The sequence below is a fragment of the Trachemys scripta genome, chromosome 5 (assembly GCF_013100865.1).
Source record: "Trachemys scripta elegans isolate TJP31775 chromosome 5, CAS_Tse_1.0, whole genome shotgun sequence".
NCBI lineage: Eukaryota > Metazoa > Chordata > Testudines > Emydidae > Trachemys > Trachemys scripta.
This window is the reverse complement of record NC_048302.1, coordinates 97,093,153-97,161,853: the sequence shown is the minus strand read 5'-3', so window position 1 is coordinate 97,161,853 and position 68,701 is coordinate 97,093,153. Positions and strand designations below refer to the sequence as shown.

General features: G+C 40.5%; 1 protein-coding gene across 2 annotated transcripts; it reads left to right on the top strand.

Moving 5' to 3' along the window:
• The first annotated feature begins 10,476 nt into the window (after nt 1-10,476).
• Nucleotides 10,477-65,766, top strand: FAM114A1 (family with sequence similarity 114 member A1). 2 transcript variants are annotated; one of them, XM_034772120.1, is made up of 15 exons: nt 10,477-10,871; nt 17,234-17,580; nt 19,408-19,495; nt 32,865-32,984; nt 33,153-33,259; nt 35,571-35,705; nt 38,465-38,617; nt 42,605-42,728; nt 52,163-52,245; nt 53,931-54,092; nt 55,477-55,616; nt 56,841-56,913; nt 59,727-59,780; nt 63,066-63,454; nt 63,697-65,766. In XM_034772120.1, the coding sequence occupies exons 2-14, from the start codon at nt 17,242-17,244 to the stop codon at nt 63,165-63,167; spliced, it is 1,680 nt and encodes a 559-aa protein (XP_034628011.1). In that variant the 5' UTR covers nt 10,477-10,871; nt 17,234-17,241; the 3' UTR covers nt 63,168-63,454; nt 63,697-65,766. The 2 variants fall into 2 exon arrangements, with proteins under 2 accessions (XP_034628011.1, XP_034628010.1); XM_034772119.1 differs by having other exon boundaries at nt 10,479-10,871; nt 52,160-52,245.
• The last annotated feature ends 2,935 nt before the right edge of the window (nt 65,767-68,701 follow it).

Here is a 68,701-nt window from a genome sequence, read left to right as displayed (position 1 = left end):
ATAAAATGGTTTCTAAAAGTACTTTTTGTAACATTTAAATTGCATTTTGGTCTGAAAGGAAGAATGATAAATCTTTTACTTTAAAGGCATCACAGTGCTAGCTACATTGAAGTCAAGATAAAAATAGGTCTATTATTATATTGTCACTGCTCTGTCAAGTGGTAGCAGATGTTGAGGCCCTGCAAGTCAGATTCCTATTGGAGGAATAATCAATGACATGGAGTTTGTGTAGATTTTAAGTATAACTAGTTTATTTACATGATACACAACAGTCCATGAACAGAAGTGGTCACAAACAGCATACAGGAAAACCCATTTTTCTGAAATCTAAGCACACGCTCACATGCCCAGTTCCAACAAAGCAACTCTAAACAAGAAAGTGACTCTGTTGGAGAAATTAAGGCAAAGAACAAACTCTCATGCTGTTTTTCACAGCTCCCATCAAGAACCTATATGACAAAACTAATTGTAACTCTGACAGCCAGGGTCTGTCAGCAAGCAGGATTGAATCTGGGATCTCTGGAGGTAAATGCATGAGCCTTTACTGTGTGAGGTAAAAGCCACCTGTCTTTTAATTAAGAATGTAGCAGACTCATTAATCGCTAAGTGATCTAGGTGTCACTAGACGGGGACAGAGCACCATTCCCAGCAGGCATGGATTACATAAGAACACAGCTTTTCTTCATAGATTATACACTTCTTGCATACTAAAACCACCAACAACAAAAACCTGTAAGACTATGACTTGTAAGACAGTGCCACTTGATGATTTGTGATAACAATATCTTAATTTTAAAAATTCCATAACACCATCAAAAACAGTCCCTGAGAACTTTACTTTCCTTGAGATCTAATTCAGAGATTAGTTCTACCACCCTAACTCATATAGACTAGCACTTACTTAGCAAGTCATCCCACTGAAATCAATGGGCTTTTTCCACATCCTTCTAGTTTAGGGTGCCACAACACAATGAAATGACATAATGACTCATGATGCAACATTGGTATAGGGTGACCAGATAGTAAGTGTAAAAATCGGGACAGGGGGTGGAGGGTAATAGGAACCTATGTAAGAAAAAAGCCCCAAATATCGGGACTGTCTCTATAAAATCGGGACATCTGGTCACCCTACACTGGTATAGCCCAGGAAGCCAAAGAAACAACCTTAAAAGTGACTGGTTTTGTCTTAAACATCATTAGTCATGTCATGTTTTATTTCTGAAATTTAAGTCAAGCCTGGTCTGATAAATGAAGGGGGGAAGGCTCCCTTTTATGGACACCCAGCCAGCCAGTTAGCTATGAAGTCCCTCTTGGTGGCTGCTTGATTTACCTGTAAAGGGTTAAAAAGTCCTTCAGGTAAAGAAAAGGGAGTGGGCACCTGACCAAAAGAGCCAATGGGAAGGCTAGAACTTTTTTAAATGGGAAAAAAGCTTTCCCTTTGTCTCTCTGTTGTTCTCTCTAGGCTGAAGAGACGGGGCAGCTGGAAAGCTATGTAAAGTTTGGACCAGGTATGAAAATTCATCATCCATACCTAGAAGAATTCATTGGGACAGGGAATGTTTAGATAGATGTGATTAGGTTTATTTCTTTTATTTTCTGTTAGGCTTGTGGACTCCTCTGTGCTAACCCCAGAGGCTTTTGTTTGCTTGTAACCTTTAAGCTGAACCCCCCAAAAAGCTATTTTTGATGCTTAATTTTTGGAATTGTTTGTTCAAAATCTAGCAAAAGCCTAAGTTCCAGATTTGTTTGTTTATTTTAATAAAATTTACTTTTTTTAAGAACCTGATTGGTTTTGTATCTTAAAAGGTCTGTGCATATGTTTTTTTTAATTACACCACTACCTTGATATAACACGACCCGATATAACATGAATTTGGATATAACGCGGTAAAGCAGTGCTCCAGGGGGGCAGGGCTGCACACTCCAGTGGATCAAAGCAAGTTCAATATAACCCGGTTTCACCTATAACACAGTAAGAGTTTTTGGCTCCCGAGGACAGCATTATATGGAGGTACAGAAGTAGCTAGTGGCAACAGCTGCGTTTCCCTTTTGTTTGTTTTCTTTCTCAGCTTCCCCGAGGGAGGGGTGGAAAAGCCGAGGTGTCTTAGGGAAAACTTCCCAAGTGAGTTTTTCCAGGATTTGCAAGAGGCAGTTTTTCCCTTGGGTGATGGCAGTGTTTACCAAGTGAAGGTCAGAGAAAAGCTGTAACCTTGGGGGTTTAATACAAGCCCGAAGTGGCAAGTATTAATTTTTTTAACTTCTGCCCTCGAAGTGCCAGAGTAGGGAATCAGCCTTGACACCTGGTGTCCGGAAAAGGAGAAGAAAAATAATACAGGTGAAAACACAACATAATATGGACAAGCACTGTGATAACTCCCTGCCCTCCACTGTTGTGCCAATGTGCTTCAAAAAGCTGTGCAGTCAAAATATACAAAAATGAAATAAGCAAAAATGTTCACTTAATGCTTCAAAAAAAAAACCATACAGTGTTGTGTATCTGCACAACTCTAAATGGCCCAGGAACCAGCTATTTCCAAACCACTTCATCTATCCTCTGTCATGGCAATTATGGTCAGCTGTAAAGACTGTGCTCTCTGATAAACTTCAGGAGGTGGGCAAAGTCCAACAGTCTGGCTATAAAATGCCTATTGCCCTAGTGAACATGGTGCATAATAATAATGGTGCACTTTGTTTAATCTGAAGGGGACTGTCATATATCAGAGTGGTTATAGTGGGGTAGCCCTTTGATTATACGGCCAAACTGGCTGGCCATTGACACTGTTTGAATTCTGTACTCATGCCTATATATTATCTGATTAATATATTAAAAATAAAAGTATGAATTAGAAAAGCAAAACAAGCACATTCTCATTAGTGCTAATGCACTGTTAACCATTATACTTCACCATGCTCAATCATAGGTGCAACCATCTTCTGGAGCATGAGTATGGGGTGTATGTCCTCCCAAATCAGAACTACCTTGTTATGTCCCACTGAGGGCAGGAGCAGGACTAATGCACCTCTTGCACCTAGTACCATCTCAACATTTTTAAAAAACTGTTGCAGCACTGAATTCATTCATTTCTTAAAGAGCAGGTACCATTCCTAGAAACCATAAAGTGCACATTTAAAGAGACACTCAGGTCAAATCTGGCCCCAAATTTAGATATAGAACAAACTTTTATTAAACCTGAGACCAAAAGAAATGTTTCCATGACTTTGTTTACAATTAATTTTCTGTGTGAACTGTTCTTGAAAAAACTAAATATTCCTATCCAGTGTTTGCAACCCAGAGATTTCAGCATTGTACTAATTCATGAGAAACAATAAGTGGAATTAATTACTGTATTTTATCAGCCAAAGTGAGATAAATGCAAAAACAAATTTTAAAACCATAACTACAGAAAAATAAATTCAGTTAAAGAAATCTCTATGCTTAAGAAGATAGTTAATCATTACACTTAACAGCAGGACATGTATCATAGGCTTATTCATCCTAGCTAAAAACGTTATTACTTTATATGTTTATGCTATGTGTTTGTACGTTTCTGATCCATGCACAGGCTTCTACAGAGTTTGTAAAACTGACACACTAACACCAGCTTCATTGTCGGTACAAAACTCCACCATCCATCAAGAGTAAAATAGATCTCCAGTTACTGAGCTTCCCTTATCCCCTTCAGCTCAAGTCAAAAGAGTGGGGGGTTTTTTGTTTGTTTTTGTTTGGTGTGTGTTTGTGTTTGTTTTTTACAATTCCACTACAAAGCAGAGGACAAGCCTCTGTGTTTTTCAAGATTTAATTGTCAATATATACTATGTCAAAATCAATAAAATCATATAAAATATATTGGTGGTAATCATTGGTCTGCACTGATTTTTATCCTTATTAAAATGCCCTGGAAATATATTTACTCAATATTTATTCTGGTCTCACCTACCTTAAAATGGGAACTGCAGAGTGCTTTCCTTGATAAATTTATTGAAAAGTTGTCTGGTTTTAATGATGCTTCTATGAGCACCACAACTTATTTCAGAGTACTGAGATTCTTTTCTGTTAGTGAAATTCCTTAATAAATCATAACATATATCCTTATGCTCCTAAAGCAACACTACACAAGAGTAACTCTTTTTCTTTTTCTCCAGCAGAGGAAGAACAACACAAGTGGCAAAAAGCTATGATGAATCTACACACTGACTTTCCATAGAATGAAACTGATGAGTCCTGCCTTACAATAAAGTGAGGAAGGAAGTGGAGGAATAAGGAGACAAGAACCACAAGTTGTTTGGCAAGAGCCTGCAATCAATGTTCTCTTAGGGTATGTCTACACTACGGGATTAATCCGAATTTATCTAATTCAAATTTTGGAAACAGATTGTATAAAGTCGAATGTATGCGGCCACACTAAGCACATTAATTCAGTGGTGTGCGTCCATGTTCCGGGGCTAGCGTCGATTTCTAGAGCGTTGCACTGTGGGTAGCTATCCCATAGTTCCCGCAGTCTCCCCCGCCCATTGGAATTCTGGGTTGAGATCCTAGTGCCTGATGGGACAAAAAACATTGTCGCAGGTGGTTCTGGGTACAGCCTCACCCCTCCCTCCCTCCCTGCATGAAAGCAACGGACGGCAGACAACCATTTCGCGCCTTTTTTCCTGGGTGAACACTGCAGACTCCATACCACGGCAAGCATGGAGCCCGCTCAGCTCAAGACAGCAGTCATGAACATTGTAAACACCTCGCGTATTCTCGTGGAGTTTATGCTGAGCCAGGACCAGAAAAACGAGGTGAGGAGGCAGCGGCGGTGGCAACACAGCGACAAGCGTGATGAGGACATGGACATGGACACGGACACGGACACAGAATTCTGTCAAACCGCGGGCCCCGGTGCTTTGGAGATCATGTTGTTAATGGGGCAGGTTCTATCCACGGAACGCCGATTCTGGGCAAGGGAAACAAGCACAGACTGGTGGGACCGCATAGTGTTGCAGGTGTGGGATGATTCCCAGTGGCTGCGGAACTTTCGCATGCGTAAGGGCACTTTCATGGAACTTTGTGACTTGCTGTCCCCTGCCCTGAAGCGCCAGAATACCAAGATGAGAGCAGCCCTCACAGTTGAGAAGCGAGTGTCGATAGCCCTGTGGAAGCTTGCAACACCAGACAGCTACCGGTCAGTCGGGAATCAATTTGGAGTGGGCAAATCTACTGTGGGGGCTGCTGTGATGCAAGTAGCCAAAGCAATCACTCAGGTGCTGCTACGAAAGGTAGTGACTCTGGGAAATGTGCAGGCCATAGTGGATGGCTTTGCTGCAATGGGATTCCCTAACTGTGGTGGGGCAATAGAGGGAACCCATATCCCTATCTTGGCACCAGAGCACCAGAGTACCCAGTACATAAACCGCAAGGGGTACTTTTCAATGGTGCTGCAAGCACTTGTGGATCAAAAGGGACATTTCACCAAATCAACATGGGCTGGCCGGGAAGGGTTCATGACACTCGCGTCTTCAGGAACACTATTCTGTTTAAAGGGCTGCAGCAAGGGACTTACTTTCCAGACCAGAAAATAACCGTTGGGGATGTTGAAATGCCATAATTATTCTTGGGGACCCAGCCTACCCCTTAATACCAGGGCTCATGAAGCCATACACAGGCAGCCTGGACAGGAGTCAGGAGCTGTTCAACTACAGGCTGAGCAAGTGCAGAATGGTGGTAGAATGTGCATTTGGACGTTTAAAAGGTCGCTGGCGATCGTTACTGACTTGCTCAGACCTCAGCCAAACCAATCTCCCCATTGTTATTTCTGCTTGCTGTGTGCTCCACAATCTCTGTGAAAGTAAGGGCAAGACCTTTATGGCGGGGTCAGAGGCTGAGGCAAATCGCCTGGCTGCTGATTACCCACAGCCAGACACCAGGGTGATTAGAAGAGCACACCAGGAAGCGCTGTGCATCAGAGAAGCTTTGAAAACCAGTTTCATGACTGGCCAGGCTACAGTGTGAAATATCTGTTTGTTTCTCCTTCATGAAAACCCGCCCCCTTTATTGACTCATTCTCTGTAAGGAACCCACCCTCCCCCTTCCCCCAGCTTGCTTTCAAACCAAATAAAGTCATTATCATTTAAAAATCATTTATTCTTTATTAATACATTATAAAAAGAGGGAGGGAACCCGGGTGGGGTTTGGAAGGAGGATCGGTGGGAAGGAAAAGGCCACTAAAAAAAGGTTAAAAAAAAATGACAGCCTTTTGCTTGGGCTGTCCACTGGGGTGGAATGGGAAGGTGTACGCAGCCTTCCCCCCCCCCCCCCCGCGTTCTTAGACTCCTGGGTGAGGAGGCTATGGAACATGGGGAAGGGGGTTATACAAGGGCTGTAGCAGCACTCTATTATCCTGCTGCCGTTCCTGAAGCTCCACTAGATGCCGGAGCATGTCTGTTTGCTCACGCAGCAGCCCCAGCGTTGCATCCTGCCTCCTCTGATCTTCCTGCCGCCACCTCTCATCTCGAGCGTCTCTCCTCTCCTCACATTGGTCCCTCCTGTCCTCACGTTGGTCCTTCCTGTCCTCACGTTCACTGTCTTCTTTCCTATACTTTGAAACCGTGTCCTTGCACTCATTCAGATGAGCTCTGTCACTGCGGGTGGATTCCATGATTTCTGCGAACATCTCGTCTCGTGTCGTCTTTTTCCGACGCCTTATCTGTGATAGCCTTCGGGAGGGAGGCTTGAAGAATTTGCAGCTGCTGGAGGGAGGGAAAAAAGGAGAGAATTTTTTAAAAAGATACATTTTGCAGAACAATGCTTATACTCTTTCACGGTGACCAACACTATTCACATTACATAGCACATGTGATTTCTGTGCAAGGTTGCATTTTGCCTCTTAATATTGAGTGCCTGTGGCTTTGCTGCTAGAGATCACAGACACAGATCCGGGCAACAGAATTCGGCTTGCATGCGGCCATGGTAAGCCATTGTCTTTTGGCTTCTGCGCCCTCCTTTCCCACATAACAAGCAAAGCCCGTTGAGTGCTGCGGTTTTCCTGTTAACATTCAGCAGCAGAAAACAAACTAACCACCCCCCATCCAATTCTCTGGATGATCACTTTATCCCTCCCCCCACCGCATGGCTGGTATCAGGGAAGATCCCTGCTAGCCAAACACGAAAAGCTCTGGACCAATTCCCCCCCACACCCCCCCTGCGCTTGGCTAACTGCAGGGAAGGATTTCTTTTTCAGCCACAGGCAAACAGCCCAGTAGGAACTGCCACCTCTGTCCCCTTAATTAAATTCCCGTATTTCAACCAGGTTACCATGAGCGATATCACTCTCCTGAGGATTACACAGCAAGATAAAGAACGGATGTTGCTTGAATGCCAGCAAACACCGGGACCATACGCTGCCAGGCTTTGTCATGCAATGATACCAGATTGCTTGCTGCAAGCATGGCGCGGTCAAGTGTCCTACCATGGAGGACGGAATAAGGCTGCCCTGCCCAGAAACCTTGTGGCAAGGCTTTTGGAGTACCTCCAGGAGAGCTTCATGGAGATGTCCCTGGAGGATTTCCTCTCCATCCCCAGACACGTTAACAGACTTTTCCAGTAGCTGTACTGGCTGCGAATTCATCCCAAGTCCTCATGGCAAAGTAATCATTAAGAACCCTTGCTTTTAAAACAAGTTTTATATTTTAAAAGGTAAACTCACCTGAGGTCCCTTCCATGCAGTCCTGGTCTTGGATACTGGGTTGGGAGGGTACTTCAGTCAGGCTGAGAAAAAGATCCTGGCTGTTGGGGAGAACGGAGTGCTGGGTGCTCTCTGCAAGCTCATCCTCCTCCTCTTCCCCGTCCGCAGAATCCTCAGGTGTAGCTGATGAGATAATCCCCCCCCTCGGAATCCGCGGTCAGAGGTGGGGTAGTGGTGGCGGCCCCCCCTAGAACTGCATGCAGCTTGTCTAGGGTGACCAGATATCCCGATTTTATAGGGACAGTCCTGATTTTTGGATCTTTTTCTTATATAGGCTCCTATTACCCCCACACCCCGTCCCAATTTTTCACATGTGCTGTCTGGTCACCCTAAGCTTGTCGTAGAAGCGGCATGTCCGCGGCTCTGACCCAGAGCGACCGTTTGCCTCCTTTGTTTTTCGATAGGCTAGTCTGAGCTCCTTGACTTTCACGCGGCACTGATCTGAGTCCCTATTGTGGCCTCTCTCCATCATGCCCTTGGAGATTTTTTTCAAAAGTTTTTGCATTTCGTCTTTTTGAATGAAGTTCTGCTAGCACTGAATCCTCTCCCCATATAGCAATCAGATCCAGTACCTCCCCTACGGTCCATGCTGGTGCTCTTTTTTGATTATCAGCCTGCATGGTTACCTGTGCTGATGAGCTATCTGTGGTCACCTGTGCTCTCCACGCTGGGCAAACAGGAAATGAAATTCAAATGTTCGCGGGGCTTTTCCTGTCTACCTGGCCAGTGCATCCGAGTTCAGATTGCTGCCCAGAGCGGTCACAATGGTGCACTGTGGGATAGCTCCCGGAAGCCAATACCATCGAATTGCGGCCACACTAACCCTAATTCGAAATGATAAAATCGATTTTGGCGCTACTCCGCTCGTCGGGGTGGAGTACAGAAATCGATTTAAAGAGCTCTTTATTTCTAATTAAATGGCTTCGTTGTGTGGACGGGTGCAGGGTTAATTCAATTTAATGCTGCTAAATCCAAATTAGAGTCGTAGTGTAGACCAGGCCCTAGTCAAAAGATGATGCAGAACTTGTTTCACAATATTGTTGGTACCCAAAGTGAACAGTAACTTACTGGGAATTAGTATGAATAATTCTGAATTTTTTTTTAACTTCCTGATTTACTCAATGCAGAGATTGAAAAAAGTAACTAGGGCTCCTGGCCTTGCAAATACTCATGTATTATACTCCTGCACGTACTCAACATACTTAACTTTATGCACATAGGTAGTCACAGTTATTTCACTGAAGGATCAGAAATAAAAAGCAAGAAATTGCAATCTACCAATTTTCTTTGATACAGAAAGATGATGCATTTAGCTACTATTGTGTAATTTTCCAGTGGTATACAGCTGATACTGTATGAGGGTGTCATCACTGCCTCAGTAAAAAACTATGAGAATTAATCAGTCTGACAGAAGCTATTTCCCAGCTCTTACTTTGTCATAACTCCATTGTGTCCCCTGCTCCACAAGGCTTCCACACGTTTCTCCTTCTCACTTTAAATTCAATTTTCTACAAGGAATTTAATAATTAACTGGGGCTTAGAGGTGCTACCACAAACAAATCTATAGATATATCTATAACAATAATTGAAAATATTGTCAAGTATACATTTGGCCCTGTTGGAGGAGGGCATCGATACACATTATATTTTGGTGGCATATCATGACCTACACAGTCCTGTCATGTAACATCGTGCCAGCATAAACATTAAAATGTAATGACCGCTATGAAAAACAGCTTGTTAACATGGCTATTTATTTATTTTTACATTTTGGTACAGTTAGTCTCAAAGTACCAGAAACATACACTGTGATAAATCCATTTGTTTTAACAAGGAGAACTGTGTTAGCCTGATTCCCCCTCAGTTCAAGCCTTTGCTTTTTTCCTCTGAGTTACAAGCCTATAACACAAGTTAATATCAATAGAAGCTGAATGCACATATGTGAGGGAAGATCTTTGGGCCTTACATTTTATATTGTTATGTAACAAAACCCTGACATAAATTATCATTCTACCTATGCCTGCATTTCTTCTCACAATTCTCACCACTCTCCCTTACATCACTTCTGCCAATGAACCCTAGCTAAACTTCCCCCCTCCCCTTCACCTTTCTCTCCATTTTGTCTTCTTGCCTGCTGCTACACTGCCCTTATGTGCAGAGTTCAGGTCGTGACTCCTTCCTTTTAGATAAAAACACTCACTGCAATATCCTTCCTCCTCAGAGGCACAGAGGCTAATCACGTTGAAATGATTTCCCCCGTCCCCCAAAGGGGACAGTCCTCTCCTCCTGAAAGGAATGAGACTTGGTGGTTCTATTTTGTTTTTTAGGTGCCTAAAGTTATATAACGAAACCTTCCAAAAAAGAGAGCTGATAAATCGTGAAAGTGATCAAATTAGATCACAGTAGTTGTAATGCATTGGGATAGCAGGGCAATAGCTCCTCCAATGTTGGTGTATTTAAGTCGCAAGACTCGCAACTGTGGGCTTGTCCACACTAGATCGATTCAGACTGAGATTTTCAAAGCTGCCTCCAGGATTTGGGTGTCCAATTCCCATGACAAGGAGCGGCTTGGAAAATCTCGTCGTTCATCGTTTAATAATCTCCCTCAATCTGTCGGTCAGCGTTAGAGGCACAGAAGAAAGACAGAATGGGGGGGGGGGAAATCACTGAGGCAATTGCACAAAAAGTATCAGGGCCAGACAAACAGAGGGGCGTGGCTAGCTTATGTTAAGGGCTGTTCCAATACAAATGACTGATTTCGGCTCGGAGAAGCTTAAAGCCCGGGGAGCGGGAGACCCCGCCGCACCCCCAGGCCAGGGGAATCACTGTGCGCGAGGCTGCGGGCCCTGGGCTAGACCAGCCCCTACTTCCGCGCGTTCTTCAGCCGCTGCAAACCGCGCCGTCCTGCCCGGGTCCAGCCCACGAGCCTGTGCTGGTTTGAGCGAGGCTTGGAAAGCTCGAGCAAGCCCTTTGCATTAGGCAGCAGCTCCAGCGTGACTGCAAGGCAGAGCCAGAGCCCTCCCTCCGCCGGCCAGCAGCTGCCCGGCTTCCTCCTCCTCCCTGTCCCAGTGCCTGCCGACGTGGCGGGGCGGGGACGAGGAAGGAGCGGGGGGCGCGTCGGCCCAGGCACAGCTCAGCTGCGAAGCGGTAAGGAACTAAACGATTTTCCCTTCTTCCCTCACTTCTGAAACTGTCTAGAGAGATTTCAAAGGAACTTTCCTGTCCCGCGGGAAACTCGACCCCACTGGCTTTCAGCGGACCAGAGTTCTTGCCGCTCCTGCCTGGTGCCCTGAGAGCGGGACACGGGGTAGAGCTGGGTTAATAATAGCAAATCCTTCCAGCGGGTTGCTTTCCAGGCTTCGTGGCACATTTCACTGAAATAGGAGCCGCCCCGTCGCCCCCAAATATCATTCCACCACTTCTCCCCTGCAGTTGATATTTCCATGGGGTTCTTTAGAATCCCATCAAGATCAAGTGTACAATTAATTAAGGAACCTAACAAAAGGGGAAACAGCTGCTGCTTAAAAACATGCCTATACCTGACCATTTACAAAATACCCTGCGCCAATGCACACTGAGATTTATTTTGAAATGCCTCTCTGCAGTTGTGTTTTCATCTTTGCTTGTGAGGAATTCTGAACTATGCATGTAAAACTGGAATCCAACAGGGGGCACGCTAATCCCAGAGATGAACTACTAAACTACTTGGTACTGAAAGTGTTCTTTTTAAAGTGTGGTGTGGCTTTTAGGGTAGCAGCAGCTGCAAGGAAACGGGAGAGATAGCTCCATAGTTGAGTGCATCCCAAATACTATCTTTGTTTTCTTACAGCTTCGTGTAGCTTTTCCTAACTTTACACTGGATTGTAAACTTCAAACTGGTATAAGTGTATGCAGCTCCACTAACATCAACAGAGATGTGTCCACTTACAGCATGTGTGAACATGGCCCTGAATCTTCCTTCTTGAAACCTACAGAAGAATAGTTCGATGTACTTAGTTTAGATACAGAGGAGTTACATGATTCAATTACTTTTTAATGTGAATGTAGGGTACTTTTTTGTAGGATCATATGCATGACCACCTGAATTACACATTATGCTAGGTTGAAACAGGGATTTTCATTGCTGTTTCTGTTTCCTTTCATTCTGCAAACTGTTTTTAGACCATGTCTAGTAGAATGCTGTATACCTACCTAGCTCATTGGGGAAGGGGTTTAACTGACCAATTGCACTCACTTATGATGAACTTGGGTGAGTTTCCAAATATAGGATCCAATCCTGTAAAGTCTTATTTATGTACATATCACTCAAATTTATAAGCGTATGTAAATCTTTGCTGGATTAGGCCCATAATTAAGCTATTAGTGCTAAATTATGCCATCATGTACATGCACATAATTCCACTGAATTCAATGGAAGTTGCGTGCAAATATCTCTTGATAATCTGGCCTTTAACTAGCAACAAACTATTTCTCATCATGTAATGCCACCAGAATCATCAGCTAGTGAACACCATTAAAACCTAGAAAGAATGTATCCGTACTTCAGCATTTATGGTATTTGCTATACTCATAATGGCAAACATTGCTAACGCTGTGATAAATGTAACCAGTGTGAGTTGTAAATGCATTTTTCCGAAGATAAGTAAATAACAATATAAACAAATACTTAAAATGTCACCAAGTGCTTGTTGTTTATTGACTGTCAAGGGTATTCATGGAACTGTACAGACACAGAGGAAGACTCAATCCCTGCCCCAAGGATGCAACATTGAAAATTGGATAAACAATACAGTTCAGACTCCTAAATTCACTGAACAGGATTTGAATTATCACCTCCAGTATTGCTGTAATTGTAGCTTTGAATACAAACTTTAATAAGCCACACCATTTTTGAGAAACAAGGTGGGTGAGGTAGTATCTTTTATTGGACCAAGTTCTGTTGGTGAAAGTGACAAGCTTTGAGCTACAAAGAGCTCTTCCTCAAGTCTGGAAAAGGTTCTCAGAGTGTCACAGCTGAATATAAGGTGGAACAGATTGTTTAGCGTAAATAATTAATGCACATTCTAAGGGTATGTCTATACTGCAATTAAAAACTAATGGCTGTTCTGTGTTAGCTGACTTGGATTCATGGGGCATTGGCTCACGGGGATGTTTAATTGCAGTGTAGACATTAGGATCAGAGACCTTGCAATGGGGGAATGTCCCCCAGAATGTGTATATCTCAATTAAACAGCCCCTTAGCCTGAGTCCTGGGAGCCCGAATCAGCTGACACAGGCCAGCCATGGGTGTTTAATTGTAGTATAGACATACCCTAAGCGACCATTCAAGCTGAAGACTAAAAGCTCCTGGGAACAGGAATCATGTCTTGTGTGTGCAGTGCCAGGCATACTGTTGGTGCTCAACCAATAGATAACTATGATCCCTGTACAGTACACCCTTTGGACTCTGCCATGGCCACTCCTTTCTCAGGTGCAGTAATTGCTGAATATTCACTCCTTTCCTCTCGTGGATGTTCATTATACAATCTGCACAGCATTCACAAAACTTCTCTACACTGGATGGTGTTTTTTTTTTTTTTTTTTAATTTCCATTCCTAACTCCTGTGTAGTTCCTGTTCAGATCAGGAGTAGATGACATGGCTATTAAAATGCTGGTAGTCATTCTGCCCCAGCACACTCTATTGCTCCACAAGTGGAAGCAATAATGTGAAATTTTAAGAAAAGAAGGCTAATGCAGGGATTGGCAACCTTTGGCACATGGCCAACCAGAGTAAGCCCCCTGGCGGGCCAGGCTGGTTTGTTTACCTGCCGCGTCCGCAGGTTTGGCCGCTCGCAGCTCCCACTGGCCCGCGCCGCTTCCTGCCAGTGGGAGCCGCAATTAGCCGCACCTACGGATGCGGCAGGTAAACAAACCAGCGCGGCCTGCCAGGGGGCTTACCCTGACGGGCCGTCTGCCAAAGATTGCCGATCCCTGGTCTAATGTATACAAAGCTGTAATTTTTTCTGGATCAGTCAGAGAGACCAGATTAAGGAATTAATAACTTTCTCTGGTTACAAAGAATCAGAGTCAGAAATGTTAATTGTCTCCCATGTTACTAATTTAGTAAGAAGTGCAAGTTAAAAGCTGCATTACACAGCAGGTAAAGTGCTACTGAAAACAACTGTACCAGTTGTTTGTTGTCTTTTTCAGCATGAGCACAACTGGAGGAGGAAAATAATTCAGTGAAGTGAAAGGGAAGTGTAATGTATAACAATGTATACATCTTTAAATGTATAACAAACAAAAAATGACAACCCTGCCCCAAACAAGCATACTGCACCCTCAACAAAAGCCAACAAATCTGGGCTCTGTCCAACCATCTGTAGATGTGAGTTTCAGAATAGAGAGCTACTGAAACCACTTGAAATTCTAGGGACACAGAGTCCTAAAACACCATCCAAATAGCAAACACCTTGAACAAATTGTGGAGAAGCCATCTCAGTAATGAATGCCTGCTGAAAAACTAATGGCTGCTGAAACCATGCCCTGACCTGCCTTCAAGTTTTCTCCCCAACCCAATGCACTAACATGACCACTGTTTCATTCGTATTAAGCTTTTGACAGCACCTTCTCATCCAATTCTTAATCAGTTGGTCTGGAAACTATCATGTGGGACTGATGAAAATGAAACCTAGAGCCTGCATGTCCTCTGCATGCCAATGTCACTGGAGCCCAAATCATCTCTCTCCCCAATGGCCTTACATTCACCTCTTAACAGGAAAGGAGATGAAAATAAATCTCTATGGCAGTTCTGACAAGAGATCCTTCAGGACAAATGAACAATTCCCCCAAAACACTCTCTGGGGCCTTTTGGAGAGAAAAGAATGGAACCACTTGAGTGATGTCCTCTGTACTTCTTAGGATGTGATCTTTCAAACTGCTTAGAGCCCTCATATCTCACTCGTCTCACAGGATCAGACTCCAATCTACCTATATATTTTTCTGCATACATGCAATTTCATTAACTTACAATCATCACATGATTTTAACGTAAAATGTTGCTATTTCCTATGAGACTATAAAGGACTGAAAATGAGCTAATGTTAACAAAAATTAACTGAAAATTGAAGGAAAAAGTTTTAATTTCAGATATATAGGGATTAACTCTCCTCTCTGGTTTTCTACCAGTTTAACTCTTCAGTTAAGCTACTCCTAATTTACATCACTGTAAGCAAGATCAGAATCCAGCCAGTTTTGCTTCAATCATATCAATCAGTTTCTTTGTATATTCTGTCATTACAAATATGTCTACATAGAATTCAAGTAGCCAAAACCCAAAGTGCGAGTTACCAACAGTTAAAATGAACTATATTCCTAAGTGATATAACCAACTTCATATACCAGAAAAAGCTTGAATGTGGGGTTCACTTATTTATTGCATGTAAAATTTTCTGTCACTTTAATTACTGGTATTAGAAATGTCAAAGGGAAAAAAACATTAAAAACATGAGAGCACCAGATTTGTATGGGACAGAAGTACATTTGGGCCTAAAATGAGGACTTTATCTACTAAAACTGTACACTTGACAGGTATCTATTCATGTTTGAAAACTCACTGTCATTGTAAATCTGAAGTAACTCCATGGGAGTTAAAGATCCTACATTTGTGTAAAACTGGTATGAGAGAAGAATCAAGTCCAATATATCTGAAAAGCAGTTCTCCTTCATTTGTCTTTCAAGACCTACATTCAGATAATTTCTCTGCAGCAGCTGATATTACAAACTGCTAAATTTCAATAGTGTTCACTTACGTAGTAAGAACAGTTCTCTTCACTACCAAAATTACTGGGTGAAGTTCTCTGGACTGAGTTATACATACTGGATGATCAGAGTATTCCTGTCTGTCCTTAAAATCTATTAATTATATTCCAGTGCTCTCTCCCCTGTTGTGCTTTATATGGTTGTGTTCTCAGCAACCTTGCAGGTAAAACAGACTTCTCAATTGTCAAGTCCTGTCACTTGTGGCTTTAGATAATTAGTAAAGAGCTGAGTTTGAATAGATGCATCTATATTTTCCCATCTGCATATATATCCTGCTCTAAATTCTTAATAGTTTTTCAGTTTTTCTTTAAATGTTTTTCCCTCAAGTTTTCCATGTGCATCAGATGCTTACACTCACTATGCCTGATTCCGATCCCATCTCATTGAGTCTCTCAGAAGGTGCAGCAGAGAAGGTGCAGTCCAGGAGGAATATCACACGAAGATGGCTGTATACCATCTTTTTGTCTTTTGGATTCCAGGCTGCTTTGGGAACCAGAGTAGTCCCCAGTATAAGTTAGAGCAGCCCCAGTGCCTGCTTTTACCTAGCATTACCCAGGCTAGACAATCAGACCTGTCTGGGCAGTCTCTGTCCCAGGTCTGCCCGCAGTATGCTCCTGTGGGGTCTTTAGGGTTGCAAATACTAAATGAATTTCAGAGAAATTCCCCCCAGGGCCCACTGCATAGCCCCTTTACACCATACAGTGTAAAGGAGCCACAAGAGCTGGAATCAATCCATTGACTTCAATAGAGTTACTCCTAGTTTTCATCAGTACAAATGAAATCAGAATCAGACCCACTGTAAGTGGGATTTGCAAGAGCTGCAAGAGTCACAAAATACACTTTTAAGAATGGACTGCGTGTACCCCCACAGCTATTGAACAGCACAATTTTATACATCAAAATGCATGTTTTATAGCAGCTTTCATACAAATAGGACTTGAAAATGCTTTACAGAGTTAAATAATATAGTTCTGGTTCAAAGTTTAAAAAATGACTGTAGAAAAGAAAAATTCAGTTTTCACATGAGATTAGAATATGTATGGCATGTAGGACGGATACTAGAAACATTGTTCCAGGTGGTAAGGGTTACAGTGAGGCCGCTCTTCTTGTACATGCATTGGTGAGATAATGGGAGGGACCTAGCGGAAGCCAATGCTAAACAAGCAAACAGAAATTCAGTAACTCAGCCAAAGGCTATGGGCCTACTACAGGAGTGTGTGGGTGAGGTTTTGTGGCTGGCAATGTGCAAGAGGTCAAACTAGATGATCATGATGGTCCATCTGGCCTTAGAGTCTAGTAGTCTATAATGTGAAGAAAAGAAAAAGGCTGGGACAAGGCTATATAGGGTTTTAAGTCTGCAAGATTTCTTTATATGAAGCAATCAGTGTTCATTACATGGACTCTATGTCCTCTCCTTGATCTCTGCTTGCGTCTCTCATTAACATCAATGGGAGTTCCTCCAAGATCAAGGGCTATAACTAGCCATCACAAATGAACCCTGATGATTTCTATAGATGAAACACTGCAAATTTACAACACAGACTTCTGTAGTCTTCTATGTCATTATTTGTATGCTGTGTATCTGCAATTGGATGGTACTGAAGGCTATCTATTTCAGTGCCTTTGTCATTTAAGAGTTTATGGGATTTGAAATTACTTTGATTAGCTAATATAAATATACTAATTTCTTTGCTTTTTTTTTAAACAGAAATAAAAATGTCTGACACAAGTGATGAAATATCTGCTGAAGGAAAACCTGAAGTAATGGCAATGCTTAGCAGTGATGTGTTGGCTAATGATGCAGCAGAAGACAGTGAAACAGCTGGGATCTTGCATAAGTCTTTCCAAGATGAACAGAGACAAGTTTCTCATAATACTAGTAATGGACAAGAAGGGGACATGGTTATCATTGAAAATCCTTTGACTGCAGAAGTAATTGCAAATCAGCCTTCCAGTGGAGAGGTGACTGAAAACATACCTACTGACTGCAGTGAGTCTGTGAGCCTTGATCCTGAACCTGGATCAGAAGTGACACCGAATGAACAAAGCAGTCCAGTAAGTAATCTTGCCTCTTTCTTCCAAAAATCTTTCCTTGATGGTAATTAGCTTTCTGTACGACAGAATCATGAGCATGTTTCCCCACTTGGTGCGAAGGACAGGATGCTGTAAAAATAATATATTCATTGCACTAGAATCTTGCTATGAAATAATCGTGGGCAATTTTTTACAAAAACCTAGGAAATCATACAAAAAAATCTGTGTTAAAATAATACTGTTTAGGTTGCAGTGAAGCACTCCAAAGTTAGGAAAAGTCCGATTTGCCCATGTAACATTAATTTGACCCGCTTGTGCGTATGCACTATGATAGTCTTTAATTTCCCCCACACCCCGGTTCATTCAGTGCACAGGAGGGACCAAAAAGTGGGCAGAATTGGGTCACAAATGCAATTATAAATTGGTGCTTCCTTATTTCTGAGTTCTTGACTTTGCATCCTATACAATGTCCTAGGACTGTGTTTGTTTTCAAATTTACATTGTGATAGCACCTGGAGGCCTTAATCAGATTTGGGCCACATTGTAGAACTGTACAAACATATAATAATGACAGTCCCTTCCCCAAAGAGATGGCAGTCTAAGGCCAGTCTAACCCTATGCAGCAAAGCATTTAGGTATGTGCTTAATCCCATTGAGTTCAGTGAGACTTAAGCACATTTTAAATGCTTGCTGAATAGGGCCCTTTAAAGATAAGACACAACAGATGGACAAACACGAGCTCAAAAGCAAGAGGATGTTTTCCTAAACTAGCTGTATTTGCTATTCTTAGCTAATTGGTAGTCATAGCCACAATTCACCATCTGTTTAACCATTATCAGATGACATTTCTATTGTATGTTCCATAGAGCTCATTTACAAAATCTTGAAATGTTTCAGTTATTATTACTATTGATTTATTTATATTATTATTACCCACTACTTCGAAAATTCTAGTTAATTAGCCATAATAAAACAGTGAGACATCTGAAATTAAAGTATCCCTGGCTGTTGAGGGTTCTTTTCTACTTCAGCTGAGTGCACAGAACTGCTTACTTTAGTGCAATATTGCTATTGCTTGTGGATATAATGTTTGTTACACCTGTAAAAGCAAAAGTTGTTTACTTTATTTTTTCATGTCAGCAGAATAGAATCCATGTCCAATCAGGGCACACTCTGCAGCTTCTTCATGTTATATTGCAAACTAAAAGGATGTCTGATCAATTACAAACAAGGAATTGTAGGCCAAGGACTGGAGGAAAGAGATTATTTACTCTGCCCCTTTGAAAATGGGTGAAGAGGTTCAAGTTCATAAGACATGTACCTTTTCTAATGAACCTGTTTTCCTGGCCAAAGGTCCAGTACATATTGAAGCTAGGTTACAAAGAAGTAATATAGAGGTTCTAACAAGGCTATTGGTTTCTTAGCCTTATTAAAATGTGAAAGACTGAAAATAGTCTACTACGATAATCTTAGCTGTTACAAATTATTTTCTTGAGAAAGGGAATGCAGGATTGTGCACCGTAGCTATTTTCTTCTCCACATCAGCCATAGAAGCTTAAGCTTTCACCAGAAACCTCAATTGAAAGTGCAATTCAAAGGACAGTACGTAAAATAATGCAACACTGCAACATCACCATTGCATATAAGCCAATATCTTCTCTTGGGTTTATCTTTCCACAGATTCCCTGATGGCATTAGTGTTGAATCACAAACATAATTATATTATATTTTCTGCCTGCTGTCATCATTTATTACATGCTGGATTCTGTTTTCTAGTGTTAGTTGTTTTTCCTCCTGTCTTTGGGTAACATTCATTTCTGACAGTGGACTTAATATTTTCTTCTGTAGGATTTGGACTCCTCTCCTAAAGGAAGTGGATGGGGAGCTTGGGGATCGTGGGGCAAATCTCTGCTGTCAACAGCCTCTGCCACAGTTGGTAAGTGTTCGACCATTGAAGGTTGTGGCATCACTGGAAAGTACTTTTAAATCAGAGTTTTAATGCAGGTTGGCATGGTTAAATACTCTTAAAGGCAACAATTAATGTTAAAGTGGTTGCTTACACTTGTAAGATTTCTAAGCAATCTTATCCTGATTTGAATGACAAAATTACTGGGCTATCATGACCTTTGTAATGTGGAAGAAAGATGGATTTTCTTCTTGTAAATCATTTTGGCTTTCACGGAAAGTCCAAGGTTCAATAAACTAAAAACTATCCTTTGGGTTTCAGAGAGCATAAGAAGATCCTGAATCTTTTTTTTTTTAAATTGTAAGCCTCTTTTAACTTCTAATATCTCTTCTAACTTCAAATCCAACCTAAATCACTAGTGACCAAAATATGTTATATTATCAATTTCTTATGTGACATGAGTTTGTGGTTTCAGGTAGCCATATTACAAAGACACCAGTCTAATTTTCATCCTTACTGGAAGTCTTAAAAGAGAGGCTAAGAACTGAGTGGTTTGAAGACTGAATTAACCTTCCCAGTCTTCGGGTACATCTACACTACCTGCCGGATCGGTGGGTAGCGATCGATCTATCAGGGATCGATTTATCGCGTGTAGTGTAGACACGATAAATCGATCCCCAATCGCTTTCCCGTTGACTGCTGAACTCCAGCTCGGCAAGAGGCAGAAGCAAAGTCTATGGGGGAGCGGCGGCCGTCAATCCCGCACCGCGAGGACGCGAAGTAAGTGATTCTAAGTTGATCTAAGATACGTCGACTTCAGCTACGCTATTCTCATAGCTGAAGTTGTGTATCTTAGATCGACCTTCCCCGCAGTGTAGAGCAGGCCTTCAAGATGGTATCAGGGTTGAGGCAAATTCAGAGGACAGTGTTGGAGAAGCTTTCACTGCTGTTGCCCATTCATATTCTTCATTCTCTTTGGGCTGTCTGGCCGGCATCTTTCACAAACAGCGAAGGGTTAAAAAGTCACCTTTTACCCATGCTGACCATAGAGTCATAGTTGAGAAATCACAGTATTTTCATTTGATTATATTCACACAAATCACCATTTAAATCCTGGATTTTTGGGAGTGGGCTCTACTAACATCCAAATATACTATCATTCCTTGAATTAATGTAGGTTTGATAAAGTGAATAAAATATAAGCTATGTAAAGTAATAGGCATTAAACATTGAGAATTTTCTATGTAATAGCAAGCTCATGGCACGAGCAGGGACTTTGTGTATGTTATGATTATTTAGATTATAACTAATAGCCATTTCAAGGAATTTAAGAAATGCATGCAGTGAGTTTAGTCATGTTAGATTAAAACAAAAATGTATATGCTTTGAACAGGAAACACAGTATTCCCATGTTTATACTTTATATACAGTACATATAATAGCATTGCTGTTACAAATAACACGTGCAAAGTCTTTCATATAAGTACTGCTGACCTATGACTGTAATCCCCTAATAGGTAGTTTCTTGCATGGGGAAACAAATATGTACTAATCAACTCTTCAATCTAACAGAGAAAGGTATAAAATGATCCCACTGCTGGAAGTTGCAGCTAGACAAATTCAGACAGGAAATAAGGTATACATTTTTGACAGTGAGAGTAATGAAGCATTGGAACAATTTTTCAAGAGTCATGGTGGATACTCCATCACTGACTATTTTTAAATAAAGATTAGATGTTTTTGTAAAGGATCTGCTCTAGGAATTACTTTGGGGGAAGTTCTATGGCTTGTGTTAAACAGGAGGTCAGATTAGATGTTCACAATGATCCCTTTTGTTTTGGAATCTATGAATTTCTTAATTTAACCAAGGAATATCCAGGAGACCTGTGGGTACTGAAATACAAAACATTCTTCCAAGCAAGTGAGATGTGTCATGCAATAGTCTTCTTATTTCAATTACCCAACTTGCTTACTATTATTATTATCTGTATTTTCACACAGTGCTCAGAAAGTTTCTGTATTTGATGATATAATGGCTAGCATGCATCTGTATCACTGTCTTTTTACTAAATGAAATACAGTAATTCCTCACTTAACATCTTCCTGGTTAATGTGTTTTTGCTATTCGGTTGCTGACCTATTAGAGAACATAAAGTCCTGCAATGTTCCCTTATAACGTTGTTTGGCTCCCCCCGCTTCGCCCACAAAGTGCTCCTGCCCAGGAGCGGGGTTGGGGTGCGGGGGCTTGCCCTGCTCCGCCTGTCTGGCATTCCAGCTGGGGAGCAGGCAAGCCCGCACGCCTCCACACTGCTCCCCAGCAAGAGCCCCGGGTGGGCGGAACGGGGCAAGCCCCTGCACCTCGACCCCGGTCCCTGGCAGGAGCCCTAGGCGGGCAGAATGGAGCAAGCCCCTGCATCCCCACCCCACTCCCCGGCAGGAGCCCCAGGCAGGTGGAATGGGGCAAGCCCCATGCCCTGACCCTTCTCTCCAGCTGGAATGCCCGGCGAGCGGAGCAGGGCAAGCCCCCGCGCCCCAACCCCGCTACGCCCCTGCCTCAACCAAGCTTCACAATCATCGTTGGTGAGAACAGTGTTAAATTGTTTGTTTAAAATTATTTAAAACTTATACTGTTTAGGTATATAATGTCTTTTGTCTGGCAGAAAAAATTTCCCTGGAACTTAAACCCCCCCTATTTATATTAATTCTTATTAATTGGATTAGCTTAAAATCATTTAGCTTAAAGTTGCATTTTTCAAGAACATAACTAGCACATTAAGTGAGGAGTTACTGTATTTACTCCACTATGTGATCAGGTTATTGTCTAATGGTTCTCCTACACTGGATATAAATCTTATCACTACTGCAACTCAGTTCATCTCCCTTGTGGGTATGCATTATGATACCATCTTTAATTACAAGATCACATACTATTTTTTCCACAGGATCCCTGCCTCTTTCAGTGCACAGGATGGACCTACTCTAAGGATGAATCAGGGTTGCTAGTGAAGGAGGCTATGGTCTGTAGGATCCCTGCTTCATTTGTTTCTGAAGTTGAATGTGTGTAGTGAATGAGGCAGGGGATTTCAAGAAGAAAAAGAATAGTCTCATGCTTAAGGCAGTTGAATGCTGCCCTGGAGAATCGGATTCTAATCCTGCCTCTGCCCCAGTTCCTGTGTAATGTTAAACCAAACAATTCACATGTGGTCACTAATTGTATTTCCTAATTTTCTGGGTGCTTGACTTGAGACCCTGGGGTCTGATTTGCAGAAGTGCTGAGCACTCACCACTGCAGCTGAAGAATTGGGAACTGTGCTTTGAATATATAAAGTGCAATACAGTGCTCTGTCTTCTGAAAAAATCAAGTGTTGGGCATCTCAGATTGGATACCCAAAACTAGTAGATATTTTTGACTTTAATCTCTCTGTGCCACAGTTCCCCATCTATAAAGTGGGGATAATACCACGCCCTAACCTTACAGGGTGTTGTGAAAATAATTAATAATATTAATAAAGTACTCAGATACTATAGTGAAGAGAACTACAGAAAAATCCATTAGGAAATTAATAAATATGTCTTCAGATCAAGGTATGAATAGTGTACAGTAAGACAGACATGGGGCCACACTTTGAAGAATGAGGAGAAAACAAAATATTGAATAACTGATCATTAAAGAGAGCACCATCCATCCCACGCACTGAATGAGGCAGGGATCCTGTGGAAAAAATAGCACGTAATGAAGACAGTATCATAATCCAGTTTCCTGGGGCGCTGAAATAAGGCTACACAGGCAACCTGTATTCTGGTATTTCCTAATGTAAGTGTGCTTGTCTTTGCAACTTTAATAATGTTCTTGTAACATAGGATTTTGTGTGTGTGTGTGTGTGTGTGTGTGTGTGTGTGTGTGTGTGTGTGTGATAAATATATCTAATTAGAAATGTCTCCCTCTTTGTATATGAAAGGCAACTGGTGATGACTTCTAGCCTTTCTGATGTTCTTGTTACGTACTGCTGTCTCTGAATTGTATGCTGAAATTATCTAAGTAGGGCCAAATCCAATCCTTAGTTATATATTGGAAATAACTAAGGTTGCAGGCATGTAATTGAGAGGAGCATTTCACTTGCAAAACAGAATGCTGTCCTCAGTTGCACATGCACATTTCTCATTAAGGTAATTAAGAGAGACTCCTTTATCTGATGGTAAAATGTACTAAAAAAGAGACATGATGTATGGTATGAAGAGACATTAAAAAGAATGGCATTGTTTAGAGAGAAGATGAGTATGAGGGATATGGTAGAAGTATATAAAATAATTAATGGTATAGAAAATATCATACCATTAGATGATTAGATTAGGTGGTTAGTCTATATGTCCCTTGCAGTCCCTTCTAACCCTATGATTTTATACTTACCCTCATAGTTACCTTTTCTCATAGTAGAAGAACAAGGGGACAGTCAATGAAATTGAAAGTAAGCACATTTAAAACTAGTAAAAGGAAATACTTTTTTAAACACATAATTGACCTGTCGAACTCACTGCCACCAGATATAATTGGGGCCAAGAGCTTCGTATCCAAGGGTTAGAAAAGGATTAGACATTTTTATGGATGGATACTCAAAGTTACCGAGATAAAATTGAAACATTGTTATATGAGATATAAGCTTCCAGGCGTAAGTCAGACTCTGCTTACTTGGGGTTAGGAAGAAATTCCCCCTACAAACAGGCTATTTCTTAATTGTCCATTAAAGGAATTTTTGCTCCCAACTCTAAAGTATTTATTGCTGTCCACTGTCAGAGACAGGATATTGGACTAGATGGACCACAGATCTGAGCAGTATTTTAATTCCTATATAGAGAGGAAATGGTGCAAAGCATTTTATACTATTAGTGGGAGAATCTTTGCAATGTATCTTCTTTTTATTGAATATTTATTATTCTCCTTAAAAATATTCTGAGTAGCTGAGTAATTCATCCCACACTTCCTCTTCCATCCTTTCCAATATAACAGAAAACAGACATCACATGATGCAATCCACTTGAATGTTGCTCATTCCCTTAATGTAGCAAGTGCTACAAACAGAGCCACTTTTCTCATACTAAAACTAGCAGCAACATCTTAGATTTGGACTTTGCTATTTCTTAGTAATCTCATTTCTGTAACAGACTTGCTTGTTCCCAGTCAAGCATGACAAATGTTTACTGTCCTTTGCTTTATTTGTTATAAATTGTTCTTTGTAAAAGTAGCTGAAATGATTGCACAGTTGTGATTGACCAGTTAACATTTTAAAGGGCTAACAGCTCTTCTCAAGGATGACTGAAATGGATGTTCATCCCTGTCGGTTTCATTATCCTTCAAGCCCTGATTTAGCACTTCCAAACAGATTAGCATTTTTACAGTATGGCAGTAATTTGCTTAGCATTGTTGTTGGTTTCTAGCAGCAGTTTCTGTGTAGATTCAATCTTCTTTCCCTACTTAATTATTTTGACATATACAAACAATTGTTTTTTTTTGTTTTTTTGTTTTTTTTTTAAGAAAATGTCTTTCATCTCCAAAGTAACCTTGATATTTATCTGGTCTTGTTGGGCTCCCCCTCTTCTCAGCATCCCCACTGGTATTAATGTCGGTGACACGGTGCTAAACAAAAAGCTTTCATAATGCCTTTTGATTGGTAACACTTACAGCCTGAACCATGGTCAGTATTTGACACTAGATGTCACACTAATTAAATGTTTGAGGCTATGGGAGAAAGAATGAAGTAGGTTGCCATTTAATGAGGTAAGAAGATTTTTGTTTAAAAGCATGCTGGGTCTGAGTCTCTCCTTGCTGGCAACGGCATAAATCAAGAGTAGCTCTATTGAAGTCACTGAGAAGAGAATCAGTCCCACTATGGCGTGAACAGCATAACATTGCATGGTGTCACAAATATATCCATTTTCTTTGCCCTTTCCCCCTCCCTCTCTGAAACGGTCATGTTTTTAATGAATCAACAATAGTGCATCCAAATGTTTTATTGCTTATATTAGTGCATTACATAAGTTACATATTTGCTTCACTTATGATGTTGGACTGGCTTTGTGTCCTACCAAAGCCAATTCCCTAATTTGTGGCATATGTGCACAACACACTACATAAATTGTAAAAATCAGATGCCCATGTTTAAACTTGCACATCCATTAATATGCCATAATACAGTGAAAAAATATTTGGGTTTCTATTCTGCCACTGTTTAACTTGAATTATCAATTAATTGATATTAGAGAGCTGCATAATGTGTCTCTTTACACATACTCATGTTCCGTATTCTGCTCTCTTGATTATTTTGTGCATGTGTGTATTCCTCTTCCAGTTCTTAATCCTGCATAACAGTACACAAAATATCAACCACCATAAACCTTTTCTTTGTGCTGCCTGATGTCTTTCTGTCATTCGGTATGACAAAATGAAATGTAGCTTGCTGATATTACTGTATGCATGAGTGGTTTGTAGGTATGTGTAGTAATCAGTGTTACATAGCTTAAATTTCATTATGTGTTGAACAGAAGTGGAAATGCCTGAAATTATGTGAAACTGAAACATTGAGATGCTGTGAAAAGCTGTTCCTTTCCCTAAATACATTATTCCCTTGTTGCAGAATAAGGAATAACATCAACTGTGAAGGCTGGATGTTATGCTCATACCTTGTGTGGTCATAAAAAAGACAACTTAATCTCCTCAGAAAATATCTTTTTCATTACATAAATTAGAGCTGATTAGGCATGATGTGTTTAAGACTGAAATAACATGGATGTTAAAAACTGCTTTGGAAATAACACTCAGATGATTTAGCTGCTGTAAAAATAACACATTTTTTACAGTTCTTACATTATAAGGACATTTAATAAAGTTCATGTTTCACAACCTGGTAGTCCTGAACAGATTTCAGGGGGTTGCAGCCATCTTCCCTTTCTTTGTGGCTACATGGAACATGAAATATTTTTTCTCTTGTAACATGGAGTCATGGTATAGAAAAGGTTGAGAATCACTGATACAATTTACAGCCCTTCATGTCAATTAAGAACATAAGAACAGCCTTACTGTGTCAGACCAATGGTCCATCTAGCCCAATATCCTGTCTTCCGACAGTGTGGCCAATGCCAGGTGCTTCAGAGGGAATGAACAGAACAGGTAATCATCAAGTGATCCATCCCCTGTCACCCATTCCCAACTTCTGGCAAACAGAGGCTAGGGACAGTGGTGTAGCCAGGTGGAGGGAAGAGGGGGGAGCGATGAAGCTTCAGTGCCACCGAAGACACCCGAAGCAAGTGAAGGGCCCACCGCCGAAGACTCGGAGCGCCGCCCCGTCAGTAAAAGCGCCGCAGCGGGTGGCGCCTTTTTTTTCCCCGCTCCCGTGTGAGTAAAATTAAAAAGGCGCCACTTGTGCTCGGTGAGGGAGCAGCCACTCCACCCCTCCCCCACCAGCTACGCTACTGGCTAGGGACACTTCAGAGCTTGGTTTTGCTAATAGCCACTGATGGACCTATCTTCCATGAACTTATCCAGTTCTTTTTTTAACTCTGTAATAGGCTTGGCTTTCACAACATCCTCTAGCAAAGAGTTCCACAGGCTGACTGTGCGTGGTGTGAAGAAATACTTCCTTTTGTTTGTTTTAAACCTGCTGCCTATTAATTTCATTTGGTGACCTGTTGTTCTTGTGTTATGAGAAGGAGGAAACAACACTTCCTTATTTACTTTCTTCACACCATTCATGATTTTATAGAGCTTTTTCATATCCCCTCTTAGTCTTCTCTTTTCTAAGCTGAAAAGTCCCAGTCTTATTAATCTCTCCTCATATGGAAGCTGTTCCAGACCTCAATAATTTTTATTGCCCTTTTCTTTACCTTTTCCAATTTCAGTTTGTCTTTTTTGAGATGGGATGACCAGATCTGCACGCAGTATTCAAGATGTGGGCATACCATAGAGGCAATATGATATTTTCTGTTTTATTATCTATCCCTTTCCTAATGATTCTCAGCATTCTGTTAGCTTTTTTTGACTGCCATTGCAGTTTGAGTGGGTGTTTTCAGAGAACTATCCACAATGACTCCAAGATCTCTTTCTTGAGTGGTAACAGCTAATTTAGATCCCATCATTTTACATGTATAGTTGGCATTATGTTTTCCAATGTGCATTACTTTGCATTTATCAACATTGAATTTCATCTGCCATTTTGTTGCTGTTTTATAAAAACATATACTTATAAATATCCTTTTGGAATAAGGACATACATGGGGCCTGAATCTGATCTCACTTCCTGTTTTAAATGGACTTACTCCTGATTTACATAATGGTGTAACTGTGATCAGAATTGAGCCCAGGAGTGTGTCCTTGAAGAGTTTTAAAAACACAGAGGGCAGTTTTGACCTGGACCATAAAATCCATGAGGAACCAGTAGCGTTGTTGAGGCTGAGCATGCTGTGATGCTATGTATTTCTAGATATGAACCAGGGGGCAGCACTGTTCTGCATATACTGTCTTCTTCTATGGTTGAGGTTGCTGTGAGCACATCAGGCCATGCTCAATTCCCTCTGCTGGCTCCCAGCCAGTTTCAGATGCCAATTTTAGGCCTTGGCCCTAATCTTTGACATATTAAATGGATCATGCTCCAGCTGTTGTAAAGATCAAAATTCAACATATGAATGTCTGCAACAGTTGCACTCCTCTGCAATGCTTAATTTGTAATGAAAGAGGTGCTGGGGCTCAAGCAATTTTTTTTATATTCATAATTGATGCAGCAAGCCTAGAGGTGCCCGCGTTCTGAACTGCCAAGCCCAGAGGTGTCGGAGCTCAGCTCTGGCAAGCCCTGGCACAAATTAAGCACTACGCCTCTGGGACCATGAAGATCACAAAGCCTGGGATGAAGTGTCAGAGCTGGGGACAAAGTGTTCTTGATTTAGGGGATCTGACTTCGGTACAAATTTTCAGAGGTGATCAGTCAAATGCAGAGCTGACCATCTTTAGGATATGTTGCAAAACCTTCCTCTTTGAAAAAGCCTTTCCACCGTAGCAAGAATGACAGTGACAACATTCTACACAAACACCGTCCCCTGCTAATCAAAACCCTCTAACTCTGTAACAAACAAATCAACCAACCAAAAAACAAAACAAGAAAAACTACCCCAAGCAGAGTTTTTCTCCAAAATGACAGGAATACTGAAAGATGCTTCTCTCACCCAAGAGATGCTCCTCTGTCTTTGAGACAGTTAGATGAAGGAAGTGGAGACAAAGCCATAAATTTAATTAGGAAACAGATGGAGAGAGGGTGGACAGAAAAGAGTCACAGAAGATACTGTATTTGTAATATCTGCGTAAATATGACACCACTATGTAAAACAAAATCAGTAAGTCTTCATCTCTAAAACAGAGAACCATCGAGAGCCCTCCCGTTTCCATGTTGTTAAAGTAAAAATAATTTTTCATTTGAATGTCTGTCACGCTCACATTCTAAAACAATTTGTATTTTCATGATGTTTGTGCTTTTTCTCATTCATGTACATCCTCAACAATGATGACATGCCCCAGCTGCGCTACTTTGAGCTAATCGGCTTCTTTTGTTATAGTCGGAGGTGCTTAGCTCAGAGCTTAGTTCAGCAAAACTGCATCCAGTTTCCCTGAATTATTGGCTCACAGTTCTGCGGTGCATGAAAGCTAGAGGTACAGTTCTGCAAATGCTGAATTCTCATAATGTAAATATCAATACACCACCAAAATATGCATGCTCATTTTCTTGACGGTGTAAGCATAGCTGAAAAGCCATAAGTATATTTTTCAGGCCAGCATTTCAGAATGTAAGAAAAAACAAAACATCATTTTTATGTAAGGAAACTGGAAAATCAACCTAAAAAAACCCTGCACACCTTCCTATGTGCAGTTAATATTTTTAAAAAATAATATATTGATTTGTCTGCAATATTTTGTCACAATCTCAAAAGAAGGTGAATACAATTTTATGACTCAGTAGAAAAAAAAGTAATTGAAATTTCTTTTGGATTTCCCTTTTGTAAAAATATAAATAATAGAAATGCTAACGAATGCAACATAGAGTATCTAGCTATATTAGTTTACAAGCACAAATTAACAATTACTTACAGTCCCAGAAAGTTGGTCAATAAAAATAATGAATCATGAATTTACTAATGCTAATAATATTTTCATTGAACCAATTAAAATGCACAGCAGGCTAGGGAAAGATAAAGTAGAACTTCACTCTGCAATAACTCTGTTGACTCACAGTTTCATTGCTGGTAGCCTAACTAACCATGCACAGTTTGACACACAACTACAGTTTGTGAGACAGGAAAAAAGAGGCAAAGATCATTTCAACCATCTTGTTGTGACAAATCAAAATTCTAAGCTGCCAAGTCTCATTGTTTCAATGTAAAATGCAAGAGTCCCACGTAGACTAGACTATAAAATAGTAAATCAGTTATTTCACATAGTCAGCACAATCTGCAGGTCTGTTCTGTAAGAGATTTCTGTACTTTGGAACTTTGTGTTTTCCCCAAGATACTCTGCTGTTCTTGCACATGATCTCTCAAATGTGCTGCTTCACAATGTGGAGTTATTTTATGTAATTTTATAGTCCCCAGATTATACTTATTGAATTCATAGAGCATCTCATGAATAATCCATCTGGCGATCACAGAACCATGCAGCAAAACTTCCCTCCACTCCACCCTCAATCACAATGGTTTGTTGCATCTCTCTCTAATTGGATACCCCAGATGCATATAAATACTGTACTGTACTCTAGCTACTGATGAACTGTTTTGCAGCAATCAAAATAACTCTGGGAAAACTCATTTTTTAATTTATAAAATGCATGCAGTTCCCAATCTTAGGGAATATGGACAATATTTAATAAACACCTACAATTGTGTTTGATTTAGATTTCTAGAAATGTCTTTGATTTGTTTTCTAGATTGATTTTTCACATCACAGCTTTTTAACTCATGACAACTTAGCTGATGGCAGAGAAGCATAAGTGTGCGGAAGTATCATTAACACCTCCTTGTGCATACTTAGGCCCCAAATCGGCAAGGTATATGCAAGAGGATTTTCAGAAACTCTCAGCATTGTCCTAACCCTGGTCCTGTAGACTCCAGTAGGAGCAGAGTTTGGCAAACACTGTATGCTTTTGAAAGAACAGCCTTTACCTAAGCCTGCCTTTAAGATTGTGAATAGTCGTCCCATTGACTTCAATGGGACCACCTACCAAATACCTTTCTAAATGAGGGTGCAATGCTTGTTTTTCTGCCACCTGATCCAACCAGAGCTCCTCCTGTCCAAAGGTCAAATGCCTAGGTAACATACACAATGAAAGCTGGTTAGTATTATTGGGGGAAGATGATTTGAAGGTTAAAATTAGAGCAACAACATAACCCAGGAGAGTGGGATGATTGATTGTTTAGAGAGCAAAGGTTCATAAGGGAAAGCCCTGCATCTGTGTTCAGAGCCTAGTCCTGTAAGGTCCTGATCATCCTCAACTCTCCTTTGTATCACCTCTCAGGACTTTTAGGGAAAGTGTTCCTAAAATCCAATCCAAGTAACACACTTGAGAACAAATCCGCTAGCCCCAAAAATGTTGGGAGAAAAGATGAATTGCATGGATTGTATTCTTTGAGGGTGTCAGAAGGCAAGTGAGCAAGGGAGGGAGACCCAGTGGATATAGTGTACTTGGACTTTCAGAAAGCCTTTGATAAGGCCCTACACCAAAGGCTCTTAAGCAAAGTAATCAATCAAGGGATAAGAGGAAAGGTCCAGTATATGGTTAAAAGATAGGAAACAAAGGGTAGGAATAAATGGTCAGTTTTCCCAATGGAGAGAGGTAAATAGCAGGGTCCCCCAAGGATCTGTACTGGCACCTGAGCCATTCAACATATTCATTAATGTTCTGGAAAAGGGGGTAAACAGGTGGCAAAGTTTACAGATGATACTAAGTTGCTCAAGATGGTTAAGTCCAAAAATGACTGCAAAGAGTTACAGAGGAATCTCCCAAAAGTGGGTGACTGGGCAACAAAATGGCAGATAAAATTCAATCTTGATAAGTGCAAAGTAATGCACACTGGAAAAATAATCCCAATGATACATACAAAATTATGGGGTCTAAATTAGGTGTTTTCACTCAAGAAGGAGATCTTGGAGTCATTGTGGATAGTTCGATGAAAACATCTGCTCAGAGTGCAGCAACAGTCAAAAAAGCTAACAATGTTAGGAACCCTTAAGAACAGAATAAATAAGACAGAAAATATCATAATGCCACTATGTAAATCTTTGATATGCCCACACCTTGAATACTGCATGCAGTTTTGGTCACCTCATCTCAAAAAGATATATTAGAATTGGAAAAGGTTCAGAAAATGGGGTATGGAACAGCCTCCATATGAGGAGAGATTAAAAAGACAGAAAAGAGATGACTAAGGGGGGATATGAGAGAGGTCTATAAAATCATGACAGGTGTGGAGAAAGTGAATAATTAAGTGTTATTTACCCATTCACATAACTCAAGAACCCGGGGTCAACCAATGAAATTAATAGGCAGCAAGTTTAAAACAAACACAAGGAAGTACTTCTTCACACAACGCACAGTCAATCTGTGGAACTCATTGCCAGGGGATATAGTAAAGGCCAAGACTATTAACAGAGTTCCAAAAAGAACTGCATAAGTTCTTGGAGGATGGGTCTATCAGTGGGTATTAGCCAAGATGGTCAGAGATACAACCCTATGCACCAGGTGTCCCTAAACCTCAGACAGCCAGAAACTGGGACTGGATGACAGCAGATATATCACTCAATAACTGTTCTGTTCTGTTCATTCCCTCTGAAGAATCTGACACTGGCCACTGTCAGAAGACAGGATATTGGGCTAGATGGACCATTGATCTGATCCAATATGGCCATCCATTCTTATGAAACATCTGAATTCCACTTAAGCCCCAGCCCTCGGAGGCACAGAGCACCCTCAGTTCCCATTTTAGTTAATCAGCGCTGAAGGCACTCAGTACTTTGAAAGATTGAGCACTAAATTTACCCCTCTCTGTCACAATAACAAAATTTACAATGATCTATATCCTGTATCATTTGTATTCTATTTCATTTTCATCATTTCTGCTCAATTAACATACAGGACATGAGTTTGAAATGTATTAATATAACTAGTGAGTAAATGAAGGTCTAGCTGGCTTTTCTGACCTAGAAAATAAGTTAAGCAGATGTAGTAGGCTTCATATTTTGTGAGTTTCACCTAATTTTTAATTGATGTATTTACTAAGCATTAAATATTATGCCTTGTTACTAGTAATAAGAGTGTTTCCAAATCCCAGACACATGCATAATTGCATCTAAAATATATTTGTACCATTACAGGTCATGGATTAACTGCAGTAAAGGAAAAAGCAGGAGCCACTCTAAGAATTCATAATGCGAGTTCAACATCTTCAGAAGGCGCACAACCTGCCACAACTGAGAGCAAAATACCAGGGATCAGTAAGTAGCTTATTAGTCCAAGTTGAACAAAACATTTTGACAAATTATCAAATGTATACAATTTAGGAAATTCAAAGATTTTGGTGACAGAATCCAGTTCATTGTGATTTGTTGAAAATAACACAGTGTTGAAGATGCGTTGTGCCTGTCTCTTTTTCATTTTATTAGAGTCCAACAATGCCCCAGACCAGAGCTCCATTGGGGTTTCACCCTCTTCGCCTTCATCTGGATCTCGTGGGATGCTGTCAACAATCACTAATGCTGTACAGAACACAGTGAGTAACTCCAATGTGTCTTGTCTTCTGAAGTTCTCCTTCGTGCCCTCTAATTGCAAGTCACATTTGAAGACAAGGGTTTGGGAGTTGTGTGACTGTTTGAAAAACAGTTTTTGAACCACAGATCTACAATGACACTTTTACGCAAAAATAACTAGCTCAATATAAAGTTTCAAGTATATCAAAGAAAGTAACCAATTTAGGCTATACCTACACTGTGAGCTAGGGGTGCGATTCCCAGCTTAAGTACACATATTCAGGCTAGCTCGATGAGAGCTAGTGCACCTATAAACAGTAGCATAGTGCAGTAGCACGGGCAGTGGCAGCAGAGGCACAGCTTAGCAATGCTGAGACCTACCCACGAGGTTCAGGTGAGTTTGTATTCAGCCTGGTTTTGAACCATGCCACTGCATCTGCTGCCTATGCTACCATGGCTCCACTACTGTTTATACTTGCACTGGCTCTCATTGAGCTAGCGCAAGTATGTGTATGTGAGCTGGGAATCACATCGCTAGCTCAAAATGTAGACGTGGCCTTTGAGTGAACATTTGGGACTAGACTTAGTTTTAAAAAAATTCTGGCTGGTGCACTGTGTATGTCTATGCAAAGTCTTGGGAGTCATATGAAGGTGTGGTGCTCTCGTGATTTTATTAAAATCAAGTCCTTTGTGATTAACTTTGAGAGGAGGGTTTCTTATATTTTTGCTGGTAGATAAAACAAGACAATCCTACATTTGCTTGGTTCAAGACTTTTACTAAATGATTTCTTTTCTTCTCTAGCCCTGGCCTCTCCCTCCATGCCTAGTCTCACATCTCAAACTGTCTCTTTGACACTGCTCTCTGGATATCTTGGTGCCATCTCAAACTCAACATGGCAAAATTTGAACTAACTATTCATCTTTCTTCCCTTATCCATTATTACCATTGTCCTTTCCATATTCCTTGTGATCCAGGCTCAAAACCTAAACATTACATTTCACTCTCTTCTTCTCTCTCCTCCCCTATATCCCAGCTTTTGCCTAATCCTGTTGCTTCTTCCATTTTACCTCTCCAATATCCATCCACATCTTGCCTTGTTCCTTTCAGTGTGTATAAAATGCTACCTCTACAGTCATTTTCCTTTGAACTTTTTTGCATGATGCACTAGCATAGGATTGCAGAAAATTGCAGGCAGCATCCAGGAAGCATAGATGGCAGGGTTTCCTTTGTGCAAAACTGGTGAGGGTGATGTTCCCTTTCAATGATTGTCCAGCCCATTCGAAGCATGCCATGAATAGCTTCGCTTTAATGTCAAAGATTCTGGGAACATAGGAAGATTTCCATTGGCCACCCCCCCAAGGGCTGCAGTGAGGGTCACAGAGTCAGTGAGGTTGTAGCTACCTACGATTTGCTGGTGGTGGGTTTGGGTGAGACTGCCTGAGCTCCATGGGGAAGCCAGTCTGCAAGTGGGAGAATTAGGAGGGCGAGCTGGAAAGTTAGAGCTGTCCATGTGGGTGGTGAAGGCCATCATATCAAGGTAACAAATGGTATCAAGAAGAAACAGAACAGTTCAGGTAGTGACTCCTGCCTCTTGTTGAAAAAAGTTTCCTTCAATGTTCTAATACTGAGAACAGAGGCAGTCTTGACTGCTGAGACCTCTGTAAAGTTTTCCATGTTCAGCTCCTCATTTGAGAAGCTGCCAGACATAGAGTCTAGGCTACAGACAGAACAGTTAGCCAGTGTAGGTTCTTCTTCCATGTAGCTGAACCAATGAGAGAGATGAATAAAGCTCGTGAGAGGACATAGAATCAATGGCTTCATGTGAGAGAATCTCCCATGTAGCAGTTCATTGCAGCTGTCAAATGAAAAAAAAACTCAGTTACACAAGTGAGGTGAGCTCCTTTCATAAGGGTCCTTAACTTCAAAGGAACCTTTTGTACCTAAAATTTGCACTGACCCACTGCATGCCATTTAAAGGAAAAGATGAACCATCCATGTATACAAAGTAAATATGGCTTTATTCTCTGATTATTATTATTTAATTTATTAAGAGAATTGCTATTGGGCATATTTCTTATTGACATCAAGCTATTAAATATCATTCAAAATAAGTTAATTATAAAACTTTTGTATAGTACTTTTTCTCCGGGAAAATGGATTCAAAGCAAAGTGAGATGATTGATGAAGTCATAAATCCTATTATTAGTAAGGGTGGAGAAACTTTAGGGAGTTAAAAATTCAAAGTCAGCGTCAGCAGAACCAGTGTTTTTTTACAATTTCTTATTAACATAAAGTGTAAAGAAAATAACCACACTGCATTGTTTTATGTGCAGGGAAAAAGTGTTTTGACAGGTGGTCTAGATGCTTTGGAATTTATCGGCAAGAAAACCATGAATGTCCTGGCAGAAAGTGATCCTGGATTTAAGAGAACCAAAATACTGATGGAAAGAACAGTTTCCTTATCTCAGGTTGGATTGCTTCAAACCCTCTTTGTTAGTGCAGTTGCAGATTACTGAGCAAGAATTTCATTCGCATCAGTAGTAGGGTTAATTTAGTATAGTTAGACCTATCCAAATAAAAATTATGCATTGTGTCAGCTCCACTTTGTTCTCTGCAGGACTGCAAATTAATGTATTTTGTAAAATCAACACTTGCATATAAGTAAGGATGTGCAATTACCGATTTTCATAAGATACTGTGTCAGGTGATAAACGTACTCTGGAGAAGTGCTCAAACCCTTAATGTTTTCTTAATAGTTATAAATCTGTATTCACACCAATACATACATAGTTGTAGTGCTTTCCTGGGGAATGAGTAATAGTGGAATATAGCATTTATTTTATTGGGGAAAAAATTAAAGCAGTAAAAAATTATTACTTATATCCTTTTAAATTAATGCTATCATCTAGGGAAACAGCATACTCAACAGCAATGAGCCATGCCCTTACCATATGAGTCAAGTTATGATTTGTGTCTTCAAAGATTCAGAGACCTTGTAACAGTATAATCCGAATATAATCATTGCCAGTACCAGTTACTTTAGCTCTCCAGGTACAGATGTTCAGTAACTGCTTACTACTTTTGCTAACTGCAGCAGAATTTCATCAATAAAGTGTGTGTGTGTGTTAATAAACACAGATAGACCTAGGTAGCATAAAACCCTATATGTAGTATGGTTAAGGGAAATCCTATAGCAGTAGACATTAAAAAGAAGCCTTTATATTACCACAATATTTTCCTGTTTGTAGAATGTAATATTGCAGTGAGATATTTTTCTCTCAATAAGATGTTTCATTTTTAACATCTACCACTGTAAGCAGAAACAGAATGATACTGTTAGAACAGATCAAAAGCAAACTAATCCATGCTAAGCAAATTACATAATTATACACTTTACCTATATCTACTTGAGCAATGCTCCAAATGGCCATTACTGTTAAAAAGGAAATATGTATAGCTATAAAATACTACAGCCCCAGTACTGCAGTTGAAGTTTCTACATGGATCTGATTGCAAGATCAGGACTTAGTTTTGGTTAATGTGTTTCTTGTAAAGCATTCCAAGGCACTTCACAATGTAATATTGCAACTCTGGCAATAAAGGGGACTCTCTCAAGTAGTGTAGACTCAAAATTTGATCTGACTGAAAATTTATGATCTGAAGAAAGTCATCTAGATGGTAAGAACCAATTTTTCAAACACTGGACTACAGCTGTGTCTGCAAAAATACACATCTACATGAAACCAGCTAATTGCATGGGCAGGTATATGTTAATACATTCAGTTAAGTCAGGGGTCGGCAGCGTTTGGCACACGGCTCGCCAGGGTAAGCACCCTAGCGGGCCGGGCCAGTTTATTTACCTGCTGACGCAGCAGGTTCGGCCGATTGCGGCCCCCACTTGCCACGGTTCGCCGTCCCGGACCAATGGGGGTGGCGGGAAGCCGCAGCCAACACATCCCGCGCCACTTCCCGCCATCCCCATTGGCCCAGGACGGCAAACCGCGGCGAGTAGGGGCCGCGATCGGCCAAACCTGCCATGTCAGCAGGTAAATAAACTGGCCCAGCCCACTAGGGTGCTTACCCTGGCGAGCCACGTGCCAAACATTGCCGACCCCTGAGTTAAGTGTTGGCATGTCCCATCCTATTCCAGACTGCACTTAAGCAGATACTTAAAGTTAAACATGTGCGTAAGTGTGGTCCTGAATTGGGGCCTAAAGAGGCAAGGGAAACAAAGGATGGGAGAAAGGAAGTGTTAAATGGAGGTAATAAGAGGTGGGGAAATGAGGCAGAGAAAGGTAAAGTGATTGCCTAAGTTCACACAGAAAGTCTGTGGTACAATAACTGAACCCAGTTCTCCTGAGTCCTAGTCCACTGCTTTCTTTTAATCTAATTTGTGCATGCAAAATTTAGATATGAAGAATTGTGTATGCAGTATTGAAAATGGTAGAGCTAGATATTTCATCCTTGTGCAGAGGGACAGAGAAGGCCAAAGTGCCACGTAAGCGTAAAATGTCAAAATAGCCTTAAGTGGTTCATAGGCTTTGGATAGGGTGAAATTTAACCCATAAATACAGTGGAAAATGTGTACAAGAGGCCATTTCTTCTTAGGCAACCTTCTGTATTAAGAGAGCACTCCATAATATCCCCAAATGTATGGAGTACAGTTCTGATCCATTTTTCCTACAAAACCCTACCTTCATTAAGCAAATGATTTTTGTGGGTCCAAAGGTCATTTATGACAGGTTTCACTATATATTCACTCTATATATACTTCATGTGGGTAGGAACCCTGGAAACAGCATTCTGCAGAGATTGTGCTCTAGGTATACATACTGTAGGACCTGTATGGGGCCCTGTTTGAAGTAAAGCCTTTTTAATTTTTCTTCTCTTGCAAACGGTGGCAAAATTTATGAGGTATTACCTGTAGCCATCACTGCATTTGAGGATATGAGCAATGTTATTTGTTGTTGGTTGGTTTTTAAAGACAGTTAATAATTACCATAGGGAAAAACATATATAGAACACGACTTAAATATTTTATTAGAGAGGTTAATCAAAAAAAAATTATGAGGCATATCTGAGGCTGACTAAAATTTCAGCTCTGCAGGTGTAATATAGTACCAAATTTTATTATTACTGTCTAGAAGAGATGAGGTTGAGAGTAATAAAAACTGGCAAATCTGCAGTGCAGTCAATAAATCAACAGGAATGATGTATTTTTTTGCAGCTGTTGCGAGAAGCGAAAGAGAAAGAGAAGCAGAGATTGGCCCAGCAAGTTACAGTTGAAAGGACAGCGCATTATGGGCTGCTTTTTGATGAGTTCCAGGGTTTGTCCCATCTTGAAGCTCTGGAAATTCTGTCAAATGAAAGTGAAGCCAAGGTACAGTAAACAAGCTGCATAAATCACAAACACAATGTTTAGTGAAATACTTTCTGTAAGCATTAATCTCCCCATACAAGTCAATAAGAGTTTTTTCATTGACTTCACTGGGCACTGATTTGGTTCCAAGGGTCAATCCCTTATCTCATGAAATCAATGAAGGTTTTCCCAGTGAGTTCAGGAGGACCAGGATTTAGCACAAAGGAAGCAAGGAAATCTGCCATTGAAAGTTTTAGTTGTTAAGACATTATGTGTTCTGCTCTTTAAACCTGTTACAAGGTGCTAATGCCTTTTCAAGCTTTACCAGAAGACTCAAGTGTATTGTTTTTATTAAAGGTGTTGCCATTTATATTCAGGAACCTTGCACCAACTACACCAAGAGGTTAATAAAAGAAAATGCATTCCAGATTATTTATTTAACTTCTAAATATTCTTTATTGTATTGTGTTATTATCCTGTTGTTGACTAACCCAAGATATAAATAGAGATGTAAGCAGTCTCTGTGGCTATGTTTACACAGTAATGTAACCTAGGGTAACTGGGACTTGAGTCAGCTGACCCATGTCAGGGAAACCTGGGCTTGAGCATCTATATTGCATTTTAACCCTAGTTTAAGAATTTTCTGACCTGTGCTCAAACCTAGGGCTTTGACATCCACACTGCAGTGCACTAACCCAAGTCAAAAGTAACCATATTCCAGAGTGCCTAGTGTCCCCCACCAATGTCAACATTCGAGCCCTAGGAACATGGTGTACTGTGGGAAAACTCTACTGCCCACTCTGTTTCCTAATGGTGGCGGTGCTGTCAATGGGACTTGTGCCCATAGTTGGCCCTCCTCAAGGAGCACATGAGTACGTAAACTGCAAAGGGTATTACTCCATTGTTATGCAGGCAGTAGTGGATCACATAGGCAGATTTATGAATGTCAGTGTGAGCTATACAGGAAAAGTTAATGATGCCAGAGTTTTTTGCTGCTCTGGAATCTACATTCATGGACAGGCTGGGACACTATTTCCACCAAATGACATAGATATATATAGTGCTACTGTCCCCATTGTTGTTATCGGGGAACCCACCTACCCTCTTTTGCCTTGGCTTATGAAATCATACTCTGATTTCAGAGGCTCAGGCAAAAAAAAAAGTTTAATTACACTCTAAGCAGGTGTAGAATGATTGTTGAATGTGCTTTTGGCAGATTAATATCCTGTTGGAGGTGTTTACAAACCCATTTAGATGCCAGTGTAATTACTGTTGTCTGCGTTACTGTGGCTTGCTGTGCTCTTCATAACTTCTGTGAAGCCAGAGGTGAGCCATTTCCCTCTAAAAGGACGTATGACAGCGAGGAGACAGTGATTGATGCGCTCAGCCAGAAGTGAGGCTAGCGTGGCGGGGAGCTGATTGCACCCGAGCAGCGGAAGTAAGGGGTACTTTGTGTGCTCACGTTATGGACTTGCATGGCCCAATGGCAGAGGGGAAATAGTACCTATAGGAATGTGCTTCGAGAGGAGGGGAAAACGGGCTCATTTTTGGTGAGGGGGCAGTGTTTGGGAGGGAGTGGTCTTGATTGCCATGCAATGCAAGTCAAAATGACATGATGAAAAATAAATTTGTTTGTGGCTGATAATGTGCTTGTGCAAACTGCAGATCACTCACCCTGCAGAAGGAACACCCCGAGTGGGTCATACACTGCATCAGAGTCACCACCCCTGTCTAAAGTCTTCTAACCCTGGCCCAGCTGAAGACTGGTGCAGAAGCAGCCTCCAATGTTCAACCGCTGGCACTTTCTTACTCCCACTTTTTACTAACAAGTCTCAAGAAGCAGCCAACTCGGTGACCCGCTTGTCTGCCTAATAATCAAGTTCTTCAGCTCTTGGCAATCCCCCCAGGGGATCCAGAACTAGCTGCTTCCTTTCCTGCTCCATTCCACCCAGGGTGTGTGGCCCTTGCCTGCATGACCCAGGTGGTGGATCGCTGCTGTCCTCCCAAAGATCCCATCTCTTAAAACACACACACCCCCCCCAGCCTGGCTGCTGCTGGCTGCGGTCTGGTGAAGTGCATCCCCGGGGATCCCTTATCCCTGCCCCCGCTGCATGCCAGGAGGCTGCAGGGAAGTTTGGGGACCAGCTCCCACTCACTATGCTGACAGTGCACACAGACAGGGCGTCCCTGCACATGCAGCCCCAGGGAGGGCAGTGGGAGCCCAGGAGCAAGGACAAGATCAGAGCACCACCCCGCAGAGAGAGGGAGAGCTCCTGGCTCACCACGGCCAGGGGGGTAATGATCCCCAAGAGCCACATCCCAACTGGCAAATTTTCTCCCTGCTGTGGGCAAGCTCCACGTGACAGCAAGGAGGCGCAGGAGCCAGAGCCACCACAGGAGGATGCAGGAATGGGGAGCAGGCTCGGCCAGCAGTAGTGGCACTTCCGGACCACTGTGCTAGCTGCCTGCAGCGCTGCTACTCTGCCGCCAGGAACTGTAGGATACATCTAGAAGATTCTTGGGACCCCAAGTCAAAATGGGACCATGTGCACACAGAATAGCAATAGGGCTCGGACTCTAGGTCCAGGTTTAACTCAGGCTCAGACCCTATAGCCCTACTGGGTCCTGGGACCCTAAGTCCAAGCCTAGGTTAGCGCAATTGCAGTGTGGATGCAAGAGGGGGTTGCCTTGTGTCCAGACTCAGACCTGGGCTTACACTGCTGTGTAGACAAACCCTGTAAGGTTACTCTGAGATACATGCTTAAGTTAATAAGGTCTCTGTGACAGCTAGCTTTCAATGTCAGTTTATTGGCTTTGCTGTGCAGCCATTCAGGAAAGCTTTGGTGCACACTTAGCGGTTGTATTTATACATTATGACATTTTTCAAATACATTTCTGAGCGTTTCTTCCTCCACTTTTTTTTTTTGAAGTCCATCTCTCCCTGCCCTCCCAAAAAATAGAAGTATAAGGAATAGTTTCTCTTAAACAGAATGGTCCTGCTTTTTTAAAAGTGTCTCACTTCATTTTTTGTGCTATTTTTCCGGCACAAATAACTGCAGGCCCATTTCAACAGCACTTTGACACCTAATGTCCCTATAGTTGTAGCATTTGCAACTATTTCTAGGTGTAGAATTGTAAATACAAAAATCACAGTCAGTCCTATAAAAACAAAGAAACAAGTAAAAACACCTTCTCATTCATCATAGCCAAAACTTAGCATGAGTCTGTTTAAATTCAAGTTAACCAGAGCTCACAGACTTCTTTATAATGAAATGAGATTCATCTCTTGTAAGCAAGAGTGTTCAGTGCTTGGGTATCAACTACAGATCTAGCAGCCTACATGCGGGGGAAAACTGAAAGCCGTTTGGGGACTCTGCAAGGAGATTTCTAGTTGAAGACGAAAACAGACTGGTGAGTGTCCACCAGAGACAGCCTACGGGAATTTAGTGGAACTAAGGCTGCTTGTGAGGAGAGCAGACTACTAACAGTCATCCCCTAGGTTGATAGCCTTAATTTTCAAAACTTTCAGTGGGCTAGAACCAGACTTTCTCAGGCACAATGACATACCATGACCACTGCATTCTTCAAAACAGTTGGACTGTAGGTAATGTGGGTAAGCCTTGTGGGAGCAGGGAACAGGACCACTACTCTGGAATTTCCTGCCACAGCTGTTCAGGCTGACAGCGAGTCTTCCCCTCTGCTCTTCCTACCCACTCTTCACCAGAGCCTTCCCAGAATAATTATAAGATGTTATCCAAAAAATATGCTCTGGGAGCAGGAGGCGGCCTGAATATCTTGTAAGACTTGTGTAATATTTGTCAGAAACTCGGATACCAAGCAGATGAGCACATAATTAATCCCTAGATAAGGTAGATAGGTTAGATAAAGGACCTGATCTTCTAATGGGAGTTCTTGTCTACTGCTCAACACACCTTGGGGTCAGGATCAAAATTTGTAATTTCAGTAAAGAGAGGGGTGATTTGGGATCACTGTCATTTCCTTTTTCAGATTCAGTCATTTTTAACATCACTTAATGGAGAGCAGTTGGAAACTGTGAAAAATGACTTAATTGCTATTAAAGAGATCTTCATTCCAAAGGAATCAAATAATGAAGAGGATCAAGAAAAAAAAGGTAATTAAAATAATATTGGTGTATCCCAGTTGAGACCTGTTAAATCTATATATTTAATTTAAAAAAAACTTTAACCCAAACTAGCATGTTTTAATTAATTGAGAGTTGAGAGTAGACAGACAATTTGGAGTGAATTTCTCTATAATACCCTAACATTCTTCAAAAGAAGTAAATACAGTGGAGACTAGGGAAGCTTGGATTGTTAGATGTTCATTTCAAACTCAGTTGATTGACATTCTGGTTTATAGACTCTGCGTATAAAATTGTGAATGCACCATAGGCTAAAAGGTTAGGGGAGTTCAGCAATGATTTTGTACCGTAATGGCTGTATCCAATACACAGTGGGTGAGATCCTTACCCCTTCTCCAGCACCTTTACACCAGGTAAAAGGGCTGGTGTGGCATAAAAAGGTCCTAAAAGCCCCAGTTCCTGCTGAGAGAGGATTCCCCTCACACTGGCACTGTTGAAGAAAGCCACAAGGCTGCCTCCAAGATTTCTCTTTGCAAGTCCTGACTTAGGGGGTGTATTGGGGGGCAGCAAGGGCACGTCACAGGCTGGGCTGCAGTATACAGCACTGTGAGGATTCCAGACCATGCTTTGGTCCAGAGGGCAGCCTAGGGAGGTTTCCATAACTTAGAGAGACCCCCTAGGGCTGCCTACATTATGCCAGGGGCCTCTGCAGCCTCTGAAACAGGACCGAATCAGAAAGTTGCATAGATAGCTTAAAGCCACTGTAGTCCCCTCTCCTCCTGGGTTGTGCATTTTGAATTGAGCTATTGAAATCAATGGAAATGGACTGTATCCTCAATAACTTAGAAGACCTTGTTTTACATATGAGGGTCTTCTCCTAATCTCAGGGATGCAGGCCTATACGATCCATTTTGCAAAATACTGAAAGATGTGTGACTAAGAATCTGAAATTAAGAATCCCTGAAATAAAATCTTATTTAAAAGAAGAGTCTAGAGATATTTCATTGTTCACACTGCCTGGGGCAGCAGCAACTTCTATTCTGTTCTACTCGAAATATTGCCCTCATCACCATAGTCTCCTAGCACCTTCCAATAGTTTATTAAGCAAAGGGACTAACATCTGTCTCATGTGGTTTGTTCTTTCATCCTCTCCTGAAGGGAAAGCTGTGTGTGCAATGAAGTGTTTAGTTTGGTAGGGTTGTTTTTTTAATGTAAACATTGCTTTGAGCTTATACTAGAGAGAGCACATCAAAGAAACATGGCTTGCATTTGGAGAGGAAAGTGGTGAGGTCTGTGATGGTCCTTAATGCCTGTGGAATTCATTCCACAGCCTCACAACAGCCCCGAAGAATGCTCTATCTCCAGGACAGGTGAGGTTTACCCTTAAGGTGGAAAGTTCAGTTGTGCCTGAGGAGGGGACTTGTCAACCAACGTCCTCATTCTCAAGCTCTAAGCAATCTTTTAAATATGCTGAGCCTAAGCCATAGAGTTCCTTGAAGATCAAGACTGAAGCAAAAAGCATTGCAGATTTTGCTCTGCAAAAGCAAATCGGTTAGAAAACCAAAATACATCCTCCCTTGTGACAGAGGAAATAATAACCACCACAGACATGTTCAATGCAGCTAGGAGCGAGAGAATGGTCTTCAGAAAGTCCAACAGTTATTTTAGGCTGCAGTAAGATTAGCTACTGCTCAAGGTGACTCATTTCCTTTAACCACAATAAGTGCACATTGGGTAACCCCAGTGCAAAAAGCCAGGGCAATTCCTATGCACCACTTAAGTCCCACGATCCATTTACATGTGCACGTAGCTCCACATACAGAGTAAAGGCAGTATAATACAGTACACTGTGTATCCCTTTGTGATCAGCCCTTCAGTGATGGACAGGATTTGCCCTCTCCCTCTGCACAGTGGCAGATGTCACCCATACTGCATAAGCAGCAGTTCCACAAGGGAACTTTCATATCTTGTACACGTCACATGATGTCTGTCCACAGATATTTACAAACTATTAAGGGGACAATGTCAACTTGCATTTTTTTTAATACAAGAGGCTGAAAGAGACTATAAAAATATTAAATATTTAAATGTTTAACATCTGGCCTTAGACAGAATTACTAAAATAGATGGAGAGAGAAATCTGGACTTTGAGAAATGGAGAGGAGACCCATTTTCTTTTCAGATATTTGTAACATGCTTACAGGCAGCTGTGTTGAATCTCTTGAGGACAAAGTTGCCAGCTAGTTGGTTTATACATCCCGGTGTTTTGCTGCTCAGCTAGAAAACTTGCATGTAGCTGAGCTAGATTTTTTGCTATAACTCAGTCTCCCAAGGGCTGAAATACTTTAGTCTAACTCTAGTTATTGTGCTCAATATGAGGGTAACTAAATGAAATTAATGGCCTGTGATATACTGGACATAAGACTAATGATCCCTTCTGGCATTAAACTGTATGAAATGATGAGCAAGGTAAACCCTTATGGGAAAATCCTATGTAATTTAAGAGGGATGAAATCAATAGGGTTCTGTGAAATTACTCTAAAACCTAATAGAAATTCACAGAGCATGTAATCCTTTCTATGACCTGCTCCAAAGCCCTCTGAGCTGAGAGGGAGTCTTTCCACAGACTTCATTGGGCTTTGGATCAGGCCTGAGGCTAGGTCTACTCTAGGGGAGGGAGGGGGGATCGATTTAAGATACACAAATTCAGCTACACAAATAGCGTAGCTGAATTCAACGTATCCGAGCCGACTTACCCCGCTGTGAGGACAGCAGCAAATCGACCGCCGCGGCTCCCCCGTCGACGGCGCTTACTCCTACCTGCACTGGTGGAGTACATGCGTTGATTCGGGGATCGATTGTCGCGTCCCAACGAGACGCGATAATTCGATCCCCGAGAGATCGATTTCTACCCGCCGATCCAGGCTGGTAGTGAAGACAAGCCCTTAAAGGCTTTTTTTTTTTTTTTTAACCATCCTATAGAATTATCTAGAGTAGCAAGGATATAATTTTATATTAAATTTTATAGGATGGTTCAAAAACTGTGGAAAAATTATAATTTTCTATAGGACCTTTCCATGAGAGCAGGGCTGGCATCTCTGTGGTGAGCACACCCACATAAGAGACTTGAGTTTCAGTACTTGCTGCTGCCTTTCCCTTGTGATTGGCCATGCACGGAGCATTGCAAAGACACTATGCACGTCTCCTTACATTGCCCTGCAATGTCCCCTCTAGACAACACCTTTGAGGTGCCTAAGAGAATCCTACTTATCTTTTCTCAGTTTGAATAAAATGTGGGATCTTCAGGAAAGGTGTAAAAACCAGGAGAATGGGGGAAGGAGTTTCTCGTGACCATCGGGAGGCCTGTGAGACAGGAACACCAGGCCATTCCCTGAATTTAACACATGCATTCCTAAATGCCTTTATTGAGTGCAGCCAATGTATAAAGGCCCCATAAAACTTAATGAATTCAGTTAATAGGGCCATAAAGGGCAATAATCTGTCATTTTAAAATAAATATGACATCCAGCATCTTTAAATTTAATTCTGCTAATGATGTAAATGTTTGTTCCCCCGACAGAGCACAGTTTTATTAACCGTTGCAGGTTTCTAATTCAGCCAGCCTTCATTTGTAAATGGCTATATAATTTAAACTAGGTTTCTATTCTCCACTTACTGTGGTTCATGTTTCTGATCCTATTTACAAAACCAAATGTAGCTTCCCAGGTTGCACTGAGGTGTGTCCTTCCCAGAGCAGATTCTTGGTCTTTTTTCTTTTTTTATTTGATTTATTTACCTAAAATTATTTGTTTAGGGCCCTTCGGCATATTGCCATGATATAGTCCTTATCTACATTGGGAAAATGAGGTGTACCGTGTGCTTAATACTATTTAACATGTTTTTCAATACCACTGAGCACTTCATGTGAACAAAGACAGTGTTGTTTAATTATGAGTTAGCTGGTCCTGGTCAAACCCAGGGCATGTCTTCACTGCAAATAAGAGGTGTGTTCTTAACTTGATTTAGATAAGTCAGGTTAAAATCCCAGCAAAGACAAGGCAGTTGTAGTTTTATCATTAGTTAGCAAGTAGAGTTAAACTCCGACTCCCCTATAGGCTTTAACTCAACCCGCTAACTTGTGTTAAAATTACAAATGCCTTGTCTTCAGTGGGATTTTAATTCGAACCTTTTTTTTCCCCAGTGAAGACATGGTCCTAGACAAGGTATTTTTGAACATGTTAAATTCTGCCTAGGTGCTCAGCCGTACCTAAAAACATGCTAATTAACACATGTTGGCTAACTGTCTTGCTAAAGACACCGTGTTTTCCCATTGTAGACAAGGTCACACTATTTGATAGCGCTACAGTATCATTTGGCTGTGCTCTACATATATAAAAGATAAGAGATTTAGCTGGAGAAAAAAACACTTCCCTACCTTCAAATAAACTGTTTGGATGGTTTGTTTATTTGCTGTAACCTTGAAGACCAATCCCAGACCATTTCTCACCTTCTGCTGCTGCTCCAAGGATGTTACTACAACTTTTGAGCTGCATTTATCTCTGTGGAGCCTGCACAAGAGAAAGATGTGTGAGGATCTTTGAGAAAGCTCATTTGCATAAATCTCATTCTTTAGGATTGGGTGTGTAGCCCGTTTCCATGGCTTCTTTAGGATCAGACAGACAGGTACAATCAGCATCCACAGGAATAAGGAGAAAGGGCACTTCTTGCTTCCAAAGGGACAAATGTGTTTTTGCAGTAGTTTTCTGTTTCCTTGCAAACTGTGGTAATATTCATGCCCAACAAAAAATGAGTATACCTGAAAAGTGCCTGTACTTAATTCTTAAGGCTACATTAATATCAATGACTTCACATGTCACTACCTGACATTAAGGGACAGGTAATTGAACTGGGTATCAAATGTTATATGCCACAAGTTATCAGAAATTCTGGTACTTGTGCAATGTGTCAGTGAACAGCTTCTCTAGTTTCCGCAGGCTGCAAATAATGACACATTTCAACATAGACTTTTAAAAATAAATGACGTGAACGTTGAATTAATAACCCTGAATACAAGAAAACTTGCTCAATACTGTCATAAGATCAGCCATATTGGGTCAGACCAACGATCCATCCAGCCTAGCATCCTGTTTTCTGTTCATTCTCTCTGAAGCATCTGGCACTGGCTATTGTCAGAACAGGACAATTTCAAGTGATTCATCTCCAGCCCCAGCTTCTGGAAGTTGGAGGTTTAGGGACACCCGGAGTATGGGGTTGCATCCCTGACCATCTTGGTTAGTAGCCACTGATGGCCCTATTCTCCATGAACTTATCAAATTCTTTTTTGAATCCAGTTATACTTCTGGCCTTCACAACATCCCATGGCAATGAGTTCCACAGATTGACTGCGTGCTGTGAAGAAGTACTTTCCTGTGTTTGTTTTAAACCTGCTGCCTATTAATTTCTTCAGGTGACCACCTAGATCTTGTGTTTTGTGAAGGGGTAAATAACACTTCCCTATTGACTTTGTCCACATCATTCATGATTGTATTGACCTCTGTCATATCCTCTCTTTATTCATCTCTTTTCTAAGCTGCAAATTCCCAGTCTTTGTAATCTCTTCTCTTATGGAAGCTGTTCCATACCGCTAATCATTTTTGTTGTCCATATCTTTTCCATTTCTAATTTCATCTTTTATAAGATGGGGCAACCAGAATTGCACACAGTATTCAAGGTGTGGGCATACCCTGGATTAAATAGGGCATTATGATATTTCTGTTTTATTGTCTATTCTTTTCCCAGTGGTTCTTAACATCACTAGCTTTTCTGACTGCCGCTGCACCTTGAGTGGATGGTTTCAGAGAATTATCCATGATGATTCCAAGATTTCTTTCTTGAGGGGTAACAGCTAATTTAGACCCCATCATTTTGTATGTGCATTACTTTTCATTTATCAACATTGAATTTTATCTGCCATTTTGTTGCCCAGTCATCCAGTTTTGTAAAATCCCTTTGTAATTCTTTGCAGTCAGCTTTGGACTTAACTTTTATTAATTTTGCATTATCTGCAAATTTTGCCACCTCACTGTTCACTCCTTTTCCAGATCATTAATGAACATGTTGAGCATCACTGGTCCCAGTTCAGATCCTTGTGGGGATTCTGCCATTTACCTCTCTCCATTGTGAAAACTGACCATTTATTTCTATACATTATTTTTTAGCTTTTAATCAATTACTGATCCATGAGAGGATCTTCCCTCTCTTATTCCATGACTGCTTAGTGTGCTTAAGAGCCTTTGATGAGGGACCTGGTCAAAGGCTTTGTGAAAGTCACTGTATTGATTGGATCACCCTTGTCCACATGTTTGTTGACACTCTCAAAGAATTGTAATAGATTGGTGAGATGTTATTTCCTTTTACGAAAGCTGTGTTGACTCCTCCACAAGATATTGTTTTTATGTGTCTGATAATTCTATTTTTTACTATACTAGTTTCAACCAATTTGATTGATGCTGAAGTGAGGCTTACCGGCCTGTAAAAGCCAGGGTCACCATTGGAGCCTTTTATAAAATCAGCATTATGTTAAATATCCTCCAGTCATCTGGTACAGAGCCTGATTTAAGCGATAGATTACATACCATAGTTAGTAATTCTGAAATTTCATATTTGAGTCCCTTCAAAAATTCTTGGGTGAATACCACCTTGTCCTGGTGATTTATTTCTGCTTAATTTATCAGTTTGTTCCAAAACCTCCTCTACTGACACCTCAGTCAGAGACAGTTCCTGAGATTTGTCACCTAAAAAGAGTGGCTTAGATGTGGGGATCTCCTCCACATTCTCTGCAGTGAAGATCGATGCAAAGAATTTATTTAGCTTCTCCATGACAGCCTTGTCTTCCTTGAGTGCTCTTTTAGCAACTCACTCGCTTAGTAGCACAACTGATTATTTGGCAGGATTCCTGCTTCTGATGTACTTAAAAAAAATTTTGCTGTTGTTTTTCTGTCTTTAGCTAGTTGCGCCTCAAAGTCTGTCTTGCCCTGTCTAATTATGCTTTTACACTTGACTTGCCAGAGTTTGTGCTCCTTTCTATTTTCCTCACTAAGATTTGATTTCCAATTTTTTAAGGATGCCTTTTCACCTCTAACCACTTTTTTACTCTGCTGTTTACCATTGGGGAATTTTTTTGGCTCATACTTTTTTTTTTTTTTTTGGCATATACATTTTGTTTGAGCCTAAACTAGTCTCATTGTTGACCTGGTGGGATCACCTCTAAGCGAGACAGGATAGTTCAGTCTCCAGGTCAGTTAAAGAGTTGGTGTTACCAATTATTCATATTTACTTGTATGGCACCGAGATGTGTGTGTTTCTTTACACGTAAAGAGATGGGTTCCTGCCTCAAAAAGATTATAATATCAGGTTCTGCCAGCGTTACTCATGCTAAGTAGTACCTTATTTTGTAAATCATCCTATCAAAATCAGTTAAACTAATTGCAGAGTATGGTACGGTACTTCTGAATGGGAGGGGTGGGGGGGAGAATCACCCTGCGCAGAGGGTTAGCATAGCACTGCTTTAGTCCCATTAAACCCTATTTTGAGGATTTAGAGTAAGGATGGAAAATGTATCCCTAACTAGTAAATGAATAGATAAAAATGGGGATGAAACAAATCTTGATGTGCTTATCTGTAGCATTGTCAGGGCAAGAAAGCTATTTCTAACAGAACTATGTTTAGTCATATTTCCCCAGAAAGGTGCTAATGTGGATTCCAGACACACAGTAGAACCAACCAAACTAAGATACTTTAGGAGATTACATAGATAAAATGGTAGAACTGCATGGCAGAAATTGTCATCTTGGAAAGCATTATCTGTGAAGTCAAAGATAAACTAAAAGATAGTAAAATATATGCATCTTGGAAGCCCCACAGAAACAACACAATAGGCCCTGGGGAAACAATGATTGTAGGTTGAGCTGTCACAGGCAGACAAAAGGAATCTGTATGACCAAGATGGAGCTCAAGCACAGAGAATCTGTGGTTTACTCACAAACATTCTACAATGAGAGAAAGTCCTGCCCCTTAGACCAGTGGGTCTCAAACTTTTTGTTTTTTTGTGGACCACTTGAAAATTGCTGACGGTCTCGGCGGACTACTTAATAATCCTTCCAAATGTTGTTTGTACCGTTAGCTAACTATTGTAAAGCGCTTTGGATAAAAGAGCTATATAAAAAAAACCTTAATAATAATTAACATTTTTTTGTTCTACAAATAAAAGCACACAACTCATATTTTAATATCAGTAGTCTTACCTTTCTAATGCAGTGGATGTGCCCTCTCTCCCCCGCCGCAGCATCCCCCAAGCTGGGGCTGGTAGGGAGTGGGTCTCTCTCCCCTGCCGGGGCAGCCCCCAAGCTGAGGCTGAAAAGGAGGGCCATCTCTCCCTGGCAGCCCTGGAGCTGGAGAAAGTCACCTCTTTCTCTGGCCACTGCAGCCCTGCATGTCCCAAATTCCCCCCACCCCTTCTTCTCACCCCACTGCCCCCTCCTACCTACCCCTAGTCCCCCCCCAGGCCGCCACCTCACCTTATATGTGCGTCTTCTCCAGGGTCCAGGCACCTAATTAGTGGAGCCATGCCTGCGCAACTCCACTAATTAGGGAGGTGGCCCTTCATTCTTTCGTGTGTGGCCTCCCAGGCACACACTGTAGAGGGAACTATCCGTGGGCCACCTGAATGGAGCTCGTGTACCACTGGTGGTCCCCGGATCACAGTTTGAGAACCTCTGCCATAGACTAAACCACAAAAATGAAAGTCTTGCTTAACTGGAGTTCAAATTTAAAGTAAAAAGGAAATTACCCTCTTTAGCTGTAGTCCCCACAGAGTGAAAGAAATTATTTTGAGGTAGTTTTGTGAACTATGTTATAAAGGAGGTCAGACTAGATGATCACAGTGATCCCTTCTGTCCTTGGAACCTATGAATATGCAGGAAACACCCTTTACCTTATATTCTCTGGTTATGCTGCTGTGTTATGTATATATATATTCTCATTTGAGAAAAGGGGCTTATCTGTTGGGGGTTCTTCCCTGGTGATTCTGCTGACCCATTGCAATTCTGGGGAGGTAAGCCATGACCTGTAACTTATACAGAATCATAGAAATGAAGGGCTGGAAGGGACTTCAAGAGGTCATCTAGACCATTCTCCTATGCTGAGGCAGAACCAATATACTTAGACCATCCCTTACAGGTGATTGTCTAACCTGTTCTTAAAAATACACATCTAATTCTTGCCTCTGCCGCCTCCCTTTTTCCTTTGATGGAACAAAGAGTGGAGACGTTCACATTTTGTTAGTCTAACCAATGCTGGTTCTCTAGTGCTAGAAATATGTGGGGATCTGATCTTCGATTTGATTTTTGACTGCTACGACAAAAACAACATGCTCACAGAAATAATCTTATTTCCTTTTGCAGCAGACATGGAAGAAGAGTTTGTTAGCATGCTTACTGAGCTGCTGTTTGAATTGCACGTTGCTGCCACTCCTGACAAACTTAATAAGGTTGGTGCAAGTTACAGAACCAGCCACCACTCCCTACTATAAAGAAGAACTAGTGGGCGCTGCTCTGAAATTCAATGTAGAGTAGTACACCTCTACCCCGATATAACGCTGTCCTCGAGAGCCAAAAAATCTTACGTGTTATAGGTGAAACCGCATTATATCAAACTTGCTTTGATCTGCCGGAGCGCGCAGCCCCGCCCCCCGCCCCCCAGAGCGCTGCTTTACCACGTTATATCCGAATTCATGTTGTATAGGGTCGTGTTATATCAGAGTAGAGATTTATCTAAGGTGGCAGATCAGACCACAAATGGTGGATGGCACAGAGATGTTAAATAGAGAGAGCTGTGGTAGAAGAGATTAGGTGAGTCAGACCAGAACCAGGCCAGGCTAGCTAGCTACTCTCTCACTGACAACCCAGAATGATAGGCCACACAAAGAAATCTCAAAGTGGGGAAAGCTTTAGTAGATAGAATAGGGATCTTTACTTGAGGGTTTGGTTTAGACTATTATGACCCGTCTACACAGACCGCAGCAAGTCTACAGACTTGGGGGAGCGGGGCTCGTGCTAGCACTGTCAAAATAGCTGTGTAGAGAGCGCTTTGAAGTTGCAGCTTGGGCTCTGAAGCCCATCCCCCTCCGAAGGCTTCAGTGCCTGAACTCCAGCCTGGGATGCAACTTCAGAGCACTGGCTACCCTACTATTTTGAAAGCACTAGCATGAGTACCAGTAGCCTGAGTCCGTCGACCCAGGCTGGAAGGCTCACTCCCATGGCCTGGGTAGACGTATCCTTAGATATGTCTACACCAAAGTTAAAAACTCAGGGCTGGCCCATGCCAGCTAACTTGGGCTTGGGCTAAGGTGCTGTTTAATTGCAGTGTAGACATTCAGGCTCAGGCTGCACCTCAAGCTCTGAGACCCTCCCACTTCACAGGATCCTAGAACCCAGGCCCCAGCCAAACATTGCAATTAAAAAGCACCTTAGCCCGAGTCAACTGGCATGGGCCAGCCCTGAGTTTTTAAACTGTGGTGTAGACGTATCCTTACTGAACAGCGACACAATTCAGCGTCAGAATTAAATTTAGCATTAGTCATGTTCATTTTTCTGGGGGAGTACTCCAAACATTCTAATCTTGAAACAAAATGTTATCACTTCTAATTAGACTTGGCATTTTTTAAAAAAAAAGTGATACATGCCACATTAGTTAGCTGGAAAGACATCGCTGATGCTGTTTCTGCTTATCGGCTTGGTACTAAGCAGTACAAAATCCAGTTGCTTTCTTTCTAATTTCGTTTCTAAATTTGGACTTGCTTTAGCTTATTCAAAGAATTTGCTTATTTTTTTTCTTTCTTTATAAAAATTCTGCTTCACTTTTCCACTCAGATCTTAGTTTCCTTTTTCTTTTATTTCTTAGATACATCCTGAGGTTTTGGTAACCTGAGTCTTAATGATAGCTCTATATGCAGATTAAGGGCAGTATAATATAGTTCAGTATATGGCCGGGGTGAGCAATGCTTCAGTGGACAGAAAGATTTTCTCCTATGTACATGCCTGATGTAAATAAGAATTTTGAGAGGAACAGTAAAACTAGGTAAAGAAAAATGTATTGTTAACTTGTGTTTCAGCAACATTATTTGATCTTCCACTCTTGAATAATAGGAGGTTTTTTGTGGGGTTTGTTTGATAGGCTAGGAAAAAAGCTCATGACTGGCTAGAAGAAACCAACTTCTCCACATCACTAGACTTGGAAGAGAAGCCAGAGGAAAACAAAGAGGATGAACAAAAGACTGAACAAGGAGGAGGAGATGGTGGTGATAAAACAGAAGAAAAGAAAAACAAAACCGTGGAGGTAAAATAGTCCTAGAAGGAGAAATTTCATAAACAAAATCATAATATCTTTGGCTGGATTCTCTAAGCAACCAGCATTTGTGCTTCATCCTTATGGGTGGTACTGTTGTTGTTTTTAATATCTCCAGGGGGAGAAGTTATTTAGCTTTATAAAGTATCAGAGGGGTAGCCATGTAGTCTGAATCTGTAAAAAGCAACAGAGAGTCCTGTGGCACCTTTAAGACCTTTAAGTCTTAAAGGTGCCACAGGACCCTCTGTTGCTTTTTATAGCTTTATAAAGGAACTTAAAAGAGATGGTAATCAATAGCTATGAGCCTAATTCTGCAAATTGTACTTATATAAGTATTTTTCACTATTAGATTATTCTCATGAGTAAATAATCAACAGGATCAGACCCTCTGCCAATAGTAACTTTTTAAACTTTAAAAAAATTAAAAGCCTCAAATACACCTTTTACACAAAAGATTAAATTCAGGGAGACGGGAAAATCCTATGGTGTTTTGTCTGTAGCAATGTACCATATTTAAAGTCATGTCTCAACATTTGGTAGTGGCTCTTTCTTCAGATGCCAATAAATGAAAAAAAAATATGATCAACTTATATTTAAATTCATGGATAAACAGATTGGCAAAGTAGCAATATTATTTACTATTCAAACCAAAAAGTTACGATTTTTTTACGAAAGGTTTTCCTTAAGACTAAATATACCCACTAGTGCTATTGCCTTCTGTGGGTATAGTTAACTGTGGTTGAATTTCTTAATTTAAGTTATGACAGTGTTAAACTGTGCTGTTTTTTAATGAGCTCTAATAAAAAAAATCCATTATGTTCCCTTTAAAAAAATTCATACACTTTAAAATGTAAGAAACTGAGTTGTACTGTGTATATTATAGATTATGTTATTGCAGATTTTCAGATACTGCTAAACCACTGAGAGTTGAGATTAGAAAGAGTCTATGTATAGTCACTTTGTTGCTAGCAAAATGAATTTTTTATCAGGAATATAATTCATTTTCACTATGGAAATGTGCTTTGGGGATGGCATGATCCTCTCAACTCCCTATGAAATCAGTGTAAATTCCATGAGTGTTAAGGGCTCAATTTCAGCATCTATCGGGACCAGAACCAAAAACTCCACCATAGAAATTCCTAGGGCTCGGACTTGCTTCCATTGAAATGAATGGCAGTTTTGCTTTTTTACTTCTCGGAGATAAGCAAGCATGAGGTCCTTATACTGCCATCCCCTTTTCCTCAAGGATGGGTAACAGCTGATATTCCTTGGCTTTGTATGCACTGATATCTCCCAGTTTGTACTCTGCCCCAGTTTACAAAGCCTCTTCTTCAATCTATAGAAATTATGTTACTGTTTCTTTGTTTCATTTAAGGAAGTCTACATGCTATCTATTGAAAGCCTTGCCGAGATAACAGCTCGTTGTATCGAACAGCTTCATAAAGTAGCAGAGTTAATTCTTCATGGGCAAGAAGTGGAAAAGACAGCCCAGGACCAAGCAAAAGTTATGACAAAGTGAATATAATTTTTTTTATTTCTTATTTTTGTCATTACTATGCGCTTGCTTAACATTCGCAAGTTTTATTGAGTCCAGAGCTTTTGCAGACACCATAACACACCATGGATCAACAAACAGGACTGACTTTAGAGTTTCTGCCACTCTATTTTCAAAAGCAATCAAATCACAGACTGCCTGTGATTTGTTGACATGCATATCAGATATATTTTTACAAAAAACAGATGCACAAGTTGATGACTTTTTGTTGCTATATTAGAGCTGAAATGTGCACACTCATTTTAGGTGCACTTTTTACCATCACTACCAAAGATAGTATACCAACATGCGCAGAATTTGCTTTTGTACTCCACAATAGGGTCTTATCATTTGTACTCTGCCAAAAGGACACAAAAATCTATTTCTAAGCAATTATGCCATATTCATCACCAACTCATTGCCAACCCACAGGTGTGGGCACCTAACTTCAAGAATCCCAGGTTCAAAACTGGGACCTAAGGATCCAATTCAAAACCCACTGAAGACCGTACAAAAACTCCCACTGACTTTAGTGGTTTTTGGATTAACTCCTAAACACATGACCCCCACAAGGTGGTGAACATTCTGATCCTGATCTAGCAAACTACTTATGCACATACTTAATTTTGAGCATGTGAATAATCCCATTAAAGTCAGTGGGGGCACTTTTATTTAAAATTCAGTACTTAAATTGTCTGCTGGATTAGAGCCAGAATGTTCTGCTCCTTGCAGGATTGAGCCCCAACTGAGGTACAGTTATACAACAAGTCAGTGACAGAGCTGGGACTAGATCCAGATCTCCTCATTCACAACCCTGTGTTTTAACCACTAGACAATGCTTCTTCTATTAATACAATCCACTGCTTTGGAGAGAAAAAAAACCTCATTACATTCTTTCTAGCTGGGAGCAGGAGTATTTATTTCCAGTGGTATTTTTAGTCATTGGGTTGGTATAACTTTAAGTAAAGCAATAATTAGACTAAAAGTCTAGTACTTTTACAAAAAAAAACAAAACCGTGCCATATCAAAAGAGACCAATGTTTGATCTACTCTGGTATCCTGTCTCCAGCTGTAACCAGTGCTGGATTTTTCAACTCCAAAGCATAAAGCCTCCATCATGATCAAGATTGTCAGCAGAACTTTGACTTCTGAGATGAAGCAGGAGTATATTTTTAACGTTTGTCTCTTTTCTTTTTTATAACCAGTTTAACAAGTGCCATGTGCAATGAAGTGTTGTCTTTATCTAAGAAGTTTTCTGATTCTTTAACTGCCACCGGGGTAAGATATGAGAGTATTTCCTTTTTATTGTTTGTTTAATTTTATAAACATAACCTCTTTAAGAGAGATTCTCATCCCCTGTGAAAACTGGCTTTATGTGCAAGACTAGAAATAGGGAGAGCTGCAGTCCGCTCCAACCCCAGCCAGATCCAGAACACAGAGCACCCTTTCAGCAGATCCACCACTGTTGCTAGATCCTGTGATATGCCCTGCCTTCCCTACGCTGGTTTTGTAGCAACTGGATCCACAGAGTTCCTGGACCTACTAGGTATCCCTCTGCCATTCCCCCAGCCCACTCCCCTTGAGTGGCCCACACACATCGAAGAACTGCAGCAGCCCCTTACCCAGCCCCTTCTTTTATATGCATCTGTATTAAAAAAAACAAAAACACCCACATACAACATTGGGAGTATTATCACGGGCAGTATGTTCACAGAGGGGCTTCACATCATAAATTATCCCATAGTGACTGATAAATCCCCTCATGTTTGTAGTGAGGAGATTGAAAGGCTAGAGAATCTATTCCTTTTTTTTTTTTCTGTTTAAACAAAATCACACTCTCACTATAGCAAGTTAACCTACAGTACTTAGAAAACAAACTTATATTTACTGCTCTGGCTGGAAACATTTACACTTTGTTCCTGAAAAATGTACAGAGGATATTACTAGTGTAACACAGCTTGTGTGACCTGAAATGGGGAAGGAGTGAAGACCTTTATGGGAGTCAGCGGAGCAGAGGTGATAAACTCCACCACAAAATATTTTTGAACTTACCTGACAATCAAGTGATCAAGTGGCACAATCCAAAGGGAAAAAATTTGCTCTTTAGAAATAGTTTTGTGAAGCCATGTCTGGTAGGGATTATCCAGGGAGCATGAATTCTTATCAAAGACACAGAAGTTTCCCCAGGCCTGTTGGAATTTTAAGAAGAGGCTCCTGCGAGCTACTTCAGGGCATCACTGGATATTTTTTCAAAGTTATTTAAAAACTAACATAATTTATTGGATTGCTTTTATTTTGAATAATTTACATTGCTTCCAGTTATTTCAGATGAATCTGCCTATTTCTGCATTTTCTAAGCATGTTTTAGCATATAAATGTATGCACGCAGAAAAAATTAGCCATGAAATATTAATCAGACCCAACTCAGGATATTCAGAGCTAAGGATTTCACTGCAACTTTATTTCTGTCCCTTGGTGCATAGGCATTCAGGAGGGTTTTACGTTACAGGAACATAGAGTTCAGGCCCAAATTGTTACTGGCATTTGTGCAGGGTATGAGAAGTTGGGCACAAGGAGCTCTCCGACCCCCAGTATGCTCCACACAGGGGACAGCCTCAGGCCCTGTGCTTGGTGCCTCGGAACCACTGCCCCATCCATATGTGCCTTCAGGTTGTGCCAGCGGGGAAAGAGATGATGCTGGCTTCCACCAGCACTAAGGAAAGCAGTAAGCATCATCCAACAGGACTGTACAGGCTGTGTGGATGGGAGCTCAGCAAAAAATGGTGTCGCAGGGAGTCCAGTCCCTCCTTGTGCTCCTTACAGAGACAGTGCATCTTTACACTGCTCCCATCGCAGGATGTACAGAATGAAAATTACATGTATCTAACATGATAATTATAATGTGCATAGAGTTAACCACCAACCAAATTTTCCAAATATTTGGCTAACTCATATACCCAGCTGGATTGATTCTGGACAAAAGGTAATTTTCTGGGAATGCCACAGGCCTCTGCAATAGTTGTGTAGAATGGAAGAGCTCTATCATCAGAATAGCAGCAGTGCTATATAATTCAGGCATATAGTCATTATAATGTAATTGTGGCCTTTTTCCTAAAAGTTAGCAATTATTCAGAACTAGGAAGTATCTCCTTTGTTTATCCCTCTAGATTTTTCTTCCTGCTTGCACTTACCATTGATTCTTACAATCAATAATGTTTAATTGACACTACTTTCTTTATGTTTAAGAGGTTTATTGATAATCAACTAAACAAGGGGATATGGAATAGATTTTCTAGTTCCGGACAATAAAGATACTGTTCTGCTATTTCTCTTTCTACCCTCATTCCCTCCCCCTTTCCCTTCCCCCACTTTCTTTTGTTCTTCCATCTCCCTCCAAACTGCCTCCACTTCTCTCCCTGTTCTTTTAAAGATACTATTTACCTCTTCATAAACACATTTCAGTGCTTAAACTGCTTACAAGGTGTGAGGATATTTGTCCTGTTTCTTTAACTCTGTAACAGAAACCAAGCAGAACGGGGGCCTGCGAAAGTTCAAAGCAGAAGCTCTACAGTGAATTGAAAAAATACTGTTTTATGTGTTCTAATAAAGTTCCCTGTTCAATGTTAGACGAAAGCAATTCTTTCTGCAAGTCTCTGCCATCATTATGTGACAAGGCAAAGTGCACAGAGAAAAGAGGATCTGACCACATCTACCATTTAAAAAAATGCTCTCCACTGGCTAGTCCTAAATTCTTACAGATGGCCTCAAATTCTGTGGCATTTGACATAGCCAAAGAATCAGATAAAACAATGAGCCCATCTTATACACTGTGATACCGTACAAGGCAAATAGAGAAGTATAGACAGATGAATGTTAAATGTTATCAAAAGTAGTATGCTATAGTATTAAAATGATCTTGAACTTGTGTATTTCCTTGAAAACCTTATTTTCATCAAAGAGAATCAAGCTGAGCCAAGGCCTTCTCAAAATTCATACAGCCAAAACTAATCCATTACTAAGCAAGTATATTACTGTTAAATATCTGTGTTTAGCCCTGGCATTACATCTTGTCAATATTTGTCTTTCTACAGAGCAACAAGAAGGCAGAGCTCCTTAACCCAATGGTCAGTAGTGTGATATTAGAGGTAAGCTTTCAATTTTTTCACAGTAGGAAAAATTTTGATAAACTCATTTTGAAATGAAGCATACACATTTATGTCCCTATAAAGAACCATACAAATGTAATGGTAATGGCATTGTAATTCTGTGCCATCTCATAAACAACTCCATTTTGTGTTCAGAAGTCATCCACAAATGCTGGACCAGAGCAGTAATATTAAATTTTGTCAGGATTCCTAAGAACACGGACAGAAGTGAAATGCTTTTCTTACTACGTGTTGTAATGTATTGACTAAGCTGGGTGAACAATTCACAATATGCAATTTATTCAGCAAGTTTAGCCTTTTTTCCTGCTCAGATATTGCCTATGAACAGACTAAGGTTATTAATCTATTCATTATTTGTGATTGTGCACATAAAACATTTGTCAAACAACTAATTTCAGCCTACGGTTAGCTTGAACAGTTTACTGTGATTATTCCTTCCAGGATTGAATATTCACAGTTTGAGCTGCAAGGTTACTCAAGTATAGTAGTGTTGTTCTTCCCTCATTGCTTGAACCTAATCTTCAAACACGACAGTGATTTAAAACAAGTTTTATTTTGTGATTAAATTAATCTTACCCATGATCCCACACACACATAACCACACTAAATTGCACTTGTACAAATATTCACAAGTGCATAAAAATAAGAGCAATCTTGGTCAAACCAAGTGTCTGTTGAAGTCAAAATGTTCATGAATATTTTTTCTCATTCTTCACCCAGTTCTAGTTTTGACCAAGAAAGGTTCAGTAAGTTTTAGAAAGTCCCTGCTTTTTACTCAGTTTTACACTCAGGTTGACTGAGACAGAAGGAGTTCAAAAGATCGTAATATCAACAGACAGTGATTGGCTCATATAGGATTAAAGTTTAATATATCTGTGGCACCCATTCTTTTGCTCTGCCAACTAGCCACATATTCTCTTTAAAACTAAAAATCTATTCAGTACAGAATGCACATTGTTACTATGTAGCTTTAACCTAACACTGGGGACCCATTTACAAAAAAGGAAAAAAGATCTATTATCTGAATAGTCAATTGCAAATAGACTTGTGGTTCTCAAACTTTTGTATTGGTGACCCCTTTCACACAGCAAGCCTCTGAGTGTGACCCCCCTTATGAATTAAAAACTTTCTTTTTTATATTTAACACTATTATAAATGCTGGAGTGAAGCATGGTTTGGGGTGGAGGCTAACAGCTCGCGACTCCCCATGTAATAACCTTGTGCCCCCCGAGGGATCACAACCCCCAGTTTGAGAACCCCTGAAATAGACTATTTTGTATTAAATAAGCAATATATTTAAAAACACTATTGTAAAGATTCCTGGCTTTATAGTAAAGATTCTTTTTATATTTCCTCTTATTGTGGTGTAGAGATTAAAGTTGCTAGTACCTAAGTTGGCACATTTTACTGTACCATAACTCTTGGATAAATTCCTAACAAAGCTTGAACCATGACATTTGGATCTGAAATTGAGGCTCACTCCATACCACAAAGTTTGGGGTATCCAGGTCTTGTATACCCATACGAAGATTTGCCATTAGTCAGCCCAGAATTACAGCATACTAAAGAAATGTGAGCAGCTGTTCTACATTGTATTAGAGATTCAGTATATAATATAATAGTGCATTTATGCTGCAATATATGAATAATTTTAAACTCACTGATTTCAGCCGTGCTACATCCTCATGCAGCAGGTCTGAAATTAGCTCTGTGGGTGGAAAGATTTGATGCTTTTTGTCGAGGAAGTTGATTCTGCTCCTGACCACATGAAGGTATATTCCACCTACATTACATACACAACTCTTTCTAGAAGGTGATGCACAGTCAAATAGGGGACAACATACCTCTGTATATAATGATGCTTGCTTGCTATAAACTTTTTACAAAGAAGAAAAGAGTTATTATCTGAATATGTACTTGAACTTTCCGAAAGCCTTACGTAAGGTCGTTTAGCTCTTAAGCACACTAAGCAGTCATGGGATAAGAGGGAAGGTCCTTTCATGGATTAGTAATTGATTAAAAGGTAGGAAACAAAGCATGGGAATAAATGGTCAGTTTTCACAATGGAGACAGGTAAATAGCAGGGTTCCCCAAGGATGTGTACTGAGACCTCAGTGGTTCAGTATATTCATTAATGATCTGGAAAGGGGAATGAACAGTGTGATGGCAAAATTTGCAGACGATAACTATCTTAATTTTGTAAGTCCAAAGCTGACTGCAAAGAGTTACAAAGGGATCTCACAAAACTATGTGACTTGCCAACAAGATGGCAGATGAAATTCAGTGTTGATAAGTGCAAAGTAATGCACATTGAAAAACAATCCCAAATATAAGTACAAAATGATGGGGTCCAAATGAGCTGTAATCATCGTGGCTAGTTCTCGGAAAACATCCACTCAATGTATAACAGCAGTCACAAAAGCTAACAATGTTAGGAACCATTAGGAAAAGGATAGATGATAAAACAGAAGATATAATCCCACTATATAAATCCATGGTATGCCCACACCTTGAATACTGCATGCAATTCTGGTCACCCCATCTCAAAAGAGATATAAGAATTGGAAAAGGTATAGAGAATGACAACAGAAAGATTAGGAGTATGGAACATCTTCCATAGAAGGAGAGATTAAAAAGACTGGGACTGTTCATCTGAGAAAAGAGACAAGTAAGCGGGGGGGGACTGATAGAGGTCTATAAAATCATGAATGTTATGCAGAAAATGAATAGGAAAGTATTATTCACCCCTTCACATATCACAAGAACTAGGGGTCACTCGATGAAATTAAATAGGCATCGGGTTTAACACAAACACAAGAAAGTACTTCTTCACACAATACATAGTCAAACTGTGGAACTCATTACCAGAGGATGTCGTGAAAGCCAAAAATATAACTGGGTTCAAAAAGGAATTTTATAAGTTCACAGAAGATAAGTCCATCAATGGCTACTAGTCAGGATGGTCAAGGATGCAACCCCATGCTCTGGGTGTCCATAAACCTCCAGCTGCCAGAAGTTGGGACTGTTCATTCACTCCGAAGTATCTGGCACTCGCCCCTGTTGGAGACAGGATAGTAGGCTAGATGGACCATTGGTCTGACTCCATATGGCTGTTCTTGTTGTAATTTCCAGTGTACTTGGATAGAGCTTTTAAAATCTCACATGAATTTGTATCCTGATGTAGCACCAGCCAGACTGAGTATGAATAGAGTCACTGAGATGCATGAAAAATACGTTACTGAATCACATCTTTTCTCTCATTAGGGCTGCAACAGCACTACCTATATTCAGGATGCTTTCCAGCTATTGCTTCCGGTTCTTCAGATTTCACATATCCAGACCAATTGTTTGAAAGCACAAGAGTGACAGTTTCCCAGCAGTTGTCATCACTGTGTGTAAAAGAAACCGCAAACCTAATCTCTTTAATGTATGCAATTTGAAGAGATGGCACAAAAGATGTCTGGCCACAGAGGGGCCTTTTGAGGACACTAAAAGCCATTTTGCACAGGCAGTACTGAAAAATATTTGAGAAAAATCAAATAGAGGTAGTTACTAGAATAGGTAATTTCTTTTCAAGTTAGTGAATATTCTTCACGTCAATTTAAACTGATGAAGTGTTTATTGAAGTTAGTATTGACTTCAATATGAAGCAGGTAATTAATCAGAGGGGTAGCCGTGTTAGTCTGAATCTGTAAAAAGCAACAGAGGGTCCTGTGGCACCTTTGAGACTAACAGAAGTATTGGGAGCATAAGCTTTCGTGGGTAAGAACCTCACTTCTTCAGATGCAAGACTTCTTGCATCTGAAGAAGTGAGGTTCTTACCCACGAAAGCTTATGCTCCCAATACTTCTGTTAGTCTCAAAGGTGCCACAGGACCCTCTGTTGCTTTTTACAGGTAATTAATGTTGACACTTTCAGTTCTAAACAGCGATGTCTGAAGGAAATTTGAAAACAATGTTTTTTAAACATTTTGGTCCAGATGCCCCATTTTAATTCTCAGTTTAAAATGTTTACTTTTGAAAGTTAGTTTCTGTATTTAACCTTCATTAACTCTCAAGTTAACTTAAGCAAATGAACTCTGTTTTGAGCATTCCAATATTATTTTTTCAGTGACAGTCTGATAGTAACCCTTAGCACGCATACAGTGCTTTGGTGTTCAAAGAGCTGTACATTAAACAAATTTCAGCTAATAAAAATTAGGAAAAATACGCATATCAGACATTGTATTGAAGTGAAATTGTCTGAGCCAGTTAGAGCACAGGCAAAACTGTACATGTGCTGACCCATAATTGTATACTTATTGTATTTATGCCAGTCCCTTCACTCTGATTGGCCGAAAGACATTATAGGCCAGAGTAGAGGGATTTACTCTACTCATTAGAGTATGTAATCATACTCTACAACTACACAGTAATTCAGCAAATCCCTTCACTTTGGTTGGCAGTTGCCCTTGGAACTCCCAATCTGTGTGCCCATAACAAACGTATTGCCTCATCTTCTCTTCCTTCTCCCCAATCTATCATTTCACCTAAATCTGGATTTTAAATACAGTTTGTTTGTTTTTAATAAAAGGGATTACTGATAGAGAGGGATTGGAACTAAGTTTTCCAATAAGGGTCAAAGAGGAGGAGAAGGAGTTATGAGAAGATTGAGTTGGGTGAGACAAGGTAGGGAGGTCACAAGTTGAAGCATGTTGTGGGAACATGGAAGAGGAATTCTGTGCACAGAGCCAACCTGAGAGGGTGGAAAGCACATTTCAGTATAACAGTAATTTAAGGGTTCTTGTGTTAAACTTGGTGATATGCATATCTTGGGCTTAATAAATTCACAGTCTTCAGCCTCAGAGTTTATTTTGGCCAGGTTAAAATTATTACTTCATGACAGTAGAAACCTTTAGTTATTTAAGTATCCAGTTCTCCTGAATTGTCCATGTTTATTACATTTTTGTAAGCTACACTGTAATTTTTCATATTGATATAGTGATTAGCTCTTTTAAATATTATAAAATTGTAGCTAACATCTGAATGTATTTAACCGTTGAAGCAATGTGTTCACACATCATAAACATAATCAGAATAGAATACTAGGAAATGTTATAATTGTATTTGTTAGAAATGAGAAGCCATTTATCTGCCTAGGCATGGTAACAGTAAGGAGCCTAAATAAGAGATGACAGAAAGCAGGTCTGTGTCTCTGCCTTACATAATGAGGTCCATATTCTGCTGTCACCTGTGTAGTGACTATGTTTAATATTTCATCATTTAGATGGGAGATATTCATTATGTACTTCTGTGGTATGTTATGCACAATTTCTGTTCTGCCTGTGCAGCTGAACTTGGCAAGCTAAACCTGACATTCATTATTACTTACACCATCTTGAAATAATAGCCCAATATGAAATAAAGAGGGGCACTTGGAAAAATATAGAAAAGATACTGTAAACTGGTAGGCAAACTTACTGTCTGGGAAGGTAGACTAAAGCTCTCAACACTAGCCCGCTTTCCTCAAGGCTTGTTTTATTTCCAAATACTAGTCCCAAAACAGAAGCAAATAAATTTGAAATATTAGGTATTAACCCTTTTTTCCCCAGCATCAACCAATTGGGATGGGAAAGGACACCCTTCCCCTTTGATAGCCCCACCTAGCTACTACAGAGAGACCCACACTAACTTCCTAGAACCTGGGTTTCTCCTTTTTGATCCCCTGCCCCAGAGAGAAGAAGCTTTGTACTTTGTTTTAATATACCAGGTCACATGTTTTCTCCTAGTCATGTGCCCTGCACCTGCAGCTCCCAGTTTTAAAGGGCACAAATCCACAACGGGTGCATTGGGATGTGTGCATGCCTCCAAGGCCTAGTGCCCTACTATGGATACCTCGTTATTTAAAGCAATATTTTTATTTAATCACAGTATTGTCAAACTAGTATATCGTGCATGATTAAAATCCTGTTTTCATTTTAAAGGGAGAGTATCACAAAAAGTCAAGTGCCTTTATTTATCAGTTATTACGTTTTAGATGTTATTGACTTTAAATTAGTCTGACCATTAATTATAATTGAGAAAAGCCTTTCAGTTCAAACCAGACTTATCAGAATTGTGCAGTACGTATGGGTAATTGTGATGTTGCTGCCAAATGAATCATTTCTAAGGAACAGTTATGGCAGTTTCATATTACCCCTATGCAGAGGTTACTCTTTTTGGATTTAAAATTGGGCAAGTGTCTCAGGTTTCCTCTGGCGTTCAGAGCAACATACATATAGTTGAACCTGACAAGGAAACACTGAAGGGGACAGCGAAAATTGGTTGTCTAATAAAAATGTTCTTTTAACTAAAGATTGAACAGAATTGTATGGGAAACCCTAGGGGATACTGTAAGGAGCTGTTGAGGGAAATTATTTGAGACGGGATTTCTTATTTAAGGTGGTCTTTAGAACAGGTTTCACTGTACTACTTAAATTATGCATGTAGTGTATCAGTGCTTTGACCTTAAGTGAAAAGAATTTTTTTAAAAGAAAACAATATATATAATTCCTTGTAAAATCTGCACAAAGAAAATCTCAAACTACTAAACCCTAAATATTTAATTTAAAAAAAAATCTTGTTTATGAAAGTCACTTATACTCATGGACAAACCAGTTTTTCATATTGTAGAACATGATATTTAGTTGTTGAGTAATGATTCACTTTTATGAACACTTTTACTATCCAGAGATGAAGGCTTCAGAATAAACTAGGCTTTTACACGCATTGGATTGAAAAAGTGTGTTGAGCTGGAATGTCTGCACATTTGCAAACCTGCAAATAATCCCAACTATTTCAGGTGACTGCATCTAGCTCAACTTTAGTTTGGTTTCAAACTATTTTACAGGGCATTATTTGTATGTCTGTATCAAAAGTATTTGCATTTTTTTCCAAAATGGAAAAAAGAAAGGTATAATTTATTTATTGCTGCTATTTGCTGTTCAATTATAAATGGCTTTTCTCAGTGACTGACTCCTACACTACAGCATCCACTGCCTAATGCCACTGAACAAAGAACTGCACTTCCACTTTTTTGAAGTCCCTTAGATTATCCACTGATTATCTTTTTCTAAATTGTAAAACATACCTCTTTCTTTTTTACTTGTAATAAATTATTGCAGCCAGCAGCATTTCAGATGTTTTATTAATGATGCCAGTGTCATCAGCAGGTTAGGCTTCATAACAACTTCAATGAGTCTGTAAGGTAGACGAGTCATGTTTGACACATTAGAGAACTTTTACCTTTGTCTGACTCGCAGAAGCACTTTTTATCACATGAACAGTCACCCACTAGTAGTAGTATTTATTCGACATTCTATTTTTAATTCAAAATGACAGCCCTGTCTCTTCTATTGGTCTCAAAGGAATGGAAAGACTGGGAAAGGACTTTTCTGAGATCTTTTTAAAGCCATCTCAGAGCAAGGCTTAAAGTGACACTGTCAACTAATCTGACCTACTTGGAAATTGTTGCAATCTGACTGAAAAGCCCTCTGGACTTTAAACAAGTATAATTCGTTTACTGAAAAATCAAATTCTGCTACTGAGAATATGAGGACTAAAATAACCACTCTTATCATAGGACCTATGCATTTCCATTATTTTGATACCTGACTCAGCATATCAACAATATTGCTGTAACTCATGGTTGTTGATGATTGTGCATAAATGTGGAATCAAAATGAAAATAGTCATAATTTCAGCTGTATTCACAAGCCAGGCAGGAAGAAAAAAAGGACATGATCTGTGGCAAAAGGGAGGATTTTTTTTTTAAGATCTGATGACAGTACCAAAGAGACTTTTTTTAAAGTGCTGAGCATTGCTCAAAGTATTGAAGAGATGACATCTAATTAGTTCCAGCAGGATCTGAGTCACAGCCTTTCTGAAGTAAAACAAAAAATTAAGCATGAGCATGCAGAAGATGAGGCAAAGATCAGAACATGCAAAGAAATAAAACACAAAGGAATGAGGGCAGTTACTTTGAAAGAACTGATCAAACTTGATCTGCAGTGCTCACTTCCCACTATCATTTACCTCCAACCCTTCTCTCCAAAATGCAGACCTGCTAAAAAATCAGCAATAGAGGAGTTTCCCCACTTTGTGTCCCATTACCATCTTTGGAGAAGATTCTGTAATGGAGTTGAGCTCTATTCATTCCAGTTCTTAATTGTTTCCCCCCTACTCCCCCAGAACTTAATGAGACTATTACCTATATACAGGGCCGGCTCCAGCATTTCTGCCGCCCCAAGCAAAAAAAAAAAAGCCGCGATCAGCGGCGGCCATTGGAAAAAAAAGCTGCGATCGGTGGCGGCAGTTCAGCGGCAGGTCCTTCGCTCCTAGAGGGAGTGAGGGACCTGCCGCCCCCGAATTGCCGCAGGTGCCGCCCCTCTCCCTTGGCCACCCCAAGCACCTGCTTGTTAAGCTGGTGCCTGGAGCCAGCCCTGCCTATATAACATCATAGTAAAGTGCATAAACTGTAGAAAACAAAACAAACCACATTACAAGGGCTAATTGTAACTCTATGAATGAAAGCTGCTGCTGTTGAAAAGGGAAAGCATGAGGACACTACGCCCAAGTAAATGACTGGTCTTTCTCTTGTGCATGACAGGGTGGAGGTGCATTTGGCTGCAAAGTATTCATAGATTCCAAAGCCAGAAGGGACCACTCTGATCATCTAGCCTGACCTCATGTATAACACAGGCCATAGAACTTCCCCAAAATAATTCCTAAAACAGATCTGGAAAAACATCCATCCTTGATTTTAAAATTGCCTGTGATAAAGAATCCACCACAACCCTTGGTAAATTGTTCAAATGGTTAATTGCCCTCACTGTTAAAAATGTACACCTTATTTCCAATCTGAATGTGTCTAGCTTTGACTTC

Excerpts from the sequence above, each read along its gene's own strand:
- FAM114A1 (XM_034772119.1), top strand. The coding sequence starts at position 17,242 with ATGTCTGACACAAGTGATGAAATATCTGCTGAAGGAAAACCTGAAGTA. Across the intron at positions 32,985-33,152 it reads GAGCAAAATACCAGGGATCA|AGTCCAACAATGCCCCAGAC; the intron begins GTAAGTAGCTTA and ends TCATTTTATTAG. Across the intron at positions 52,246-53,930 it reads CTCCTGACAAACTTAATAAG|GCTAGGAAAAAAGCTCATGA; the intron begins GTTGGTGCAAGT and ends TTTGTTTGATAG.